Source organism: Lissotriton helveticus, chromosome 7 (genome assembly GCF_964261635.1).
Source record: "Lissotriton helveticus chromosome 7, aLisHel1.1, whole genome shotgun sequence".
Classification (NCBI taxonomy): domain Eukaryota; kingdom Metazoa; phylum Chordata; class Amphibia; order Caudata; family Salamandridae; genus Lissotriton; species Lissotriton helveticus.
In genome coordinates, this window is record NC_136068.1 from 122,689,414 (window position 1) to 122,761,502 (window position 72,089).

A 72,089-nucleotide genomic window follows, 5' to 3' on the forward strand; every position below is an offset into this window, starting at 1 on the left:
CCCCCCCCCACGCAAACACCTAAACTCCACTTGTTAAAGGCATCTTTAGCAGGGCATGCCCACCAGCATGTAAAGTCTAAGACAGCATCTGTCAGCCCCCTCTGCCTTTCCAGCGCGGTGTGTGTTTGTCCCTGCTTCATGGGAATTCGATTTTAAAGGAAGCCAGAACATCTAACTAGTTACAAAGACCAAACCCATCTAAGTGGTTAGAGAGCCAAGTGCCAAGGCGCACCCCCTCCCGTCCATCCATTACTCCGCGACTCTGATTGGTTCCCAGAGCACGTGATATCCTCCTTCTCCTGCATCCTCATCCCTGCTCTGCTCTGATTGGCCCCGCTCTCCCTATAATTTCCTCCTCCTTCTCAGCATCTTCTCAAACTTTGGAAAAGCCTTCTTTTCTCCGAACCCTCTGGAGCTCTCAGGAGGTCTCTCTTTGGGCTGTTATCCTGGTTTACAAATCTGCCCAGTTTTTGCCCCAAAGTGCTGCCCAGCTGGAATGAATAGACCTGCCCCTGACTACTGCAGAGAGGAGCTATCCCAGGGGACAGGGGGCGGTGGCCCATGGAGAGTGGGTGCTGAGCCCAGCCCAGGCTTCCCTAGCAGGACCCCAAGTCCTCAGAGGGGCCCCAGCCGCTCCCCCAGCCCGGAGCCCGGCTATGGCCCCGGAGGCCAGGGCTCACCCCCGGGTGACGCCCGCATTCGCCGCCCGATGAACGCCTTCATGGTCTGGGCCAAGGACGAGAGGAAGCGCCTGGCCCAGCAGAACCCGGACCTGCACAACGCCGTGCTCAGCAAGATGCTGGGTAAGGGGGCGCGAGGGGCGGGAGTCGGACCGCGGGGGTCGTAGACGTGCAAGCCACGAGCTGAGCAAGGTGGCATGTCAGGGAATGAATGAATTATGGATTGATACGGATGCGAGTGAATGAATGGACGAATGAAGATGGATAGATGGATGGATGGGTGGGTGGGTGGATGGATGGATGGATGGGTGGGTGGTTGGGTGGATGGATGGATGGATGGATGGATGGGTGGATGGATGGGTGGGTGGCTGGATGGATGGATGGATGGATGGGTGGGTGGGTGGGTGGATGGATGGATGGGTGGGTGGATGGATGGATTAATTAGCCGGTCTGGTAGGCGGATGGAAGAAGGATGGGTTGAATGAATGAATGGATGGATGGATGAGTGAGTCCCAAAGATGATGCGGTGAGAGGGTGGTGGGGTTCAAGAAGTGAAATGGTAGAAAGATGGGTGAACCTGTGAACATACTGATGCCTTTATATCTAAGATTGAGTAAATCACTTTCCCTAAATATGTTTGGAACAGTCCCAGCCCCACCGGCCTTTCAAGAAATCTCCCATTTCCAGATTTACCAGTTATTCACGGAATGAAAGCATTAAGACCCTTAGGGGCAGATTTACAAGAAAGGGACGCATCTATAGAGATGCATCACTTTCCTTGCGGCACCCTAAAAAATGCTTGCACCACCATGGATGCGTCGTATTTACAATGCGGCGCACCATGGCGGAAGGATGGACAGATGCCTCAGAAATTCTGACGCATCTGTTGGGGCAAAAGACACGCATTGATGGAGTTGTGTCGCAAGCACGACGCAACTCCAGCAATGCATTTTGTGGCCTATTCCCACTACACTGAGTCACTCCTTACGCCTACTTCAAGCAGGCGTAAGGTTTTGACGCAGTGGCGCCCTAAAAGTGACGCACTGAGATCTTGTAGATTTCACTGCATCACTTTTACAAGGCTTTCCTGCGTAGGAACGCCCCACCCCCTGCATACATTATACCTGACGCAGGTATAAATGTGACGCAGAGCATTACAATGTGACGCATCTCCCTAGATGCGCCACGTTGTAAATAGGACGCATTGTTTGCACCACCGTTGCGTCACAAAAAGTGATGCAATGGTGGTGCAAAAAGGCGCAAGGGGCTTGTAAATCTGCCCCTTATGTGGCATAGTATCGCAGCCAGAACCAAATCACTCATTCCCTGAGCGAGGAAGTGGTGGCGGGAGTATTATAAACATGAAATATGCAGTAGGGAAGGATCAAATTATGCAGCAGAGTTGATTATGTTATGTGTCAAGAAAAGGCAAAATATGCGGCATAATATGACACGTTTTGTAATAGTATTCTTTCATTTATTTTTGTTCATGTTAACATTGTATGGGCAAAGGTTTGACCTCATTACTACCCGTTTCACACCCAAATACACCAGTAAGCAACTGAAAGGTGACTTGTCAGCCACTGTGAAAGTCCTTCTACGGGCCAGCAACATGTGTTCCTGCGTTTTGAATAGCGTCTGATCATTTTGTACTTGAAACAAAAAATGTTTTGTTAAAATCTGCAGATTATGCAGCAGATAATTGAAATATGTGGCAAATGTGACATATCGATAATTATGCAGGGAACGCAGGTGCCGCATAATCGGGAAACATCCTTTACAACGCAACTTTTACCACGCAATGCTTTTACATCGCAACTTTTACAACGCAAACCATTACAACGCATTGCGTTAGGGGGGCGCTCTAGGATAGGGAATAGATTTAATTTACTATCCAACACCTTCCCTACTATCCACGGGGACTGGAGTTGGAATAGTAAATTAAACTATTCACTATCCAGCAACCCAAAGCGCTATGCGTTGTAAAGGCATGCGTTGTAAAATTTGCAATGTAAAAGCATGCGTGGTAAAAGCATGCGTTGTAATGTCATACATCCTGTATAATCACATAACTACAGTGGCTCTGTCCATGGCCCGTTTTCGGCTTCGAAGCGAACGCTGGGTGGTGTGGATGGTTTGTCACAGTACAGAGGCACCCAGGAAGGTTATCAGCATAGGTTCCACTTTTAGGTCTGACTTGAGAGCGCAGCTGTTTTACGCACCTGATGTTACCAATTCTTTAAAATATACATAGAGTGGGCTTTGGCTTCACCCGAGGAGTTTTTCTCTCACCTCACCTCACCACCCAAATGCTTTTCCTCATTGCTGCATTTATTAAAAATAAAAAAATAAAGAAATATTGTTTTTGCTTACCAGAATGTTTGTAAATGTTTTAGCAGGGACTGCAAATGTTCGCTGGGCATATTGGCTTTTGCCAGCGATTACTGAACTAATTGTGATTGTGGTCGTGTAGGTCATGAAGTGTGAGAGGAAAACAACAAGGGCATGGTTCAAAGGTGAAGTCACAGATCAAATGTGATGTGAGGGGTTGTGCTTAATTTGAGCCGGTGGTTCCAGTGCTCAGCACTGGCACTTAATCATCAACACCGGCACTTTTCATGAGCCCCAGTTAAGGACACATTCATTTATGGGAAGATTCAGTTATTTGCCTAGAGTCACTGGATGTTGAGCTGACCCTATGATTCGAACCTGGTTCCCTAGCTCGGAAGACCACCGTTCTGGCCATTACGCCACATCCTCTCCTCACTTTCATGTATAGTAGTTGGTTCTGATTTAGGCGGCGCTAACAGGAGAAATGGGCAGGTGCAAGCTGCCTACTGACGAGAGCCCCAGCACTTATTTTATTTTTACAAATGAACCACTGGAGAGGGGTATTAAATGTGAACCTGGATCCGTTTGATTCTAGTATCACATTGGAGCAGCAGTGAGATCCAATTGGCAAGAAGAGCAGTTCGACATTCGGTGTGCTTGCGAGTACTGGTGGGACGGCGTTCACCTTTCCCTGGTAGGGGACGCCATCAGCAAAGCCCACCCAAGCTAAGTGCCCGGGAAGATCTTTGAGCAGAGTAAGCAGGGGACCTCGAGTAGCCTAATGCATGGATAGCTGCAACAATTTTTCCAGGGTCACACTTTGGGTGCAATTGAGGAAGCCAGGACTAGTCCCCAGGTTTTCTGTTCCATAGTTTGTTTTTGCATTTTATTTAAAATACTTCCAGAGCACAGATGTGGCAGATAGCCTAGGCCACTGGAATATGCAATTCTGCGTCCACAGCATTTTGCACATAATTAAGGATGTGCCGCATTTGCCACATAGTCCTTATTAAACTGTAAAAATCTCCAGTTTTTAACAAAAAAAATGTCTCTAACTCAGATAGATCACAAGTTACTGAAAAGTGGCGATATGTTTTTGCTTGCGCTGAAAAACCCATTGCAAAGGGTAACTGGTCATCGTTCAGTTGCTTATTTATGTATTTGGTTGTGATACTTTATAAATAAATAAATGATGTGAAATCTTTGCCCAGACAATATTACCATTTGTAAACATTACACAATAATGAAGATATACTATAAAAAAGTGCCACTTTATTTGGCATAATTAGCATTTTGTTACCCCATAATTTGGTGCTCCCCAACTGCATAATTCCAGTTGTTTTGCATATAGGTAAAACCTCACGCTACAATTTTATGTAACCAAAATGCTTTGCAACATCGATTTAGACTTCTTAAAAGAATAGGGTGAACACAATATTTAACATGTTGAAGAATACAAATTCAATGTAAAACAAAAAAACAGGAAGAACACTAAAATGAAAACGGAAAAACAAATTAGCAATTCAAGTTCTATACCTAACAACTGAGCTCGAAAACTGCAACCATTTTTACTACAGCATAACATAATGTGCAATATTAGTTTCCTAAAAAGGTTTATAATTCACAACCAAATAAGGGATAAAGCAAAAACAAATGTTAGCTGTAGAAATACATTTCTGTGGCGAATAGATCCTTTGCTCAGATTTCAGAAGTCAATAATGCACCAACCCAAAACCCTCGTGGTGCCAATAAGCCCTAGGCCCCTTCCTGTTTATGGTTTCACCTTGAAAAGGTCATACAGGCGAACCTTTTGGGTGGTTGGTTTGTAGTCTGGTGATTTCTTTTCTCAAAATCAAATTAAATCTTGCTTAATTCTTGTTTGCTGGATTTTGCGTGTTTTGCACCATCTTTGTTTTCCTCCTATCTCACCGCCTAATTTTCGCCTGCGAAAGACTGGTTTGAGCACAAAATGCCTTGCTGGAATTGTGAAACTGAAGCATGTGATACTTTAAGACCATTCATTCTCCCATTCCAATCTTGTGTGATTTTTGTACTTCAACTATGTCATGACATACAATTTTCATGGAGATGTCAGGTGACGTGTATTTCATGTAATACAACCAAGTTGCGTACAAATTATGATAAAAAAATTGATTATTTTGCGTGCTCTTGTATGCTGAAATGTGTTAACTGCTGCCAACTTGTATCACAAGAGGAATACTTGTATCTGGAAACACAAAAGGGAATGTCATCCTTAATCGAATAATAATGGATTAAAGTCGCGTTAGCGCCATAGGCGGCACACTGCACATATGTGCGAACAAGGAGAGCAGCCACTGGGCCCATGTTGGGTTATGAACTTGACCAGCGGCACTAAAGGAATCTGGCATCTGGAGTGACCTGTACAATGTAAAGAGAACTGGTGTCTTGGGTTCAAATTTATGAGATCCAGAATTACATTCAGCAGCTTTGTGCAGAGTTGTGTTGAAAGGAGGCGTCTATTGAGTGATGTCACAATGGGTCTGAAATCCCAGTCAGATAACATGAGGCAGAGCCACGCTGCGGACCCCTTGTTGTTGGTCATTGTTGATGATGCAAGATTGGGTAAACGGACAAGCTCTTCGTGTTCCTCTACGTGGCCTCTTTTGAACCACTGATGTCATGGCAGGTAGGCCAACCTTCGGTGCTTGCCACACGCCATTCTTGATGGGATCAGAGATTGGAGAGCGGTTCGGGAATCCTAGGGTGGAACACTTTTTGTCCCTTCGAAGGTACAATAATCCGAACTGGATAAGAATTCCTCAATTTGTTTCTATGGACCTTGAAGTTGAGCAAGAAATCCAAAGCAAATCTGAAGGATTTGTTGACTCAGTCTGAGTAAAGAGGCATCTGTTGGTAGCAGAAACAGATTCATTTGGGAACAGGAGACAACTGGACCACATCGCCTCCCAGAGTTCCAGGATGCAGAGAGATGCCAGACGAACGCCAAGGATGGTTAAACATCTCATACCTGGCATGGCGGTCATGAGGACTAGGAGAAGGTGGATAGATCTAACTTGGAACCCTTCCGCTCTTTTCAGCTCAATCTATTTTGCAGACACTTGGCCTAGAATCCTGGCCTGGATGACTCACAACGCCTACAACCACATCAGGCTTTACGGATAATCACTGACCATATAAAGGTTTTGCATGAATGTTCATTGTATGTGACAGGATCTTGTAATATGCTGAAGGGCAGCAATGCACTCCGCTCTCGATGACTGGGCTTGGACGCCCTACTGTAGACCATGGACTAGACTGCACCATTTGCATTCTATTATGAATAGGGCATCATTTACCTTTTTTTAATAAGTGCTGTGGAACTTACACTTTTTGGAAAGTGCATCTCTTCAGCATAGCACGATTTTTTAGTGTGTAATTATTTAAAGGGTTATTTACATGAACGCAGTTCAATTGCGTTCAAAACTGATTATTTTACGAATTACACATTTAAAAATAATCATAGCACCTAACTGTGACTATTTTAATAATGCATGAAAAGAAGCGCAAGTCAGCATAAGGCACCAAACTATATCCAGAAGTATAGTTCCTTTGATGAAGTACAGATTAAAAAAATCAACCTTTGCCAAAAACATCTGCTTTTTTGTTGCCACAGCACTATTTAGTGAAGAAAAACGACATGCTATTCATAATGCAGCACAAACGGGGCAGAGCATCAACACTGTACCATGTGACACATGAAAGAATTAGAACCATCAAGAGCAATGTATGCTGTATTTGCTAACCGTGTGAGGACGTGTGGGGACTTGGAGGGTGCTGGGCCTTGTGCCGAGAAGTACCTAAGAGGCACTTTTGCCCCCTCCTCCAAAAACAAAAAAGCTTGTTTAGGCTGGTGCCGATGTCCTATTTTTTTCTGCACCCCCTAACCCCTTGGCCGCGGCGGTAATTCTGCCGTGGCGCTGGAGGGGGGGGGGGGTCGCGCGGTGCCGCCATGCTTGTGACGGAACCACTCCGTCACGAGCCACGGGCCCGCTGTGCTCATGATGGAGTGGTTCCGTCACAGCCCCGGAATTGATGCAGCGTGGGCGGAGCGGCCGCGGCGTGACGGAACCACTCCGTCATTAGCACAGCGCGCCCGTGGCTCGTGACGGAGTGGTTCCGTCACAAGCACGGAACGGGTTAATGGACGTTGGAAGTTCAAAGCCTCAGGAAAACAAGCTGGAAATCCACTATTTACCGTGTTTTTCAGCTTGTTTTCCCTGCCACCGTGTGATATCGGCTTCTTACTGGTCGTCTGTGTGATGGGAGCCGATATCGTGTGTCACACGGTGGCACCGTGTGAGTTGGCAGGTCTGGGATTGCCTCAGGATTTGGGCTGCCACATTCTGCACTATCTGAAGACTCTGAGCGGCTCACTTTAATTCACGCATTTTGCCCATCACTTTTTTGTTTTTCTCAGTATCTTTGAGTTAAACAAACAGAACACTGGGCATACTCCCTCTTCTAATCCATGGCTCTTTGGGTGCATGGAGAGTGGGTAGCAGCAGAAGAGATGCAAGAATGAGATATCAAGATGCTACTTTAGGGATGCGAGGCCGCAGCACACTGAAGCAGGGTGATGGAAGTGGGCACAGCCAGTGCCTGCCGTCGGGCTAGTGCCACAAGAGCAGAGGTAGAGGGCACAAATAGTATGTCCGGCTTAGGAGGGAGTTGAGGAAACTAATAATGACTATGGGAGCACGTGACATGCCAAGAAGAGGCCTTGATAGCACCATTAGAAGCAAAGCCTCCTGGAAATTGGCAAAGACATGAGAGGGGGGGGTCACTGACACACCAAGGCAGGACTTGAAACTTAACCAAACATGTGTTTTACAGCAGCCCCTGCTCTATAAAGAATCAATGCTGCTTTAAAAAAAAAAAAATCTAAATTGGAAAAATGTGGGGAGGGGTCAGGCAATATCGTCCGGTAGCGACAGATTCCCCTCTGTGAATGGGTTACCACCACCTTTGGCGAGTCAGTACGTTTTCAGTGGTTGCAACTGCAATTGTGGTCGCAAACCAATTATACATACCATTTTGAATCGCAATAAGGCAGGGACACACTTTTTACACTCCTTCCTAATAGTGACTCATAATGGGTAAGTAAAGCCATTTGGTGAGTCGGAAATTATTTAAGACTTGCAAAATGGTTAAGTACATAGCAAAAACCTATTTTGCGGTTGCTAATCCTACAATTTTATGAATTGCAGGGTTTGCTACTGCTAATTGGTTTTGTATATCTGACTCTAAGTTTCAAATAAGGTCTAGTTTCAATGAGTTGGTTTTCTATGTAAGATTAGATTTTTAAATATTTGTATAAAGTACTGTCTTATAAATGTATGTTATTGTCTTTTATGATTCAGATCTGAATCGAATAAAGCTATTATGCAGACTGACTCTAAATTCTCTTACATCAAACCTTGTTTTCTCATTTTAATCCCATTGATATGGAGTATTGCATGAGCAATTTGTCCTCTGTGTCCGGCCAAAGTGGACTTCCTTATTTTCTGCCATTATGTCTGGCTATTTGTGCCAGATTAAAGGCCCTCTAGAATGATGTGTTGTCCAGTATGGTGTGTTGTCCAGTATGGTGTGTTGTCCAGTATGGTGTGTTGTCAAGCATGAGCAGAACCCACCTCTCATGTACTGGTGCCTCAAAGCAAGTTGCGGTTTCTCACTTGCCTATTGGGAGAATTTATACAATTTCATCAACTCTGTGAAGTAACTATCAAAGAATTCTAAAAGTATCAAATAATATAAGTAGTCTGGTTGCACCTTGGTTACCATATTTAATAGCATCATCCTCTCCATCAGTGACTAATGCATCTTTGTCCACCTCATCCAGTCATTCTCTGGTCTCTGCTTATCTGGCTCCATTTTTAGGTCTGATTTAACAGCACAGCTGTCCGTATGACTTATTGTCACCAATTCTTTAATGTACATATATACTTGACTTTGGTGTGACCAAAGTGTTGGCTGCGTGCTGTATCGTACCGCCTTCATAGCGTGCATGCAATGCACAAGAGACTATGTTATACCTCAGAAGTATTCTGAATCATGACACATTCAATTCTTAATACCATACCTGCACGGAATGTAGAAAATAAACATGTTTTTTTTTTCTCACGGCAGTAGGCTTTTTTCTAAATCTTTTAGACCAAGCCCAAAAGGCTCGCCAGGCCTATTGACTTTGCTAGTACTTGTTCTCTCTAGCACTCTCCCGCTGTCCGTGTGCAATGCTGCCCAAGTATTTTATCTTCAAACTCATTTTCAGGTGCCTACTCTCATCTGGGTGCAGGGCCGGCTCTAGCGCGGTGTGACCAGTGCCACTGCACCGGGTGCTGACTTCGGGTGGGGGCGCCTGTTTGCAGGTATATTATTGTTTTTAAAGTACCTTCTGCGATGTCCCTTACCTCCTGCAATTTTTAGCCAATAATAAATATGTCAAGATAACTCTTAAAGTTTTCTCTAGTGGAAGTTTTAAGGTAGCGCAGAGGGTTAATATGCCTGCTGCAATTCACGTGTACCATGTAGATCACATAGTGCATAGAGTGAAAATAGGTTAATGGGTTCTACTTTTGTCAGAGAGGTCATTTTGTTACTTGTACTTTATAAGTTAAAATCCTAGTATAGAACAGTAAACTATTAACTGTCATCCAAGAACTTCATGCATGCTGCAAGGTATAGATTACAGCATTATGATTTTTTCCCCAGCCATTCATTATCCTAATGTTGCAAAAAGGGTTGATTTGGGTGCAAAGCAAATCTTATTAAAGAGAACCCCCAAACATGGTGTTACATTTTAAATTCCGAGTTTATGCTTCTCCAGACCAAGCACTCTTAAACTATAATGCCTACCAGCATAGATGATATGTCACTCCTACACCTTGCAGCCCACTGTTTTATGTAACATTTCTTATACACTGATTTACATACCCATGATTAAGTGTCTATGTTTAATGTGTGTGCAATATAAAGAGCTCTGACACCCTACACTGGTATGAGTGGTGCTATAAAACAAATTAAATGCATCTCAGAGAGAGTGGTTATACAGACTTGAGGGGCACTGTTCAAGGGTGGTAGTGAGGGAATCCGAGGTGGAGGCGGGCACCAACAAACATTGTCGCACAGGGCGCCACCAGCGCTAAGGCCAGCCTTGTCTGGGTGTTTCTAGCCGCTAAGTCGTTCAAGGGCAACTTGGACCTTATCTGCGTTACACCCTCTAAATGCATTAATGTGTGTAACTAGTTGTCACTTGTCAGCAACATTTCCTCTCTCGGCTGCGGGGATATGCCGTTTTATTTTTTACAAAACGACAGTCTGATGACCTTCCTTCCGGTCTTGTTTTCTGTGATTTAACCCTGTGTATGACCTCTGTATTGACTGGTCAAGAGCTGGATGGTGGCTTCTTGTAAAACACGAGGCGCATTTTAGTTGGTTTGAATTTGGAATTCCCCTGCTATTGAGTTGTTATTCACTTGCTCATTTGTATGGTTCATGAAAAGTACAGCCTTTCAAAGACAGACACTTGTCAGCAGAAGTGGCAGCTTTAAATTCATTCATATAATGGTAATCATTTTAGTGTTTGTATTACACTTTTTAAAATGGAGCAGCAACATTCTGTTGTCAGCTGCATTTTAATATAAAATGCTTATCAAAGGTTCCGGCCATCTTTCAGGTGCTAACTATTACCCAACTTACAGCCAATTATTGAATCGACCTCAGAACGATGAAAGGCTGAGAAGACCCACCAGGGTTCAACACCCAGATCTTTGGTTTACACAGCTGTTTCTACAAGAGCTGCATTAGCCCCCTCAGCTATCTCACCAGGCTTATCACTCCTTTGACGAGGGCAAGTAAGCGCTCAATCTACCATTGAAAAGATTTAGCAAGAGGTGCTTTTTGACCAAGAAAAAAATGTGATAAGGATTGCTGGCACTTAAAACTGTTATAATACGTTCAGAAAGCAAGCCATTCATATTGCTGTATGCACTTCAACAACCCTGAAACAACCGAGGGCCTGCATCCCTGCACTCAGCAGTCAGCCTGCTTCTGAGGGTGGCAGAATGCTATCTGCTGGGCATGATCAGTGGTACAAATCCATGAACAATAACTGTTTGATGTTGCCTGAGCGCTGGTGCAATAATTGCCCGATACGGCTGAGTTACTGACACGATAATGAGTGGTGAGTCATGAGATATGATGCAGTATCTGATTACTGGCAGTGTCTGTCTCATCTGGGCCTAGTTACTGGTACAAATCACTTTTAACCAGGGAATGATTGATTACTGGCAAAATATCTGTCTCATCTGGGCATAGTTATTGGTACAATACATTTGTAATAACCAGGGAATGATTGCTCACTGACCCAGAAGCTATCTTGCCTGGGTATGATTTCAGACTTGAAACCTGTTTGGGATTTGCAGGTTAATTGGCATACTTCATGTACAGTGGTGGCTCACTTACTGCTAAACTTACCATCTATTGTGCCCACAACGTGGTTATTGATGCAATGACTGTATGGTGTGGCATTTTTACTGTGGCAAGAATTGTCTGTTTGGTGAAACACTGCTGGCAGAATAACGTGATGGGACGTGATTATTGGCACATCAGCTGTGTATGATAAGTGATTACTAGCCCTATTAGCCACCCTGCACATCCGTAATGGCATGGATGAGGCTTGATTACTGGTACCTACATTGGCCAGCAGTGCGTGTATGTATGGAAGAAAGTGGCATTTGTATAGAATGAACCTAGCCAAAAGGCAGCTGAGCTTTGTACAGGGTCAAATGTAAGGATACAAAGAACAGGTGATTTAAGGGGTTCTGAGTCCCCGGAGTACTATTACTGCTATTGAATGGGGCTTGATTAAGGATTAAAAAGTTACCTTGTGAAAATTTAGGCCATGATTATGAGTTTGTAATTGCAAACACAACAGTGATGGACAGAATGTGGATCAATGTCACACATTCACCCCAGTCCAAAGATCTGGGCCCAAATCCATCGTTTTTCCACTCCACACCACCCTGGGTTAGACAATGGCGATATGCAAATCAGCGCTGACCCTGTGCCCCATGGGAACAGTCCAGTCCGAACTACAAAAGCCATGTCCTTCCCAGAACGGAAACAAGCATCCGAGGACCGGCCCGGTTTCGAGGTAACACCTCTCATCAGCCCGGCTAGCTTGATTCCAGTGGTGTGGAGTGCCTGGGACTCACGTCTGAGCATCCCCAGTACACTTAGAGCGGTAATTGCAAACACAACAGTGATGGACAGAATGTGGATCAATGTCACACATTCACTCCAGTCCAAAGATCTGGGCCCAAATCCATCGTTTTTCCACTCCACACCACCCTGGGTTAGACAATGGCGATATGCAAATCAGCGCTGACCCTGTGCCCCATGGGAACAGTCCAGTCCGAACTACAAAAGCCATGTTCTTCCCAGAACGGAAACAAGCATCCGAGGACCGTCCCGGTTTCGAGGTAACACCTCTCATCAGCCCGGCTAGCTTGATTCCAGTGGTGTGGAGTGCCTGGGACTCACGTCTGAGCATCCCCAGTACACTTAGAGCGGTAATTGCAAACACAACAGTGATGGACAGAATGTGGATCAATGTCACACATTCACCCCAGTCCAAAGATCTGGGCCCAAATCCATCGTTTTTCCACTCCACACCACCCTTGGTTAGACAATGGCGATATGCAAATCAGCGCTGACCCTGTGCCCCATGGGAACAGTCCAGTCCGAACTACAAAAGCCATGTCCTTCCCAGAACGGAAACAAGCATCCGAGGACCGGCCCGGTTTCGAGGTAACACCTCTCATCAGCCCAGCTAGCTTGATTCCAGTGGTGTGGAGTGCCTGGGACTCACGTCTGAGCATCCCCAGTACACTTAGAGCGGTAATTGCAAACACAACAGTGATGGACAGAATGTGGATCAATGTCACACATTCACCCCAGTCCAAAGATCTGGGCCCAAATCCATCGTTTTTCCACTCCACACCACCATGGGTTCGGACTGGACTGTTCCCATGGGGCACAGGGTCAGCGCTGATTTGCATATCGCCATTGTCTAACCCTACTTACTCCATTCCATGAGAAATCCACAGAAAAGTCACACGGATTTGTCAATACCCCGGCCTCATGTAGGGGCCCATTAGGATGGCGGGTGGACTTCAGACCCCCCGACATCCTCGCGGTGCTGGGACCGGCTGCCATACGTGCGGCGGTCCCGCACCGCTGATAAGGATGCGACCGCCACCCTGGCGGTCGCAGTCCGTATAATGCCAAATTGACATGTTGTGCATTCCCATGCACAACGTGGCAGGCACCAGGTGGTACCTGCCACCTTGTGCATGGGATTGCAGGGGGTACCATGGGTTCCCCCCAAGTGCACCCCTCACCCCCTACACCCTCTGGAGGCCCGCAACGGGCCCCCAAAGCACATCCCCACCAGCCTTTCCATGGCGGCATCGCCGCCATGGAAATGCCAGTTACCATACCGATCCCAATATGGATGGCGGTGCCTGGTAGGCAGCGCCACCATATTAGTGGCCAAGTCCGCCTGGCCGGCTATCGCAACGATTGCTGACCGGGGAAAAAAGCTGCAGACGATCTTTGCGTCCGCCGCGTTACCCCCGTCATAATATGGCCGGGGGCTAAATCAAGTTGGGATGGCGGATTTATCGCCATCGCGGAGCCGTCAGTGGCGGTCCACCCGCCATCCTTATGACCCCCGTAATGGCTTACGTAACATTGGCAAGGGACATTTTTTTTGTCAGAGTAAAAATAAAAGTTATACCAGCATTACATTTTCAATCACTGTGTTTTTTGTTCTCATGGAGTGAGAAAATAGCAACATCTTTGTGCCTCTACATGGGATAAAGCTGTCATTGAGTACATAAAATATATGTATTTTTCAAAAATCGTGTTTAAAGTTATTTGCTTTAAAGGCTCCTAGCATAAAATGTATCACTTCAGATGTTGTCTTATATTTTATGTTTGCAGGCTCATTCTACAGGCATGCACACTTTCTGCTCAAAAGATAGAGAGGACTTCCAACTATATCATTTAGCAACTTGAGAAAAGAATACTGCGCTTGAGGTAGCAGTTTACTAATTCAGAATGGGTTCAGCCTCCACAAATTGCTGAATTGCTCGAATATTCATTCAATACATGTTTATTTCAAATGGATAATTCACTAGAGTTACATAATTCCTAATAATTACAAATTGTAATTATCTGTAAGCCTAAATGTATGTACACATGTACATAAAACTGTGCATTGGTTGATATGTATCGTTGTTAGGGTGAGCAGATTTTAAAAAGGAAATACCGAGTCAAGCCTGACATAAAAGTAGGACTGAAGCCTTTAGTTTTACTTCTATATCTGGCTTGTCCTGTTTTTTGCTTACTTCAAAAAGGGAGGAGGTAGAGGAAAACGGAACAAGAGGGCTCGTCCTCCAAGTAAATACATTATAATCTCAGAGAGCCCTTCTGTTTTTTTTTTCTTCTTTCCACTCTGATGTTTGTTAGGAAAACTGTCGGTTTTCCTTTGATAACCCTCACTCACCAGGGTTTCCCCTTAGTGGCATGCTTCATCATCGGGGTCTTCCCGTTCCACTGTGGAACGGGGCGCGCTACGACCTACAAGCCACGTGGGAGCACTTATTGTTGGAAATAAGTATTTGGATGGAGTTTAAAGGTGTGAATGAGGGCGAAAAGAGAAAATTAAAAATACCTGGCTAGTAGGAAAGGATTCTTTACTTGTACCTCTATCCGGTATGATTAAAATGTGGGGGGAAATGCAGGAATTTAGAGGGGACAATGTGCCTCAGTTCCGCTGCTCAACATGTCTCTAGCCCTACACCAAGGCTATTCTTCAGGACCAAGACTGAATACTCCCTGTTACCACTCTCATATCTTCTCTTAGTCAGAGGAACAAATTTGTGAAAAAAGATAAATATGATAAATACATACAGCACCAAATGGTGTTTACGTCGAGATAAATCTGTAGAAAATATTAGTTGCCTCTGATTTGCAACATGAGACTGTACGGGGGGAAGGGATGCCTGCAGTCATACTTGCCAATAATAAAGGGGCCCCCTGCAACTAATAAGGGCAGACGTCAGGGGAAAATAACACTACTGTACAAGAAAAGGTCCACCCATGCGAATTAGACAATGGCTCATAAAGAGTCCACTCGTTTTACAATACAACATGGAACTCACCAAAGGGCGACATAAAGGTCACAAAGTAACATGGATTACCGATATCGATATAGAAAAAGGTCTTTATTTTTTTTTTAACATAATTTAGTTTGTATACTTTTTATTCAAAACATTAGATAACATAAAACATCAATAAATAATTACACAGACATTACATTCATAGATACACATCATAGAGATCCCCCACCTCAACCTCTCAACAACCACACACTCTTTCACACACAAACATCCACAGATATACCATACTCAATACACCTTCCTCAACGTAATCCCCAGAGTGACACAAGGAGAGGACCCTGCAGGACCTTCGTGGCACACCGCCAGGAGGCCCAGATCGATAAAGCAGGATCCTGAATTCAAATAACGCCAACGCGCGTTTCCGTGCGAGGCCCAGATCTACGGGCGCACCTTCGTCAGGGCTTTCACGCCGAGGCAGAGGGGAAGACACGACACATAAAAGATACACCAGTGACCAATCTATTATGGAAAAAAATATATATAATTTTTAGATTCAACAATCAGATATAGAGTTTACAGTTTTATGCTCAATGGGAACAATACACAGTGGAGCAAAAAGATTTTTAATAAGGTCCACAGTCTCAGATATAGTTAATGCACATTTCATTCGATTAAATTAGATAGTCATGTACAAATCAACCTGTATCATTTTGCTTCAAGAAATCTCCACCCATACCAGGTGAGCTCCAATGTTGAAGAATAGGATGGTGAATAAACAATAATTATAAATCAAAAACACCGGAATTAATATGCAGGAATCCCTAGTTGCAGGAAATATCAAACATCACATTTCATCACATAAATAAAAAGACAACAAACATTCATTATACATTCTCCCACGGTCATATGGCTACCCTCAAAGAGATGGTATCCTCCTTCACTGAAAAGGATAGCAATTCAAGTTTTCTTTTGAACATACACCCAATTTCTCTGGGGGCTCTACTATTTACATACTACTATAGCCACGATTTGTGGATCCCAAAGGTCGCAGTTTGGATAGTCACTGGTCCGACCTAGTAGGCAAAGATCCGCTCGAAATCTGAATACAATTAAACACGAAGGAAAGAAAAAATAGAAATGGAAAGGTTTCAGCAAAATGTCACAGCTTCAAGAGGGCTCGACTAAATCGCAAAGCCGCCCACACCCAGCATATCGTCGGCGGCTTACCCGCTAGTAGTATTAGTTCCTCTAACGATCTTGAATAATTCTCACATAGATAGTGGCTTCCTGCTTCAAACGGTCCTCAATACGTACATCTAAACAAAAGTGTACATCAATAAGTCGTGCATACCGATCAACAGGTACCCACAGACATTGAGACTGAATACGAGTTAGGTTTAATTATCGATGTTAGCTAGAAAGACAAAACATGGGATCACGAATTGAAGACTGACGGAGGCTAGATCGAATAGGTTGCAGACACAAAGTTCGATGGGATTCCTGATTAGTACATACCGTGAGATACATCGCGAAGGGGGTCATGAATCCCCGCCCACAGCCGAGAGGAAAGTCTTCTAGCGCTTCCGCCCACAAATAAAAAACGTTATATTCTGTAGGGAACAACAAAATGCGCGAGAGGTCTATAAGGGTACAGCCATAAGCCACACTTTCAGAAGGAGTGCTAAAGACACAAATATCTAAATTATTTAATCTCTGTGGCAGAATAGCTAATTCACGGCGAGTTAGGTCGAAATAAGGCCATACTCCTAAACAAACACTTCTCGGCCAAATAACAGATTTCCTAAAGTAACCCGATAACGTGCAGCGGTTAGACTAAAAAGCCAACCGAGAGATTAACCCGCTTATCTTGTGTGCGTCCTCCTCACCTCAGATAGAGAGCCGTACGCGTGACTCTCCTCTCGTCTAACGGTTCTTCCAGGCGATCAGCGGATACCAAGCGACCCCACCTAGTCTTCCGGCCATTAATAAAGGATAGAAGGCCCACCTCTAATTCCGAGGTGGGAACACCTGGCCTCCCACTCTGTGGCCCAGGTGGTACGAGGTAAAACCCGGCGCGGATCTCAACGCCGGTCACGTTACGAACCCGCACACTCCATCCATCCGAAAACGGAAAACAAATCGTATAGTGACCAGGAATAGGACTGCATATCCACCCCTCCATGGCAAAAAGAGCACGATGTCAAAATAACCCTCCCACAAAGAGGGGGACATCAGACAGTTGTGCAGCAAAACCACCATTAGGGGTCCACATAGATTTCATCGTTTACAAACCTCATGAAAGGCATCTCCAATATTGGGAAACAGGAGGATATTAGACAAGCCAGATTAACCAGATTTCTACGCGGAATCCAGGCGTAAGGTAGGCTAACAAATGCCTAGAGGCCATTTCAGTTTCAGCAAGAGAGGACATATGGGTAGGACCAAATAAACACACGGAATAGGTAAGAGCAGCTCCAGAAAACATGCAAAATAAAGACAGGGAAGAATTCACAGGATAGCATTTTCCCAGGGACAATAATCATTTAGGCCGGACTTAACTGCATCCAAAAGGAAGATCCAGAAAACCTCTCTTTTCTTCCTTATGGCTGTCACATCTTTTCCAGGAACGGCACAAATCTTTTCCAGAACAGACCATCTAAGATCCGAGTCGCAATGGTTGGCAGTGCTCCAGTGGGCTACGAGCGGGGCCCCGCTCTTCAGATTTCGGATGCTGGACTTGTGCTCACTCATCCTAAACCTACATTCACGTCCAGTTTCTCCCATGTAGGGGAGCCCACAGGGGCACACAATAATATAAATGATGTTACTAGTCCGGCAATTGCTCATGTCATTCAATTTAATAGTTAGATTACCGATCTGCAAAGTGCTGCCCGTCAGGGCTTGCGGGCAAGCATGACAATTCCCACAACGGTGGTTCCCAATCACCGGGGGAAGATCAAATACTCCGACTTGCTTGGGTGCAATCGTGTTCCCTACAGTTCCTCTAACCAAGTGGTTGTGCAGATTTTTATTGCACCGGAATGCAAAAATGGGTCTGAGTAGCTGTTCTTCCCGGTCATTGGCATTAAGAATATGCCACGATGAGTTGACAACTTGTCGGATTTTATTGTTCATCGCCGAGTGTTTAGTAATACATACAAGGCAGTCAGAGTTGGTACGGTCATGCTCAAGGAACATACTGTCCCTGTTGAAATACCTCGCTCTCTTGAACGAATCTCTAATCAGACGGCGAGGATATCCCCTGTGGGGCAGTTTCTCTTTCAAAATGTCAGACTGAGCGAGAAAATCACTCAGCAAGGAGCAATTTCTCCTCAGTCGGAGAAATTGACTGAAGGGGATAGAATCACATTGACTGCGAGGATGGAAGCTTCCATACTCCAGGAGCGTGTTCCTCGCCGTTGGTTTTGTGTAGAGGGAGACATAAAGAGAACCCTCTGCATGCCTTACCCACACGTCAAGAAACTCCACCTGTAGGCAGCTGACATTAGCCGTGAAGTGCAGATTAGGGTCGGCAGCATTGACCCAAGCCACGAATTCATCCAACGAAGCCTGGTTGCCACTCCAGATGAAGAAAATATCATCAGTGAAGCGCGACCAGGCTCGTATGTTCTCATAGAAGGGAGCCATAACATTGTGAATGTTGATTGCTTCAAAGTGGCCCATATACAGGCAAGCTACACTGGGGGCACAGGAGGCCCCCATGCTTACTCCCTTAACCTGGTGGAAGTATTGTCCGTTAAAACTCGAAATAATTCTCGCAGAGAACAATTTCTAGAAAGCTGATAATAGTATCTGCATTGGGGAGGTTTTCTTGTACAGTAGTGCAGTCACACTTGCATCAAGGCTACTCCCTTGCTTAAGGTTCAGTGCCCGCTCGTGACTACAGGCGTCCCTTCCTCCGTCCCTTCGTCCGTACAGTCTCACGTTGCAATATATATATATATATATATATATATATATATACAAACACACACACACACATGCAAGGCTTGTAACTGTGTGTATCTGTCTATCTGTCATCTATCTATATACATATATATATGTATATATGGCTGAGGACCTGTGGAGCTTCTTGGCAGCTAATGAGGAGATTGGCCCTGGTTTCCCCCTTGACCGTCACCTACCCAGCCGGTCATCGGGCATTGTTCCTCCTTGTCTCTCTGCTATTACTCCTTCCTCCCCTCCCTCCTACAAATTATTGAAACATTGTTAATGTGTACTGTACCTTACTATGCTCTTGTATCTGATGTAACTTGTAACGCAACAATCCTAAATATAAAGTGCTCTGATACCCTCTTGGGTCAAGTTTGCTCTATATAAAACTTTATAAATAAAATAAATAAATAAAATATAGATATATATATATCCCTCCAACCCACCGTGTCGCCCCTCTACTTAGAGTATACAGCCATCCCACTACTATTCTGCCTGACAGAAACAGATACATTACTTAAAACATTTCAGTCTTCAGAGGCGCCTGTGAAAGGAGGGTATAACTTTCAATTTTGCTTTGCAGAGTGACCTGACCCTTGTCCCAAAAACCAGGAAATTTACCTAAAATTAAGAAAAGTGTCGGGACACCAGGACCGTCCTCTGAAAACCGAGACAGTCTGGGGAGATTCAGGACGTCTGGTCACTCTAATACCTTTCCAATAATGCCATCTCAGAGTTTGGGTGAAATTTTTGAAAACCTTAGCCTTTGACCTTGCAGTTTTTAGGTCTGGATTTGGATTTTGACAGCACAGCTGTCAAACACACCTATTGTTTCTAATATGCTTACAGTTGGCTTTGGATCCACCTCCTTCAACCATTGCCTTTTCTCCCAACCACTTTCAGGCATTGGATTGAGACCTTGTGAATCCCATCTTGGCTCAGTGTTGGACCCGGCCTCATGGCGTGGTCCTACCCCTCCCGCATGGCGGGCCCAGGACAACATCTGCCCTCCACTGGACCTCGGGCGGCCCCTTCGGCCCGATCCTGCACGCCCCAACACCACCGGTCCGGCTACCATCCCGGTCCCCCACCACCGGCCTGACCCTAGCGTAGGCCCATCACGACCTAAGCACGAGGCCGTGCCCGACTCCATCTTGGGCCCACCACGTCACAACCACGTGGCCTCGGCCCCGGCCCAGGCCCCAGCGAAGCCCCGACATCGAGGCACCAAGATCCACCCAGGTGGTCGAGTGGCCACTCGACAGATCCCGGAGGAAGAGGAGTTTCGATGGGCCCCCAGCCGCCCCCGGACGCCTGGTATCGATCGCCCTCCGGCCTCCCTGGGTACTGGCTCCACCCCCCTGCTGGGTGTCTGGACACCATCAACCCGGCCCCTCCGGCCCCCAAGCGCGAGGGTCCGGACATCAAAGGACCTCCGTCCTATATCTGGGCCAGCCCCGGAGTAGGACGCTAGTTGTATCCTGGACTGGAAGCCCTGCTGACGCTGTCGCGGCCGACACCAGACGAACTCATCTCCCCCGTAACCCGACGTCCTTACGAGAGCCTGCTGGCGCTGCCGTGGCCTACCTTGCTGAACCATCTTGGGAGCCTGCTGGCGCTGCCGCGGCCCACCTTGCTGAACCATTCTAAGAGCCTGCTGGCGCTGCCGCGGCCTACCTTGCTGAACCATCTTGAGAGCCTGCTGGCGCTGCCGCGGCCTACCTTGTCGAACCATCTTGAAAGCCTGCTGGCGCTGCCGCGGCCTACCGTGCTGAACCTGCTGAGAGCCTGCTGGCGCTGCCGCGGCCTACCGTGCTGAACCATCTTGCAAGCCTGCTGGCGCTGCCGCGGCTCGAACATTTCGGGACCCCCCAGCTCGAGGATTGAGAGCTGTGCGCAGGGTACCCCTTCTGCTTCCCGGAAGCTAGACTGTCCCGCTACCTACCCCCCTTTTTCGAGACTTTACGGATCCCTCGATCCGCCTGTATATACGACCAAGAACCAGCAACCTTTCTTTCCTATAAAAGCTTGAGAACTTGATCTCCTGTGTGGTGTCCGTTTGTAGTGTTGTAATTACTCTGCTGTACGATCCTAGGAGAGGGCCCTCATTCAGGAGGCCTCTCGATAACGCTCGGCTACTTCTCGACGGAGAGGTGGACCTAGGGGTGGTCAGTCAGACATCTTCTGCCTCCCCCGGGGTCGCCTTTCTAACATTGGTGGCAGTGGTGGGATCCGAGCCCACGCAGATCGTACAGAGAGTAATTCACTCACTACCAAGAAAACCCACTGCGACCATAAGCACAGAATTCCAGAAGGAGAAAATGGAAGACTACAGTCACAAGGAGCTAAAGCAATTCTGCAAAGAACTAGGCATCGCTACCACGGGCTTAAGCACCAAAGAAGACTTTAAATCGGCCCTGCAGGCCTGGGTGGACGCCGGCGAGGCGCCACCTCCGAGTGAAGATAACCCGGGCCCGAACGGACGCCCGGAGGCCGAGACAAACCCAGCGGGAGGGAGACCCGCAAACCCAGACACGGGCCTTTCCCACGAAGACGCCCGAGAACGAGAGAGGAACCGGCTCCACGAGTTGGATCTGGCTCGACTCAGACAAGAAGGAGAAATCCAACTGGCAGAAAGGAAGTTAGCCCTCGAGGAGAAAAAACTCATGCTCGAGCACGAGCGCGTCCTCAAAGAAATGGAACTTAAAGCCAAAGCAAATGAGACGGGCCTCTCCGGGGGGAAGACCTCACCTCCCCCGGGGGACACGAAGGTGCACATACCCAAGGATGTCGTCAAGGAATACTATAAGAACGACGACATCCAATAGTGGTTCAAAGCCTACGAGGTCGCCATGACCGCACATCGAGTACCCCTCAGGGACTGGGGCGCCGGCCTATGGGGGAAGTTTATCAACGAAGGGAGAGACGCCCTGTTGGAGCTCCCTGATACCGAGATGACCTCGTACGAGCACATGAAGACCGCCCTCCTCACTCGCTACGGACTCACCCCCGAGATATACCGGCAGCGATTCCGAGACTGCAAAAAAATCCCCGGTACCACGTGGGTAGAGTACGTGAACTATTACAGCAGAGCCTTCGAGGGGTGGATTCGGGGATGCCAGGTCACCACCTACCAGCAGTTGGTCGACCTCATTCTATGGGAGCATCTTTCCAATAACTGCTTCATTGAACTCCGGCAACACCTCCTCGACAGCAAACTGACTGAGCCACGAAAACTCGCTGTCGAAGCGGATAGATGGGCGAGCACCCGAGTTCCCCGGAGTCTGATGGGAGACTACGGCCGGGGATCCCCGGGGAACAACCGACCCCGAGGCGGCGGAGCAGGCCAGAGCCGGGGACGGGACACCCCCCAGGGGTCCTCCCCTACCTCCACGTCGCCATCCCTGGGTCGAAGGGGGGTCCCCCCAGCCAGACCGGGACCCCGCCCGAATGTTACGTGCCACAGATGCCAGCGACAGGGGCATTATGCGAACGACCCCCTCTGCCCGATGAACCAGCGACCCGGCACCACCGGTCCCCCAGCCCGCCAGATCTTGGCCGCTGCCCTGGGTGAGGAAAGAAGTGAGGAGGAGGACGACAACCCCGAGCAGGCCGAGTGGGAGCCCGCCGCCATGACCTTAGCATGCCTGGGTACTCACGACCTGATCCCCCGAGGCCCGATCCCCGGCAACACCCAGAAATACCGCCAGTGGGTCACCATCAATGGTCGCCGGACCGAAGCCCTCCGTGACACTGGAGCCAGCGTGACCGCGGTCCGCTGCCATTTGGTGACCCCGGAACAGATCCTTCCTAACGTCCTGTGCCCAGTCCGGTCCGCAGATAACTCAGAGACTTTGTGCCAGATGGCCCGCATCCCCTTTGAGTGGGGGGGAGTGTCGGGCGTGCTAAAAGTGACTGTCCGCGACGATGCCCCCGTGGACTGCCTCCTTGGGAACGACCTGGAAAGTTCCCCCTGGGCCGGCGTCGAGCGGAGAGAGCATCTGGGGATGCTGGGCCTTCCCGAGTGGGTCTGTGCGACCACCCGCTCCATGTCCGCCCGAGCCTCCGCCCCAGCGGTAGAAGCACCGACCGAGGAACCAGAGTGGCCCGCACCTCCGCCGCCCGTTGTCCCCGAGGACGCCGACCCCGAACACGGCCCCCAAGGGCCCGACCAAGAAGCTCTCACCGAGCTCCACCGCCTCCCAGAACTCGCTCAATGGTGCCAAGAAGGTGGCCCCACCCGCGAACAGTTCCCGCAGGAACAGAAAACCTGCCCCTCCCTCGAGGGGATCCGACAGCAAGCCGCTACTCAAGCCGCTGGAGACCCCGTGGGGTCCCACTGGGTCTACTGGGACAACGACCTTCTCTACAGTGAGCAAAAGATTGCTGAACTAGGGGCCGGCCGGGTCCTGGTCGTGCCTCTCCGATTCAGAGACTTCCTCCTGAACTTAGCACATGATGTGCCCCTCGCCGGGCACCTGGGGCAGGACAAAACTTACAGCCGCCTGGTGACCCATTTCTACTGGCCAAAAATGCGCACCGATGTGCATAACCACTGCAGGACCTGCCCGACCTGTCAAGCCAGCGGGAAGAGCGGGGGGAAAGTCAAAGCCCCGCTCCAGCCGTTTCCCGTGGTGACCACCCCCTTCGAGCGAGTAGGAATAGACATTGAGGGGCCCCTGGACCCCCGCACCTCGCAGGGGCACCGCTTCATCCTCGTCCTGGTGGACCATGCTACCCGCTATCCCGAAGCCATCCCCCTCCGAACCATCACAGCCCCCGTGGTGGGCCGAGCCCTCAAGAGCATCTTCTCCCGAGTCGGCTTCCCCCGAGAAGTCGTGAGTGATCGGGGCTCCAACTTTATCTCGAAGCGTATGCGGTCCCTATGGCAACAGTGTGGGGTCGCCTACAAGTTCACCACCCCGTATCATCCCCAAGGGAATGGACTAGTGGAACGATTTAACAGAACACTGAAGGGGATGATCAAGGGCCTAGAAGAACCCCTCCGGCGCAAATGGGATGTCCTGCTGCCTTGCCTCCTGTTCGCCTACCGAGAGGTGCCCCAGAAGTCCCTGGGGTTCAGTCCTTTTGAACTCTTGTACGGACACCCGGTCCGAGGCCCCCTCAGCCTGGTCAAGGAAGGCTGGGAGACAGCAGTTCGAGATGCCCCACCAGATGTCTACCGGTACCTCCTGACACTCCGCAATCAGACTCGGAAGTTCCGGGAACTTGCCGAGGCCAACCTGGAGGCTAGTCAAGAGGAGATGAGGCGCTGGTATGACCAGAACGCCTCGTCCGTCGAATTCGAGCCGGGCCAGCAGGTCTGGGTCATGTCCCCGGTCGAACCTTGTGCCCTCCAGGACAAATGGACGGGGCCCTTCAAGGTGGTGGAGCGCAAGAGCCCCGTCACCTACTTAGTGGACATGGAGTCCCCCAGGAACCCCCTCCGGGTTCTACACGCTAACCGGCTCAAACCGCACTTTGCCCGCACCGAACTGAGCCTGCTGCTAGCGACCGATGACGGAGCTGAAGACGACTCCGAACCACTACCAGATCTCCTCAGCACCACCGCGAAAGACGGCTCCTTCGAAGGGGTCCAGCTCTCCTCTACCCTGACCCCAGAGCAGCAACAGGACTGCCGGATGCTGCTGGGGCAGTTTGCGGATCTGTTTTCCCTCACTCCGGGGGTCACCCGGTGGTGTGTCCACGACGTGGACACCGGAGACAGCCCGCCTGTAAAACACCGAGCTTTTCGAGTGCCCGACCGGGTTCGGGCCTGCATCCAATCAGAAGTGGCCAAGATGTTAGCTCTGGGGGTAGTCGAACCCTCCAACAGCCCCTGGGCCAGTCCCGTTGTCCTGGTCCCTAAAGCCGCCGCCCCTGGAACAGCTCCGGAGCTCCGGTTTTGTGTTGACTACAGGGGACTGAATGCAGTCACCAGGACCGACGCCCATCCTATCCCCAGGGCAGATGAACTGATCGATCGCTTAGGGGCCGCCAAATACCTCAGCACCTTCGATCTCACGGCGGGGTATTGGCAGATCGACCTTACCCCTGGTGCACAAGAGAGATCGGCCTTCTCGACCCCAGACGGCCACTATCACTTCAAAGTGATGCCCTTCGGCATGAAGAACGCCCCCGCAACCTTCCAGAGACTAGTGAACCAGGTGCTGGCCGGACTAGAGGAGTACAGTGCCGCCTATCTCGATGACATTGCTGTGTACAGCCTTCACTGGGGTGAGCACCTGACCCACCTCTGGACGGTCCTGACGGCCCTTCGGCGGGCCGGACTCACCATCAAAGCCAGTAAGTGCCAGATAGGCCAAGGGTCCGTGACCTATCTGGGACACCAAGTGGGGAGCGGCCAAGTGGCTCCCCTCCAACCAAAGATAGACGCCATCCGGGCCTGGGAGCCCCCGGTCACCCAGACCGCCGTCCGAGCCTTCCTGGGGCTCACTGGATATTATCGGCGGTTTATAAAGGACTACGGGAGCATTTTGTGGCCCCTCACCGAACTAACCTCCAAGAAACTACCACAGAAGGTGCACTGGACCCCTGCGTGCCAAACAGCCTTTGAGACTCTAAAGACTGCCATGTGCACCGCCCCTGTGCTCCAGGCCCCCGACTACAGCAGAGAGTTTGTGGTCCAAACCGACGCCTCGGAGCACGGCATCGGGGCGGTCCTGTCCCAAGTTAATCCCGAAGGAATCGACCGGCCTGTGGCCTTCATCAGCCGACGCCTGCTGGCGAGAGAGCAACGCTGGAGCACCATCGAGAGGGAAGCCTTCGCCGTGGTGTGAGCCCTCAAGAAGCTCCGGCCCTACCTCTTCGGCACCCACTTCCGAGTCCAGACCGACCACCGGCCTCTGCGGTGGGTGATGCAGATGCGGGGAGAAAACCCGAAACTACTGCGCTGGTCCATTTCCCTGCAGGGGATGGACTTCACTGTGGAGCATCGCCCCGGCAACGACCTCGCCAACGCTGACGGCCTGTCCAGATTCTTCCGCCTCGGCGAGGAGAACCCCCAAGAGGATGGGTGACTCTCCCCTGCCTTCAGCTGAGGGGGACGCGTGTTGGACCCGGCCTCATGGCGTGGTCCTACCCCTCCCGCATGGTGGGCCCAGGACAACATCTGCCCTCCACTGGACCTCGGGCGGCCCCTTCGGCCCGATCCTGCACGCCCCAACACCACCGGTCCGGCTACCATCCCGGTCCCCCACCACCGGCCTGACCCTAGCGTAGGCCCAACACGACCTAAGCACGAGGCCGTGCCCGACTCCATCTTAGGCCCACCACGTCACAACCACGTGGTCTCGGCCCCGGCCCAGGCCCTAGCGAAGCCCCGACATCGAGGCACCAAGATCCACCCAGGTGGTCGAGTGGCCACTCGACAGATCCCGGAGGAAGAGGAGTTTCGATGGGCCCCCAGCCGCCCCCGGACGCCTGGTATCGATCGCCCTCCGGCCTCCCTGGGTACTGGCTCCACCCCCCTGCTGGGTGTCTTGACACCATCAACCCGGCCCCTCCGGCCCCCAGGCGCGAGGGTCCGGACATCAACGGACCTCCGTCCTATATCTGGGCCAGCCCCGGAGTAGGACGCTAGTTGTATCCTGGACTGGAAGCCCTGCTGACGCTGTCGCGGCCGACACCAGACGAACTCATCTCCCCCGTAACCCGACGTCCTTACGAGAGCCTGCTGGCGCTGCCGCGGCCTACCTTGCTGAACCATCTTGGGAGCCTGCTGGCGCTGCCGCGGCCCACCTTGCTGAACCATTCTAAGAGCCTGCTGACGCTGCCGCGGCCTACCTTGCTGAACCATCTTGAGAGCCTGCTGGCGCTGCCGCGGCCTACCTTGTCGAACCATCTTGAAAGCCTGCTGGCGCTGCCGCGGCCTACCGTGCTGAACCTGCTGAGAGCCTGCTGGCGCTGCCGCGGCCTACCGTGCTGAACCATCTTGCAAGCCTGCTGGCGCTGCCGCGGCTCGAACATTTCGGGACCCCCCAGCTCGAGGATTGAGAGCTGTGCGCAGGGTACCCCTTCTGCTTCCCGGAAGCTAGACTGTCCCGCTACCTACCCCCCTTTTTCGAGACTTTACGGATCCCTCGATCCGCCTGTATATACGACCAAGAACCAGCAACCTTTCTTTCCTATAAAAGCTTGAGAACTTGATCTCCTGTGTGGTGTCCGTTTGTAGTGTTGTAATTACTCTGCTGTACGATCCTAGGAGAGGGCCCTCATTCAGGAGGCCTCTCGATAACGCTCGGCTACTTCTCGACGGAGAGGTGGACCTAGGGGTGGTCAGTCAGACATCTTCTGCCTCCCCCGGGGTCGCCTTTCTAACACTCAGTCCAATGGAGGGTTTTTCTCACCCAAATGCTATTGGCTGTTTGGTTGTATCCTTCGGCCTCCAAATGAGTGCTTACATTGTAAAGCATGAGGTACTATTTAACAATTCAGTACTCACTAATACAATTCAATTTTTAAATTATTTTTTAGTGCAGAAGGTTGTTCATTGCTTTTGGCTGGGCTCGACTTTGAGCCTGACTTTGTCATGGCTGCCCTATTGGCTTTTCATCTGACATATCGGGACTCCTGACCCAGTGGTGGCCACCCAATATCTCAAGACATTGGTTATCCTGGCGTCAGTTGTCCCAATATGACAAATATAAGCCACAGCCAAAGCTGCTGACTTTGGAACTGGGGAACTAGATTCAAGTCCCTGTTTCAGCTCAACATCCTGTGATCTTGGGCAAATGACCTAATCTCCCTGTGCTGAAAAAACCCCGAAGAAATTGTGTAATGGAATCTGGTGCTCATTTCATGTAAGCTGGTGCAGATAAAAAGCACTCTAATGTCCTTAGGCAAAGTTCCCGCTATATAAAACTGCAAATAGGTAATATCACCCCTATCTCTTTCCCCTTTGTGTCACACCTTCTGCTTCTATCTCACTCTCATTTCTTCATCCCTCTCACTCCCTTTTTCCCATTTGTGTCACTCTTTATTAGTTCAACTCCACCTTTCTCTCATTGCTACCCTTCCCTCCTCCCTCTGTGTCCTTTGTGATACTCCTCCTTTCTCCTGCACCTCCCCCTCGGTGTCATCAGATGCAGAAGGCCAATCTGTAATGCTGCTGCTTTTCCTTCATTATAGTACTTTTTTCTGTCTAAAGGAAAACAATTTCGCAGCACACTTATAGGAAAATTAGAGTTAATGCGATGTCTCAATGGACATAAAGTTCAAAATTCAAAAGCGAAGAAGTTGTCCACAAAAATAAAGATTCTTCTTTTATTGTTCATACATGGGCCAGCCGACACGTGTTTCGTCGCAAGAAACCACACTGTTTCCGCGACTCCTCAGGGCTATAGGAGTGAAGGTATAAGATCAGCAGGTCGCGGTGCCGGTGATAATTCCGACCCGGCTCCGCTCGAGACCGGGTATTGTTGAGATGGTACAAGGTTATCACAGGAATAGAGCGATGTTATCCAATTATAATATGAAGAATCTTAGTTGAAAACCTTAATGAGGACACGGTTATGCGTAGTAGGCGTGTTGGTGCTGGACTCAAACTTCCGTGTCTTCAGATTTGTAGGCAAATGGCCTTCGTAGTAGGTCCCCGAGGTGCGGGGATGATTAGGCTCTTTCGAGTCTTCGTTTCTGTTCCGGGTGCGGTCACCCGGAACAGCACCAGCACCAACACGCCTACTACGCATAACCGTGTCCTCATTAAGGTTTTCAACTAAGATTCTTCATATTATAATTGGATAACATCGCTCTATTCCTGTGATAACCTTGTACCATCTCAACAATACCCGGTCTCGAGCGGAGCCTGGTCGGAATTATCACCGGCACCGCGACCTGCTGATCTTATACCTTCACTCCTATAGCCCTGAGGAGTCGCGGAAACAGTGTGGTTTCTTGCGACGAAACACGTGTCGGCTGGCCCATGTATGAACAATAAAAGAAGAATCTTTATTTTTGTGGACAACTTCTTCGCTTTTGAATTTTGAACTTTATGTCCATTGAGACATCGCATTAACTCTAATTTTCCTATAAGTGTGCTGCGAAATTGTTTTCCTTTACTTGGTGTGTCTCCGAAGACACATCGCGAGGGGTAACAGGGCTTTCCTCTCTTCTGCATGCACCTTTCTGCCTTGAAGCGTCCAATAATGCGCCAACCGAGCAGTGCGCCCAGAACTTTGCCTCACACCTGAAACCCTGCTCTTTTCAATTACTTTTTTCTGTCTATTGGGAATAAAAGTTGGTTGACAAGGGAGCCTTCATTATAGGCCATCTTTTCTTTGATGTCATAGAAATGAAAGAATGACTCAAATCTAGGCCCCCTTGCCATCCAGCCTTCATTTCACATAAAAATGAAAATAGGACTTGGAGGCAAAGAACCTAATATGGTCCATTTTAATTTCATAGATCAATCTGGCTTTATCTGGCTTCTGCTGCTTCTCCATACATCGGGACATTAACGCAAACCAGCTGCCTGCGCCAATGCTTGTTTATCAAGTATTCAAACCCCATTGAGGGATTATTAGGCCATCCCACACAGATACACTTTGTGAAATCTTTACAGAGACCATGTTTAGAAATTGTTATTGTACACAAATTATAGGTTATGCTTTAATTCATGTTTTATCTGGCAATGTTCTTCATAATTTGTGGCAATTGCATCATTTCAGTGATTATGGATTTCAACAACTGTAAAACTAGGATTTTTGGGCTACTTCACTTTGCATGTAAGGTAAAAAAATACTTAACTGATAACATTTGTTTTGGGTCAGTAACACTTTCTTTGGGTTCTGTGGGTATTTACAAATACTCAGTCACAAGAACGACTAAGCTTCAACTAACCCGTTGGGTGCTGATGACGGAACCACTCCGTCCCCAGCCTCGGACGGGCTGTGCTAATGACGGAGTGGTTCCGTCACGGCCCAGCCGACACGCCTGCGCAGCAGCGATTTCGCGCCTGCGCTGAGCGTTCCATTGAGCTGGCGGGGCAGTGACAGAACCACTCGGTCACAAGCACAGCGCGCCCGAGGCTCGTGACGGAGTAGTTCCGTCACGAGCATGGCAGAGCCGCACGGCCCCCCCTTCCCCCTAGTGCTGCGGCGGAATTACTGCCGCAGCCAAGGGGTTAAGGACTAAAATGCATGGTTGCCCCCTATGTATTCCATATTTATCCTTATTAATACTCAGCATGGTGTGCTTTGCAAACGTGTTTCATTCCATATATCACTGTGTTTTGGCCACAGCTCCTTCAGTTAGCTTGGGATTCACTGGTGGAGTGATGTCAAGTCCATTGGGAAGAGATAAGTCCACTCAAGTGAGTGACCAGAAGGTTAGGGACTCTCAAATTCAGTGACCTCAGATGAAATACAATTGTGAGTAAAATCCGACGTCAATGTCAGAAAGATGCGAAAGCAAGTGGTTATTGGTTAAGCGCACTGGAAATAATAATACTTTTTTTGCAATTTATTTTCCAATAAAATAAAAATAAATGAATAAAAATCTCTTATTCATATTGAATCTTCTTATGTTGATTTATGATGCATATAGAGAATAAGCAATAAAACTCATAAAGTATCTTATAACACCAAACACGGTGCTAACATTTTTATTGCCAAATTATCAAAATTCCTACATTGCACGGTAGATGGTCTTGTTCCTCGTTAACATAGGAGACAAAGGCACTATTTCATAAAATAGTCAGATGTGTCCAACATATATAAAAAGGTTTGTGTTGTAGGCCATAAAACCTTGGGGCATATTATCAAGGGGGTTTATCTCCGCTTTTTTGGCTTTAAAAGCCAAGAAAGCGGAGATAAAATGATCTCCCTATTACCTAGCTGCTGCTAACACCAGTTAGCGACCGCTAGTAGGAGATAGCGACCATCTTGGGCCCCACTTTGCATGTCAGTGATATTTATCACTAATGACCTGCAAAGTGGGCGTGCCAAGATGTTAGCGACTGGAAACAGTCGCTAACATCGCTATCTCCTATTACCAACTTTTGGAGATATTCGCACTAAGCGCGAATATCTCCAAAAACTAACACCTGCCCTGAGCAGTTCTTAGCCATGTTATCCAATGGGAGGTGGATGACATGGCTAAGAGCATTAGCTCGGTAATGCATGAATATCGCTGACTTTTCAGCGATATTCATGCATTGCGGCCGTTTTTTATCGCATTTGCGATAAACCTTGATAATAGCAAGGTTTATCTGCGATAATTTCTGACGTTGCTTAGCGGTCAAAAATTCGTTGCTAAGCATCGTTAGCGATAAATATCGCTTAACGTTGGTAATATGCCCCCTTGTCATTAAAATGAAATACAAGGAAATAAGCCTGCATGCAGCAACCCACTCAATTTAATTCTTAATTCAACTTTTTTCCCTCTCGAAAACAGGTTGAGGTAGAAAGCTAGTAGAGCTTAATACTTAAGGGCGTATTCACCGAGCTTTTTTGTGTTGTGTCTTACTTTCAATTTAGATGTGATTTAGTGTCGAATTTCAGAATAAAGGTGCGTGCGTTCACTGAAAAGGCTTTGTGAATTTAGCCTTGTGTTAACCGACTTGTCTACGTGGCCACTAAATGTGGTCCTGTCTGTCTTTCCCACAAGTTATTAAGTGGGCTGTTTGCCTCAAAGAGGCTTGAGAGCAGAATTGCCTGTGAATGTGACTTTGTTGTGAGCTGTCCGAAAAACAGCACGTTCCTTGCTAGACTAGTTTCCATGCTGCATCACTTGCACCCCATTTATAGGTACCAGTCACTGAGCCCAATGCCGAGGGCCCAATTACCCATTTGAGTCAGTGATGCACAAAAAGGGATGCATTGCTGATGACTAGAGAGAGAACTTTTCAGGAAGGTTACGTTTTGAAACCCAAAACTTAAATGCCCCATCATGAAGCATACTGTCTTTCAAATTTGGGGGTGAGCCTGTTCAGGAAATAGGGGGCGGGATCAATCAACTAATCACACAACAATAACACCTCCTGTACCATAGATGTATATAATTTTTGTATGGACCATATAACATATATATGTTCAGACATACAATTTCTGTCTTTATTTATTTTCTATATGTGTACCCTCCCGATCCCGTCGGCCCCTCTTCTTTAGCTTTATGTATGACTGTGTATCACTCATCTCAGTCCAGTTAAACATAAACCTAGATAAAACACATATTCATTATATTTTTTTATTGCAAATAAGCTTTCAAAGTGTATAGACATATATTATGTATACATTTAACACATAATACAATTAAAACATCCAATTTGTGACTTTTCAATTACATAGACCTTAGTCACATCCAGACATGGTTCAAGTGTAGATTTTACAACAACTCATTTTACAATAGGAAAAACATATAAAGATATGGCATTCAATTGTACGTGTCCAATAAATGATTTCAAATAGAGAGTTTAATAGGGATTAGACTTGTTGTGTATCCCTCCATAATTGAATCCTCTATGGGTCATAGGCCCTATGTGGTCGGGGGGGAAAAAGAAGGAAATTATCTATGCGCAACAATCATAGAGAGTAAAAATGTTCGCTCTCAGTTTCTTCTATACAACTTTATTCGTAAAGGAGATGGCCACAATCACAATCCGCCGATGCGTTTCGACCTTTGCGGTGGTCCTGCTCCTAATCTTGAAGGTCTACCTCAGGGCTGAAGATGTGTTTTAAATAGACACAATTTGGAGTAATCTTCAAACAGTAATGGAATCCCAAGATGCTTCTTCAAGATGCTCCAATTGCCTCTTTCCTTTTGAGGTTCAAACGATACCTCTGTGGGCTTGATGTCCACCACTAATTTTTCATGTTCTGCTTTTGGAGTGTTGCCATCTATAATGGTGATTGACTATTCTATCTACTACTTTGGCTTCTCAATCTAATGACTCGAAACGGGGAGGGGACCCCATCAGCAGCGCGCGTCCCACTTCCTGGTTTGGAACGAACTATCATGAAGCATAACTTTTGGTAACTCAGAGGCCCTGATAAGCTGTGGACTTTTAAAAATGCGGGTACAAATAATGCACCAATTAAACTGGATCAGCATGTTGTGCGCTAAATTAGCTGTTGTGGAGTTGCACTCATTTCTGATTTTGACAGCTCGAAATAGCGAAAAATATGCCAATTTCAGCAATTATTCCCAATTCCGATGTAAGCAACTAATATATATGTGATGTTTTCTCCCACAATTTGCGGCAAATATATTTGTTCTCTTGATTTATGCGAAGAGCAGACACCTATGTTGAGTAACATTTTCACTCAGCTTATCCACTTTTGGGCGTAAACAGGAGTTTGCCCCCAGAACGAGATTTATAGCCCCAATTTAATCGAGCCCAAAAAATGTGAAATAAAATCTAAAGAGAGTGGAATTTTATTAATAATCTATAGGAGTCATCTACAAAGTACAATCTTGTGGGGACTTTTAGTTGACCCATAAGTGACTTCGGGCATTGCAAGAGCGAGAGAAGGATGCCTCACTTTTCAAAGAAATCGTTTCCTACATGACCTAAAAGATCGTTTTTTCAATTTGTAGTAATGAAACAATGTTGCTTTAAGGACACACTATACCATCACAATTTCGTAGATATCACAGCAACATTAGTTTGGAGGCATTACATGGCTAGGAAGCTGTCACCACGTTTCCAGCCCAAAGTTTTTAACATGAAAACTACTGAATTCTGCGCGCTATAGTCTTGGTTGACCCTGACCGGAACCAATGCTTAGTACATCTGGGGCCAGATGTACTAAGCATTTTAATGGTCATAAACACTCCAATTCGGCATCTATGACCATTAAAATACTTTTTCTCATGCAAAAATCCCTCTTCAGGAGTCAGAAAAGTTTTCTCAACTCCTGAAATGGGACAGTAAATGCATATAGAATTGATATGTGGAAGGGGCGAATTGCAAGCGTCTCTTTCAAATACTGATTCGGTATAAACTCCTCAAAGGAGGTGGTAATGCATCCCCTTTGTGGATGTAAAAAACAATTGTTGAAGTATCTACAGTGGTCCATGGGACCACTGCCAACTCTAAAACAAACACAAGAAAGTAGACTCTCACAGTCCTGGTTTTCTGTAGGAAAATAAGCCACGTTAAAAAAAAAGTTTACTTTATTGAAAGACAATCACAGATATGGTGACCGGTTGTCCCCAGCAGGTCACATTCCTGTGATGGCCACCAATCGCAGTGCAATATACCTCATTAAAGCCATGAGATAGGCCAGATTGTGATCCACTATGATTCGGATTTTTAAGAACCAACAATTAGTACATAGGCCGGTTCTCAAAAATCTTTACTGGTCGAAAAACTACTGGTCACAATTTGCAACCAGTGTTTTGCGACTAGAGATTCGTACATCTGACCCCTGATTACAAAGATTTGTAAAAGGAAAGTCCTGGGCTGTTTTCATGGTGATTTACCGACAAATGACTGAGCTTGCACCCCTTAACCTCTTGCGTGCTCGTGACGGAACCACTCCGTCACGAGCCACGGACGCGCTGTGCTGGTGACGGAGTGGTTCCGTTACGGCGCGGCAGCCCCGCCCACGCTGCAGGAATTCCACGCCTGACGGGCGTTCTATTGAGCGGGCGGGGCCATGTCGGAACCCCTCCGTCACAAGCACAGCGCGCCTGTGGCTCGTGACGGAGTGGTTCCGTCACGAGCATGGCGGCGCCGCCCGGAATCCCCTCACCCCCAGCGCGGTGGTTCTTGTAAAAACATTATGAACTGTACTGTACATTGTATGACTAGGGGCAATGAGTAATATTTTTTTACTTTCTTCCTTCACATAGGTCAGTCGTGGAAAGCACTGAGCACCATTGACAAGCGCCCATTCGTGGAGGAGGCAGAGCGACTGAGAGTACAGCATCTTCAAGACCACCCTAACTACAAATACCGACCCCGGAGGAAGAAGCAAGCCAAGAAGATGAAGCGTATTGAGCCAAACATCCTTCTGCACAACTTGTCGCAATCGTGTAGTGACGCCTTCAGCTTGGGCCACCACCTCCGGGGTGGTCCGTCTGGGCACCACCAACCTCCAGCACTCGCCCAGTTCCGGGAGCTGCACTCTATGGGCTCGGAGATGGAGAGCTATGGCTTGCCAACCCCTGAGATGTCCCCACTGGATGTCCTGGAGCAGGGCGAGCCAGCCTTCTTTCCTCCGCATATGCAGGATGATTGCCACATGCGGCCCTTCAGGAGCTACCACCACCAGGCCTCTCTTCCGCCACTGGAGTATGGTCCAGAGAAGAGCCTGCTGAGAGACCTGGCTCTGACCTACACACAGCCTTCATCCAATATGGCAGACAGCATGAGGACTTCCCACTCCTCCAATATCTACTACAACCAGGTCTGCCATGGACAACCAAGTGGCCCGTCTGTGGCCCTTGGTCAGCTGTCTCCTCCTCCCGAGACCCAACCGATGGAACACACTGAGCACTTAAATCAAGCCGAGTTTTGGACCGATGTGGATCTCAACGAGTTTGATCAGTATTTGAATATGAGCAGAACTCGTGCCGAGGCACCAGGACAAGCTTACCACGTCCCTCTGTCCAAGCTGGCCCAGAGAACTCTGTCTTGCGAGGACAACAGTCTGATATCGGCCTTGTCCGACGCCAGTAGCGCCGTCTACTATAGCACATGCATCACTGGCTAGGACCATTCCCCCGGAGAGGAGTGTGACCTTCCTGTGGCCGCCTTCAGAACATCATATTCATGTTAGAGTCAGCACCATCCTATATACACCCAGCCATCCCATGCCTAGCTTGAGAAAATGCTAAACTCACTAGCCACAGTATACTCTATGTTTATGTACGTTTCCAAAGCAATACGTTAATATATACATTTTTTAAAGTCATCACATATCAAAGTATGGCAGACTTCCAAGTCTTCTCAAACCTGTGTAGCTTTTAAACTTGACATCCTAAATTGAATAACCCAACGTCCTCTCGCACTTACCACCTTATATATTCACGAGCCTACAGTTTTAAGTACTGTTGTGCTTTCTTCCATAAATCAAAATAAATTAAAAACCTGCAGGACCTAAAACTTCTAGCCTTAGATCCTCACAAGTTCAGCAGAGTAAATTCCTTTCAAACATACATCTTTGAGTCATCCACACAAACTTACAGCCTCATGCTCTTCGTTGGTTTTTTGTTCCAAAATCCTCACACATTTACAAACTTACATCCTCTTAAACAAACTAAACAGTCTTAAGTCGTGACAAACTTTGACCCTTAAGTAAAAGTATGTTTACTGCTTACATGCTCAAAAATATAGAGCCTTAAGTTCTCTCAAACTTACATTCCTAAGACCTCTCAAACTCATCAGCCTTAATCCTCCTCAAAGTTAGGAACTTAAGTCATCTTGAATTCAACAACCAATAGAATCTTAAACTCCACTCTGTAAAGTCCTCAAAAACAGATGTATGATGAGTTAGTTAAAACAACATTTTTGATAGGTTTACCTTATTTGGAATTTGCTCTTCAAATTTGGATTTTAATCTAAACATACAGGTCAGAATGCTAGCTACTTACTAGACTACCACAACATGTGTATATATTGAACTTATTGCGCTGAAGGACCCCAGGCCGATCACACGACCTCACTGGGGGAGTTGCCCTGCCATATATTTTTAGGGTCCAATATTTCTTTTCTATGCATTTTATTTTTATTATATATAATATTCTCACATAAGTGGGATTATATTTTTACATAATGGAGATTTTTGTGATATTGTGACATTTGTGTATGTTGCTGGACCACAATTTCTAAAAGGAGGGATGGACAGCATATGAGATGTAGCTCCTCGTATTCCTTGGCACTGATGTAGCATTCATTCATTCTTGTTGGACAATTCCTTAGAGGAAAAGCGAAGAGTTGTGTAGAATCTTTAAAAATTGCGGTGCACCGTTCCGACCACACGTTTAGAGTAATCTTGAAAAGGGTAAAAACATATATTATGCTCAATGATATTGAGATAAAACTCCTGAAGAACACATCCTATTTATAGTAAATTTCCCCCATTTTTGTGCATTCCTGACATTGAAATTGTTTGATAGTGACACTTGACGTGGTGTGAAAATTGGAATGGAAGATTTGTTTGTGCAGTTTCTTGTTTAATTTTTCTTTTCCAACATGGATGTTAAGATTTTGTTTGAATCAAAAATTTGTAAAACCAAAAATAAAAATAAATGTTTAACACACTGAGCGCTCCCTTTGAGGAACACGAGATAACTTTGGTATTCCATGTTTAAGGAATACAAAAACATTTCTACTGGTGGAGCTGACTTCAGTATTGCCTTTGGCCGGCTCATAGTCGCACGATGAAAAACCTTCCATTTTGTAAATCATTAAGGAAAATGGTGTGGTTGCGGTTCTTGTGATTGGTTGGGAGGAAGTGTACATTGGGTATCTACTTAAATGCTAATGATAGGCTTGTATCCAATAAATTTTAAAAAAAGATAAGTAAAACAAGTGTGGTCTGGGCCAGGGCAGCGCACCTGCCCAGCATTATATTGATTGCATTAAGGAAATTTCTGCAGTAGTGGCAGACATAGAAAAATACCAGTGGGGCAGGTGTGGGGCCAACGGGAAGCACACGGGAAGCATGCAGCGGGGAGAGGTTGATGATTTAAAAAAACACTTACCTGGTGCTGCTGACTGCCTTGTGTTCCTCTGCTGTAGTCCCTGTCACTGGGACGACATCACAACTCCCATCCAATCCCTGCGCTGCTCTCAAGCATTAGAGCAGCGCAGGGATTGGCCTTATTGTGCTGGTTTGACGCTCCGCTCAGGACAGGAAGTTTGTGCTGTTTCTCCAGCCCGGCTGTTTAATGCAGCTGGGTTGGAGAAGCCGAAGTGTGCATGGCCAAACACACATGCGCACTTAGAAATGCACAAACCAGGCCTCCTCCCCTCCAATGCTCCGGCCCCGCCTCTCCCTGCACACGCAGGCTCAGAGACAGCAGCTAAAAAATAAAACCATAGAAGGATATTGTTTTATTTTTCAGCTGCTGGCTCGGAGACAGTGGGGCGACTCTCCTTTGCCATTGCGGATATCTGCATCCCAACCAATCAGCACTCAGTTACCCTGATGATTTCAACAACATGGTACCCTGTGGTCAAGTGCTTGACCTCAAATGAACAGACATCCTACAGGAAATAAAATTAGCCCTTGTTACAGTCTTCTTGTTTACACTAAGTCAATGGTGAGGGGCAGCTCTCTCACATGCCTGTGCCTTTGAAAGACAGGGAGAGGCAGGGCACAGCCAAAACAGCACATGAAGCATCGCCCTGATATGCAGTTCCCTACTCTTGGCCTAAAATGCACATAAGTCTGTATCCCCCTTATGTGGTATTGACTGGCTATAACATCACAGATCTTTCTCAGACACCCTCCAGTTGGGAAAACTCACCATTTTGCCTTTGCCCTCGTCTTTACAGTACCATGTTGTTAGTCCCTTGTCTTCCTTATAACAAAGCAGTGCATTCTGGGAGTTTGAAGTTTGGCTTGCAAGACATTAACTGGACTATAAGTACCAGAATATAATGCCCATGACTTAAAATAGAGTGATTGTTGACATGGAGCACATAGGGGTATATTATCAAGGGGGTTTATCTCCGCTTTTTTGGCTTTAAAAGCCAAGAAAACGGAGATAAAATAATCTCCCTATTACCAAGCTGTCGCTAACACCAGTTAGTGACAGCTAATAGGAGATAGCGACCATCTTGGGCCCCGCTTTGCATGTCAGTGATATTTATCACTAATGACATGCAAAGTGGGCGTGCCAAGATGTTAGCGACTGGAAACAGTCGCTAACATCGCTATCTCCTATTACCAACTTTTGGAGATATTCGCGCTAAGCGCGAATATCTCCAAAAGCTAACACCTGCCCTGAGCAGTTCTTCACCATGTTATCCAATGGGAGGTGGATAACATGGCTAAGAGCATTTGCTTGATAATGCATGAATATCGCTGACTTTTCAGCGATATTCATGCATTGCGGCCGTTTTTTATCGCATTTGCGATAAACCTTGCTAATAGCAAGGTTTATCTGCAATAAAAATCGCCGATGTGCGGCGATAATTTTTGTCTCTAAACAAGTTAGAGACAAAAATTATCGCTAGTTGTTGGTAATATGCCCCATAGTCTTCTAACTTTGGCGAAAGCTCAGCTCTCCGGCTGGGGAGGGGAGGGTCTGCAACACTTCCTACCTCCACTAAAATACCCTCTGTGCAGAAGCAACATATCCTTTCTTTCTATGAAACATAACATAAAAGAGGAGGAACAAACTACATTAGACTCCGGGTTTCTGTTTAGCTTTGTCTTGTTTTTGAGGCCTATATCGAGTTGCCCTGGATTGCTCGGTTGCTTAGGGAGGAATTTATTGCCAGCCTCACCCCTGCCACCAGCAAAACCAAGGCAAATCACTTGAACAAGAAATGTATGCCACTGCGTTGCGTCAAAGGGAGAGAGGAGAACAGTGCCATATATACTAAGATATGATATGGTTTTCCTCTCCCCCTGCACTGCCTCACTTCAGCTGCCATGCGCCAACACACACACCCTTGCACCACAGAAGGGGACCTTTTCAGTACAAAAACTCTGCTTTACTGCTTTTCTTACTTTGAATGTGTGATTTATAGTGCAATGCAAATGCAAAGTTGGAAAACTGTGGAGAGTTTAAAAACTTGTGCCACTGTTGTGCCTTTAACACAAACCCAGTACAAATGTCTGTATACCTGGGGCCTCATTTATGGGAAATGACGCATCGCTGCGTGAAAGCAGCGATGCGTCACTTCTCAGTGCGCACTCCTTGCGACATACCTGATGCGTCATATTTACTGTATGACGCATCATGTCGCAAGGAGTTACAGATACGTCAGTATTTCTAACGTATCTGTAACCGCAAAAGTGACGCATTGCTGCAGTGTGTCACAATAGTGACGCAACTCCAGCAATGCGTCCTTTCACATGGGGCAAGCCCCATGTGAAAGGGCCTGCGTCAGTCTTACGCCTGCAGTGAGGCAGGCGCAAGATTTAGACGCAACGGCGTCCTAGAAGTGACGCTGTGAAATCTCATAGATTTCACTACGTCACTTCTACGAGGCTTTTTGCGGGGGAACGCCCCCCTGCATACATTATACCTGACGCAGGTATAATGTAGCGCAGGGGTTTACAAAGTGACGCATCTGCTTAGATGCGTCACTTTGTAAATAGTGCGCAACAGGAAGCATGTTTTACGCCGCCGATGCGTCACAAAAAGTGACGCATCGGAAGCGCAAAACTGACGCAAGGCCTGATAAATGAGGCCCCTGGACCTTAGTGTTGAAGCCACACTATGCAATCCCTCCTTCACTTATTTAGTGACTGGCGCTGACTGGGAAGAGGTGGTTACGCCAAAAACGTCTAGAAGGAGAGCAGAGTTAAAGAGGAATGAATTGGGGTTTGGAGATGGCAGGTCGAGATACAGAGGAGGTGAAGGTTTGAGGAGGAAAGGCACATGGCTATAGAAGATAAGAAGAATTGTATGAAAGAGAAAAATTACTGGTGCAGAGAAACTTTTGGGAGTTTTTTGAAAAGTAGAAGAAATGAACTAGGGAGGAAGGAAGGAGACCTGAGCGAGAAGATTTCTCCCAGATAGAGCAATGTAAGATGCAAACTTACAGATCCTCCAACTCTCCATGATTCAAATGAATCATCTGAATGTAATCTTGCTAATATGTGCCACACATTTCCTTCTATAGTCTGTTGAAGGATCACAGCTACTCCTTAATTTGTGCCACTGGTGACAATTGGTGGGCACCGTTACTCATTTTAGGGACCAGGCTTACTTTTCATCAACAGAGAGAAAGAGAGAATGACAGAAAAGAGAAAATGGAGGAAAAGAAGGATGGGTAGGATGGAAAACAGTGATAAAGAGAGAAAGCAGGAATGAAAAGAGACAGTAAGAATAGGGCGGTGGAAGAAAGGCATGTAGATAAAGCAAGATTATGCATGCTTGAGGTTTGGCAAACCCTACATTTTGCACTACAGCATACGTGCCGGGCACCTACAAAAAAAACTTTAGGCCTGCTCACTTTACTTATTTTGAAAAATAAACAATTGATCAGGGTCCATATCAGTAATATTACTTGGCGATAGATGCCAAATCCCAAGATAGTGACAGCATTCGCAGAACTGTGACAACACAATACAAAGGAAAAAAATTCAAGGGAATTAATATTTTTTTACAAAATGCCATCTTTCTATTAAAAAAAATCTTTATATTGAACTTCAAGCAAAGAAATGCATATAGGTATGCATAACAAGAAGCAACATACAGAGATCTCAAGGCAGTGACACGTCTCAGCATGTGAATGGAAAGACTTTTAAGAAATCACATATGGGGGAAATAAAACTAGGTGAAAGCAGCTGGTACATTTTGCTGCCTCCTGTGTCTAGGTATGGAGTGCATCATGTTCTCGATCTTCTCGACCTGGTGTGTGTCCCATATCTAGGCAAAGTGCCTTCTTTTTTAGGTTGGCAGTATAAAGCTTCTTCTATTCTTTCATCAGTGAAAATCATACATGACATTTAGATCCAAGCCATTATCTTCCAATTATTTTATTTTCTCAGTAAGTAATCGTATCAAGTACCAGTGAAAGCCTCTGCCACGGATTCCACATAACGTTTTGGGATACACCTTTCATCAGGTACGGCTTCAGCACATTTATGCTTTTTTGCACATATAGACTTACTTGTTGTTTCCAAGATAACGTTTCCCATGCTCTTTTGATTCTTTCTGGATCCTGCAAATATGGATATTGGATGAAACGTTGACTTGCAATATGATCACAAAAGGTATATCTGAAAGAGACTATTAGTTATAGATTCCTTACCTTAGAATTACCCCCAGGTGTCAGACTGGATCCAGAGAAATATTTTCTTAGCAGTACCCCTGCTCGTCAGTAGGTGGCATCAGTCGACTCCGCGTCTGTCGTTGGCGTCGTGGTCACCGGAATGACGTTGCGGTTTCTACTTAGATGCCGTCCCTGCATGCTGATGTCAGTTCTTTCTTTTTCTGCGCCAGCCAGTGCAAATTCGGAGAGAGCATGCCCCTTAGTCACTTTTTAACTAAACCTTTTTTCGACTTTTGTCAACCTCTTTTTTGAGTAATAGACTCCTGGTAGCACGAGGAATATCTCATCATCGGAAGAGCTTCAAGCCCTGTGTCTCCTGTCACAAGTTGATGTTTGTTACTGATCTGCACCTCGTGTGCCTTTGTGCCTGGAGCGCAGCCATGATCCGAAGTCGTGCTCCGACTACCGGGCCGAAGTCTTTGCGGGAGTGGTCCCGAAAGCTTTTGGAGGCCCGGCAGTCTGCTCCGCACCGCTCGAGGTCCCCGCCTAGAGGAAGGTTGCAGGACCCATCTCAGAGTCATCACTATTCCTCTTCGAAGTCTTTGCACTCCTCCGGTAAGCCGAATCACAAAATGAAAGTGAAGAAGCATCATCGCTCTTCGTCTTCTCCCCATCCATCGGCCGACACGACGCTGGACTTGGAGCGTCGCCGCTCTTCGGCTTCTTCCTCGGAGCCCCCCGGGGACTGCTCCGCGATTCCCTCCCTTTCCTGGAGCCAGAACATCCCCTGCCCAGCTTTGTCAATTTTACGAAGTGCTGAGCAGCATTTTTGGACAGCCTGACTCTGCAGGCGTGTCTTTGGGCCCAACGGACCCAGGCCTGGATCCGGATCGGTGCTGGTCGACCTCATGGTACATTCCCCTGCGCCAATTTCAGTGGTGACGTCCTCGACGCTGGTTGTGCCCCCAACCAGCATCGACCCCAGCCTCACCCCCGACGTGGACACGGTGCCGGACCGACGTCGACCGAAGTTGGTACCAGCGCCGGAGGGTACTTTTATACTGCTGTTCATCCCTGGCGTTCCCTTCCGCCCTGAGTGGCAGCCAGAGGAGGGTGAGGAGTTACCCTGGGCGGTGAACTCCGCTCTGCTTGCAGAGTTTGCAGTTTTCCACACTCCGTCTTACACGGAGCTCGCGGAGTTCTAAAAAACTCCGGTCCGTGGAGCAGAGTTTTTTTTTCCTCGCTTGCATTCATCAATGTCAAGTTGGCGACCGTGAGTTGGCGATCGTCAACAGCAAGTTGGCGAGCATGGAAAATGAACATCCCGGCAAGATTTCTCAACGCAGGGGTGTCAGGTTTCTCATTGCGAGTGGTCGCGTATGCTCACGACCGCCCGCGTTGAGAAACTGCCCGTTTGCGTTGAGAAAGCTCCCGCTTGAGTAAAAATATACTCGGAAGAAAAGGAAAGAAGGGACTGCTTGTGCTGTGCAAGCGACCGTTTGCAATGATTGCACAGTACGGACAAGCATCCGGCACTGTGCAGTCAGCGCAAACTGCATTTTTCTATGGAACTCTGCCGCTTGCGGAGCTCCGCATAGTGAGACTGAGTTTTTTTGCCACTTCGCGGAGTTCCACGTAGTGCAACTCTGCGAACTTCGCCCAGGGTTAGTGAGGAGGACTGGGAGGGGTCTATTGACCCTTTAGCAGACCAACTTGAGGAGCCAGACTAGCGAGAGGAGTTGGGTGATGTTAGTGGTCTGGATACCTCCCCAGACCTTGGTATACTTTCTCCCCCTACCATGGCTATGGATGAGGGAACCTCCTACGCTGTGGTGTTGCGCAGGGGGGCTGAGGCCTTGGGCCTCAAGCTTCCTGCGGTGGCTGTCAGTACTAACCTCCTGACTGAGGTGCTTCAGCCTGCAGCAGCCCCTTCGGAGCCCCGGCTGCCTTTTAATGAGGCCCTCACTGACATTCTTCTGGGCTCTTGGTCCAAGCCCAGCATAGGGGCTCCTGTGGACAAAATTGCCCGACGCCACCGCCTGGCCCCGGCCGGCCCACTTTTCCTCTCCCAACACCCTACCCCTGAGAGCTTGGTGGTCCAACCTCATCCTCAAAGGGCGCATTCTCTACTGCTCCCCAAGATAGGGAATCCAAGAAGCTGGACCATCTTGCGAAGAAGATGTTTTCTTCCGCCAGCTTAGGACTGCGGTCGGTGAACACTACATGTCTCTTGGGCCATTACACACACACGGTGTGGGATACGGTTGCGCAAGTGCTACTGTAGTGCCCGGAGTAGATGCGGGCCGCGCTCACCCGCGCTGTTGCTGAGCGTCGAGACACAGCAAAGTTCACTTTCCGGTGTGGGCTGGATACCGCCAAATCGCTGGGCAGAACGGTTCCCACGTCGATAGTCCTGAGGCGCTTCACCTGGCTGAGAATGTCTGGCTTCTCTGGGGATGTCAATCTTCCCTTTTGGACATGCCCTTTGCTGGGCGTCGCCTGTTTGGTGACAAGGCGGACAACGCGCTTGAGCGTTTCAAGGACTCTAGGGCTACTGCCAGATCCTTGGGTTTCACGACATGCAGACTGCCTTTCGCCCCTTTCATGGCTACGGAAGGGGTGCCCCACCACGTTCCACCCAGAGCCACGGGGCTGCGCAAGCTACCCAACCTATGCGTCGTCGGGGATGTGGAACCCAGCGTCGTGGGTCTGGGGGCCAGCGGGCGGGCCAGTCCACCAAAGACCCCCTTGCAGCTGCCTCCAAACCTTCCTCATCCGACCTTCAAGGGCCACCAGTTGGCAGTGGGCGGCAGGATCCACCATCACCTCCCCCACTGGCCCCAACATCACGTCGGACAGGTGGGTTCAGCATATAGTCTGAAAGGGCTACTCCCTCCCCTTTGAGACTACCCCTCCCTCCATGCCACCAACACTACATCGCATGTTGGAGGATTATTTGGCCCTTCTCCTCCAGGAGGTTACGGCTCTCCTGGCAAAGGGATCTATCAAATGCGTCCCTGTGCCAGAAGTAGGTCGTGGTTGCTATTCCAACTACTTCTTAGTACCCAAGATAGACAAAGGCCTGCATCCTATCTTGGACCTCAGGGACGTTAACCGCTTCCTCCAGAAGGAGAAGTACAAGATGTTAACCTTGGCTCAGGTCTTGTCTGCCCTCAACCCTGGAGACTGGATGGTAGCGATCGACTTGCTTACTTTCACATCCCCGTCTTGTGGCTCCGGACCGGGCATGAAGAGTCTGGTACCCCGAGCTCTTGAGCATGGCCATCGATCCTCTGATCAGACTGCCTCTTCAGGAGGATCTTCTGTTGCAGCAGCAGGGAATGGTCCTCCACCCCAACCTGTCCAGTCTCCACCTCCTTGCATGGAGCTTGAGCGGCGACAGTTGACAGATTTCAACCTTTCTCCCGAAGACTGTAATGTCATCTTGGCAGCCAGGCGTCCCTCCACTAAAATGGTACACGCCTGTAAATGGAACACATTTGTGGCATGGTGCACAGCAAAGGCTGTGGGTCCCCTTTCTGCATTCATTCTTTCTTTGGCCCAGCAGGACTCTGCTCTGGGCACTCTTAAAAGCTATCTTTCTGCCATATTGGTCTTTCTTCGCCTTGCTGATCAGCCTTCTCTTTTCAAGTGATTTCTGAAGGGCATTGCTCATCCCTTTCCTCCTTCTCCTTTCACAATGCCCCAGTGGGACTTAAATCTTGTCATCACTTATCTTATGTGTGCTCCCTTTGAGCCCCTACATAATTGTCCTCTTCGCCTCCTTACTTTGAAGACTGCTTTCTTGCTTGCCATCACCTCTGCTCGCAGGGTGAGTGAGCTTCAGGCCTTATCTTCCGGGCCTACCTTTCTTGCTGTCTATCTGGAAAAAGTAGTCCTCCGTACTAGGCCCTCTTTCCTGCCCTAAGTGGTTACTTCTTTCCACATAGGCCAGACCATCATATTGCCCACCTTCTTCCCGCCTACGCACCCTTATAAAGAGGAGGATAGACTCCACCGTCTGGACCCAAAACGAGCGCTGTCTTTCTACCTTGACCACACTAAAGACTTCCGGGTGGACAATCAACTCTGTGTTAGTTATGTGGGCGCCAAGAAAGGTTGGACAGTGCATAAACATACTATCTCTCAATGGGTCGTCCTATGCATTAGGATCTGTTATTCTTTGGCTAAAAAGGAACCTCCAGTAGGACTGCGCGCCCACTATAGCAGGACGACGGCAGCCACTACTGCTTTGGTACTTGAAGTTCTGCTGGTTGACATTTGCCAGGCAGCCACATGGGGATCCCTGCACACGTTTACTAAGCATTACTGCCTGGACAGCCAAGTACAGAGAGAAAGCTTTTCGGACGTTCTGTTCTCCAGGACTTGATGGTGTGAACTTAGTTTGCAGACCCACCTCCGGGGTTGATTTTGCTGGGGAACCTATTCTAAGGTAAGGCATCTATAACTAATAGTCTCTTTCAGATGAACAAGTTACTGACCTTCGGTAACAATGTATCTGTAAGAGACACATATTAGTTATAGATTCCTTACTGCCCCACCCATCCTCCTCGTTCTGCGAACTGACTTCTAGAGATAGGGACTCTCTTTCAGGGCCCTAGTTTTGTGCAACAGTGGTCAGTGTCTTGCATGGCTCTGCGCTTCTGGCATGGAAAGTCATGTCAGAACTGATGCCAGCGCGCAGGGGTGGCATCTAAATATGCACCGCAACGTCATTCCAGCGACCACGACGCCAACAACGGACGCGGAGTCGACCGACGCCACCTACCGAAGCGCAGGGGTACTGCTAAGAAATAATTTCCCTGGATCCAGTTTGACACATGGGGGTAATTCTAAGGTAAAGAATCTATAACTAATATATGTCTCTTATAGATACATCGTTACCAAAGGTAAGTAACTTGTTCAACACTTCACTAAAGTAAATTACACTAAAAATGCTCACAAATAATTCAACTTTGAATAATACAACAATTACATAAGTAAACCATATATTAAAGATTGCTTGAAAAGATGCCATCATAGCCAATATGATGTTTCATTTTACAAAGATCCAAAGCATGCCTAAATATTCCATCAGAACTTAATTAACATCAAACGGGAAAAAAAATCTGCATGTGTGATAAGTGTGACTGTTTGATCTGCACATAGCATGTTAGAAGTGTGCAACAAATAATTAAGTCAGACACCCTGCCAATTGAATGAAAATGCCTGTCCAAAGTTTCTATATGATCATTCAAAGTTTCTAAATGACCATTTACATCAAATCGTCATAGGTCAGTAGAAGATCTGCCATTGGTAGCACTTACAAACAATTAGGAACATTTCCCAGACACATCAAGCACCACTTGACATTACAAAGGTAAGACTGTAGGCCTGATTACGATTTTTAGTGGTGCATGGCGGGCAGCACCCCACCGCCAAGTGTCACTGCCACCTACCCGCCTGATTACAACTTAAAAGTGGTCTGGCGGGCGGCGTGGTGATCAAGTTCAAGTTCAAGTTCAGGAATTTGTATAGCGCACTACTCACCCAGAGGGTCTCAAGGCGCTTGGGGACGGGTTCATTATTTATCAAAAAGCCAGGTTTTAAGTTCTTTTCTGAATGAGATGTGATTCTGTGTAAGGCGGAGGTGAGTGGGTAGTGAGTTCCAGGTCTTGGCCGCTAAGTAGGAGAAGGATCTACCTCCCATGGTGGTTCTTTGGATACGCGGAACTGCGGCGAGGCCTTGATTGGAGGATCTTAGTTGACGGGTGGGTGTGTAGAAGGAAAGTCGAGTGTTGAGGCATTCGGGCCCTAGTTTGTAGAGGGTCTTGTGAGCATGGGTGAGGAGACAGAAAGTTATTCTCGTGTTGACGGGAAGCCAGTGGAGGTCTTTTAGGTGGCCGGTGATGTGGTCTTGGCGAGGGATGTCCAGAATGAGTCGCGCAGATGCGTTTTGGATGCGTTGGAGTTTTTTCAGTAATTTGGCTGTAATTCCGGCGTAGAGGGTGTTTCCGTAGTCTAGTCGGCTCGTAACCAGTGCGTGGGTGACAGTCTTTCTTGTTTCGGTGGGGATCCAATAGAAAATCTTTTTGAGCATACGAAGTACGTTGAAGCAGGAGGATGAGACGGCGTTGACTTGTTTGGACATCGAGAGTGAGGAGTCAAGGATGAAGCCAAGGTTGCGTGCATGTTCTGTGGGAGTGGGTGCTGAGCCCAGGTCCGCAGGCCACCAAGAGTCGTCCCAGGCAGAGGGGATGATCCCAGGATGAGCACTTCCGTTTTGTCTGAGTTAAGTTTAAGGCGGCTGTTTTTCATCCATACGGCTACTTCTTTCATTCCTTCATGAAGATTGGTGTTGGCGGTGTTGGGGTCTTTAGTGAGGGAAAGGATCAGCTGGGTGTCGTCAGCGTAGGAGATGATGTTAAGGTTGTGTTGACGCGCGATGGAAGCGAGTGGGCTCATGTAAACGTTGAAGAGGGTGGGACTGAATGATGATCCTTGTGGTACACCGCAGATGACTTCAGTATCCTCAGATTTGAATGGGGGAAGACGGACTCTCTGAGTTCTTCCAGCTAGGAATGAGATGATCCAGTCCAAGGCTTTTCCTTTAATGCCGATGTTGCTGAGGCGTTGTATGAGGGTGTTGGGACAGACAGTGTCGAAGGCGGCGGAGAGGTCGAGTAGAATGAGGGCCACTGTTTCTCCGTTGTCCAGTAGTGTACGGATGTTGTCTGTTGCTGCGATGAGGGCTGTTTCGGTGCTGTGTTTGGCTCGGAAGCCGGACTGAGAGGGATCGAGGGAGTTGTTGGATTCTAGGAAGGTGGCGAGTTGGTTATTGACGGCTTTCTCAATGACTTTGGCCGGGAATGGGAGGAGGGATATGGGGCGGTAGTTTTTAAGTTCAGAGGGGTCTGCTGTGGGTTTCTTCAGGAGGGCGCTGACTTCGGCATGTTTCCAATTTTCTGGGAAGGTAGCAGAGATGAAGGAGCAGTTGATGACATCACGGAGAAGGGGTGCGATGATGGAGTCTGCTTTGTTGAAGATGTGGTGGGGGCACGGGTCGGTTGGTGAGCCAGAGTGGATGGAGTTCATAAGGCGGGTGGTGTCTTCAGTGGTGATTGGGTTCCAGGCGCTGAGGTTGGTAGAGGGCCGTTTAGGTTCTGAGGGGGGTGGAGAGGATTGTTTGTTGGAGCTGTTTTCGAAGCTGCTATGTATGTCGGCAATTTTGTTGTAGAAGAAGGAGGATAACGAGTCGCAAAGGTCTTGGGATGGAGTGATGTCGTTTGAGGCTGCGGTGGGGTTGGTGAATTCTTTGACGATGTTGAAAAGTTCCTTGCTGTTGTGGGCGTTGTTGTCGAGTCGAGTCTTGAATGCTGATTTCTTGGTGGATCGGATCAGCTGGTGGTGTTTGCGGGTGGCTGTCTTGAGAGTGGTCATGTTGTCGGTGGTTGGGTTTTTTCTCCATGATTTCTCGAGAGTGCGGCATAACTTCTTGGATTTCTTAAGGTCATCGTTGAACCAGGGGGCCTTTTTGCTGCCTTGTTTGGTGTGATGGTTTTTCAATGGTGCTAATTCGTTGGCGCTGTGTGTGATCCATTGTTTGAATTCGATGGCGGCTTGGTTTGGGTCCGATGAGAGGGCGGGTGGGTTTCGGTTGAGCGATGTGAGGAGTTGATCGGTGGTGACATTGTTCCATTTTCTTCGGGGAATAGGTTGTGGGGGGTTGTGGTTCGAGGTGGTTTTGTAGCTGAAGTGAACACAACTGTGGTCCGTCCAATGGAGAGCTGTGGTGCGGTCGAAGGAGATGTGTTTGCTGGAGGTGAAGATTGGGTCGAGCGTGTGTCCGGCAATATGAGTGGGGGTGTCAACAAGTTGTTTAAGACCGAGATTGGCCAGGTTGTCCAGAAGGGTGGTGGTGTTGCAGTCGTTTTTCTTTTCCAGGTGGAAGTTGAGGTCTCCTAGTAGGATGTAGTTTTCGGAGGCGAGGGCCTGTGGGTTGATGAAGTCAGAGATGTCTTCACTGAATTGTTTACGGGTTCCTGGGGGCCTGTAGATGAGGGTGCCTCTGAGTGTGGTCCTGGGGTCGGTGTGGATCTGGAAGTGTAGGTTTTCGGCGGTTGGAAGGATATCGTCGGAGCTGGTCGTGATTTTGATGGTGTTATTATGGACGATGGCGATGCCTCCACCTGTTTGGATGGTGCGATCTTTTCGGATGATCTTCAAATTGTCCGGGATGGCTATGGCGATGTCGGGTGATGATGAGGCATTCATCCATGTTTCAGTAAGGAAGGCGACGTCCGGTGATGTGGTATAGAGTAGATCCCAGAGTTCGGTGGCGTGTCTGTGGACCGAGCGGGTGTTCAGCAGGATGCACTTCAGGTGGTTAGAGTCGGAGCAGTGTTTGGGGTTAGTGGATGTGGTATGGGTCTTGATGCTGGTAAATTTGCAGGAGTGGCAAGCGAAGGGACCGTGGGTACTTCCCGGGGCAGCCTCGTAGCAAAGAGGTGTGCGTCCTGGGTTGAGGGCTAGGAGGGTGGCGGCGTCATACGTGATGAAGGAGGAGAGGATTTTGTGGGGACCAGGGGGTCTGGCACTGGGCGCGGTCGAGGCGCGGACGGGCGTAGACAGGCTTACCTTTGGCGCACCTTCGGCGCGCAAGGGGCGCGACCGCTGCGCGTGGACGCTGCGCGTAAATGCATCGGTCATATGGGGATTGTGGAGGGGGAGGGGCGAGGGGGGATCAGCTGGGAGGCGGGATCGTGGTGGAGGGGCCGGGATCCTAATCACAACAACAACAAAGATGGCTGGCGATTCCAAACCGGGACAGGCTGTGCACGATAGTAATTAATGCGGAGGCAATGCGAGTCAATGAGGGCACACAAAGCGAGCACCACAGTAGCTGAGAGTTAATTAAATTATGGCGGATGCAGCTGAGGAGGGAATGCGGGCAGCGCAGGCTCCAGGAGAAATTAAATTAGGTTACAGCAATAAATCGGTCCCAGAGTGCAGCGTGCAGCGCAGGCACCAGCGCAAATCGTAATAATCAGGGTAAAAACGGCAGCAGAGTGCAGTGAGATACGATACCCAGGTGGGACCAGGGGAGCGTAGGGGAGCGTCCGCTTCCGAGGTTATCAGGGCGGACACTGCAGTGCTCTTTTAAAGGCGGCAGTGCCTTTGAAAAAGGCACTGCAATGGGAGCGTCACACAAGGTTCCTGCACTGCATGGACTTTACCTGTGCAGGTGTGCATCAATATGGCATGAGGCACCCGGGGGCCCTGTAGGACCCACTTTGTTTCCTCTCCAACACTGTTTTCATGGCGGTGAAACAGCCATGAAAACCATGGTGTAGCGGAAAATCGTAATATGCTTGGCGGGACCACGGCTGTCCTGCCAGGCATATTGCAGCCTCAGGATCGCTGCACCACCTCCAGGGAAAACGGTTCTCTGACAGTGTCGGAAGTCTCATGGTGGTATAACCGCCCAAGTGGTAATGGACCACCACCGCTGCGCCACCACGTATCAGCCAGTCCTTGGACCGCCAAACTCGTAATCAGGCCTTGAGTGTGCACATATATGCAAAGGCATTTATTTTTTAATTTTAAAAACTTTATCTATTGTACTGAAAAGACTGAAACCGAAAAACAGCCTTTCCGTGATCCACCTTTAAGGTTGATAGGACACCAAGGGCATTCCAAAAGTTAGAGTTTGTGAAAGAGCTGGATTACTGTCAGCAGAGCCTCTACTGGTTCCACCGGTGGTAACCATTGACCCTGAGGTTCCTCTGACACAGGGCCACTGTGTAACAGTGATGGCTGGACCGCTCTATTTAGGGTGGGACAACCGCCACTCATTTTCCCTGCCTATGATGGCCATACGAAGCATGCTGGAAATGGTCTGTGAACATTTTTCAAGTTCCCCCTACGACCAGGAAAAAAGCTCCCTGTTGGTCCAGATAAAAAAAACTCCATTTTTGGAGTTTATTTTCTGTGAACAAAAAAAGTTTGGTGAGCAGGGGGCATATTAACAAGGGGCAGCGGTAATATTATCGCCGCTTTAGAGCCCATTATCGCGCAAAAAGCGGCAATAATATTATCGCATAATCAACAAGGACACGCTAGGTCGTGTATCCTTGCATTAGCGCCCCTTGTCAGCACGCCTCCCATCGCATCGCTAATGAGATGCAAAGGAGACGTGCCTGACAAGACTCCCTTGGGTAAATATCGCTAACCCAGCTTCGTCATATTAACAAGGAAGGTTAGCGATATTTTGAAGCACGTTAAGTATCCCTTAACGCAGGAATTTAATGTCTGTTAAATTCCTGACTAAGGCATACCTAACATGGGGGGTGGATTGTGTGGCTAAGACCACAGGCCCTATCACCAAGGATATCGCCGTTTTCCATGGAACATCGCTGAAAAAACCAGCGATATTCCATGGAAAACATCGATATCACTGGGATAATTATCGCCATTGAGCTATGCGGTGTCAATACAGCGCTAGCATGGCGATAATTATCTGCGATAGCCGGCTTTAAAAAAGCCTCACGCTCAGAGCGGCCATCGAAGACTATCGCTGCCGCTTGTTGATATGCCCCCAAGTACTTTAACCCCTTCCATGCTGATGACGGCCCCCGGCTGTCATGCATCACGGTGGGCGTGTGCTGATGACGGCTGTGGGCCGTCACGAACCCGCCCACTGTTTAAAAGTGCCGCACAGGCGCAGAATCGCGGTTGCGCCCAAGGGGTTAAACATGGCGCATGCAAGATCAACTTCACTGCTGTGAAGTGAGCTGCTATGGCAGGGTGTCCTTTCATAGCAAAGACAGGAAGAGTTCTCTAAATACAGTGGCTGGCCCTCCGACTCCCGAACAGGACGATGGGTCGCCCACCAAGGCCCAAACAAATCCACAAGTCTCCACAGCATATCAGAAAACGCCAACATCTGCCTCCTTTGTTGTGCGATGATTTGGGGTAAAATGCACTGTTACAAAAAAAATATGTAATCTATAACATAATTCAGGTCATTCGGAATAACATAGTCTTAACACTTCATCGTGCAGTTAACTCACGCATTTATCTACAATCCGGTTGGATGTCAGTGGAAAAAGGAACCTATTTAAATTTTTGAAGTCTCAACTGCGGTGAGTTGTGATTAAAAAAAATATATATATTGCTTCTTATTAGTTGTGGCTATTTATTCTAATTACACATTTATGTTGTCCCTTTCCTATATATAGAGGGTATGCCTTTCCCAATATTGATTCAATCTTAGAGAATTATTTAAAGGAATTAAGCAACAAATGTAAAATCACATGCAAAAGTCATGAAGATGTATTTTCTTGTCAGAGTGAGTGTTATGGACAATATCGCCTCTAATAAGCTAAGTGGTGAAATGCTTGACAAGGAAGGAAATGTATCTTTCTGTTGTGTTTTTGTATGGGTTTATGGGCATCTCTCCTTTAATTAAGCATCCACCATGAAATCCCCGAAGTACTGTTCTCTTGCATACGTAAATAATAGAATCCCTTGAAAAATACATTTGAGTAACTGTTTTGCTTGCAATAATGGACATTTTTGTCATTTATTTGACCAGAGTTTGGTCTCTAGACAGAAATAGTTTTATGAATATTAATGATTCTTTTCTGGGCTTCTCTTTCCCCTCAAAATATTTTAAATTGGTTCAATGTGCGTGTAATTCATCCTCATCGTGCTTAATGCTAAAACATAGCCACATGTATTCCTATCTATTGAGGTAAATGTATAGATCTTTTAAATCTGAATTGTTGAACAAGCAAACATACTTGCTGTGTACACTTATTCCCTATCAAACTGAAAAAGGCTATCATAAAATGTAACTATAGTATTAAGAAAATTAATTCATAGCTTTCCTTTATTCAATGAAAACTTAAAATTGCAAAATATTCAATTGTAGCACTTTTCTATCTTTTTTCATGGTACATTCCGTAGAACAGATACATGATTGATGAATCAATAGGATTTTATAATGGTTATGTTCATTATAGGGAGGAATACAATTTGGTCAGCTTTAAATAACCCTGGCAAATATTTACACACTATTGGCAGCTATTGCTATACCTTCAGTATGTGAATGAAAATTATTCATACAAATTAAATACTTCTTCAAATCATGCCCAATAGTAAAATGAAAGACTTTTGATTACCTACACTTGTTAAGCTCTTGCTACACTTATACCACAAAATATGCTTATCTTACACACATTGTGTTTCACAAATTCCCTCTGCAGTGTCCCTTCTTTCAGCATGTCCTCCATTTACTATTGGTTCTAAGGAATATTCTACATGTAGAGAAATGCTGTTATGCAACATATGAGTAGCTATCGACATATTTAACTAGTAGATTTGCAGAATTTTTTAACTCCATGGAAATGCATAATATGACAGTAAAATTGGGGTATTTGAACAAAATATCGAGTCATAAATATCGAGTGACACTAATATCGAGTTTTTGATATCGTGCACAGAAATATTGTGTTTCAGGAATGTTGTTGACAAAAATATAGATTTTTTAAGGTAAGTAATATAGTTTTCAAGAATATTGTCGTTGTTAATATCATTTACAATAATATAATTCTAATATATACTGGAACTTAAAATGGACACAGTAGTGGCAGACATGGGGATACTGGGAGCCAACAAGAACAATTTGGCTCAGGTCATAACTACTGAGAGTAATCTAGGAGACTTGTGCCCTGAAGTCAAGTGCTTATAGGGTCAAATGTTGGGCCTTGGAGGGAAGGGTCAAGAACTTGGAATATTGCACGGAAGATGCAGAAAACAGCCAGGGGAAACAATATCCAGGCAATAGGCCTACCCGGGCATGGTGAGGGAACTGATATGATATGTTTCCTGGAGAGATGGATTAAAACTGAGCTTGCACCTGAAGGCCTTACCCCTTTCTTTGCACTGGAGCAGGCCCACAGGGTTCCGGGGAGGTCACAGCCGCCGGGAGTGCCCCCTGACCTGTGGTGGCGAAACGGTTATATTATAGGGATGGAGACCATATTCTGAGTCAGGCAAAGTAAAAAGGAGGACTTGCTGCTAGACAATAACTGAGTAATGTTATTCCCAGACTTTTTCAGGGAAGTACAAAAACAACGTGCATCATTCATCAAGACTTAAAAACAAATCCGCTTTATTGGAATCCAATATGCGATTATGTTTGCTGCGAGGCTCCTGCTCTACACAGAAAATGGGGGGGGTACAAAATGAGGTGGTGATGGACGGAGCATCAGAACCAATCAAACACTCACACCCCAGTCAAAAGAGCTGGGTTTGATCCATCGCCGTTCTTTAGCCCACTCTGCCACCCCAGTTCAGACATGGCTATATGCAAATCAGTCTGACCCTCTGCCCCATGGGAACAGTCCAGCCCGAACTGCCAAGCCATGCCTTCCCTGGACCGGAAACAAGCTTCCGAGGACCGGTTTCTGGCATTCCAGCCGTCTTCAGCCCGGGTTGCTTGAATCCAGTGGCAAAGTGAGCAAGGGACTCACGTCTGAGCATACCCTGCCACACTCATGGTGGCCAAAAGCGGTACAAAAGGGGGTGGTGATGGACGGAGCATCAGAACCAATCAAACACTCACACCCAGTCAAAAGATCTGGGTTTGATCCATCACCGTTCTTTAGCCCACTCTGCCACCCCAGTTCAGACATGGCTATATGCAAATCAGTTTGACCCTGTGCCCCATGGGAACAGTCCAGCCCGAACTGCCAAGCCATGCCTTCCCTGGACCGGAAACAAGCTTCAGAGGACCGGTTTCTGGCATTCCAGCCGTCTTCAGCCCGGCTTTCTTGAATCCAGTGGCAAAGTGAGCAAGGGACTCACGTCTGAGCATACCCTGCCACACTCATGGTGGCCAAAAGCGGTACAAAAGGGGGTGGTGATGGACGGAGCATCTGAACCAATCAAACACTCACACCCAGTCAAAAGATCTGGGTTTGATCCATCACCGTTCTTTAGCCCACTCTGCCACCCCAGTTCAGACATGGCTATATGCAAATCAGTCTGACCCAGTCCCCCTTTTGTACCGCTTTTGGCATATTATAATGTCAGGTCGACACTGTATCGGAATGGCAACTGCCCGACCATTGGTCGGTGGTTCCGCATACCTAATTACAATGCGACCCCTCATGGTGCAGTCGCAAACTCCTATTTCCCTTTGGGAGCTTGTGCTGTGGCCGTAAACTGACTGTAGCACAAGCTCCCATAGAGAAATGTGAGTTTCTGTAAATCCCTGCACCATGTGGCAGGCACCTCAGGGTGCCTGCCACGCGATTCAGGGATTTACAGGGGGACACCATAGGTGCCCCTCGACCCCCAACCGGAGGCCGCCGGGTGAAGGGGGCCCTGCTAGGGGTCGTCAATGTCACTCTCAGACAGGCTTTCCGTATTGGAAAGCCCAACATGGAAAGCCTTTCGGAAACCAACATCGTAATCCCAACCACGGAAATGCCGTCCATTACGTGCCGGTTTCCAACTGGCCAGGAGCCCATCGGAAACCAGCTGGAATGACCGGCTGTTTTCAGTTTCCACCACCTGCATTGTAATGTAGCGGTCAAAACTGAAACCACTATGAGGCTCGGAAAGCTTCCGAGCCTCATCATAAGCGGACCCTCTATTGGAAGGCCACCAGAGAACTCAGTATAGAGAAATTGTAAAAGGAGCTTATCAGAAGGGAGGAATATGATAGTGGTGTGCTGTTGAATGAGACAGAACGAAGGAGAGAATCCATACACATAGCATAAGCATGAGATAACCTGTGGTACAGTATGAAAGGGTGTAGAAAACCCAATAAAAGAAAATACATTTTGTGCTAAGAAATAGCCCTAAATGCACAAGAACACGAACAGGGAGCAAAAGCAGCCAATTGTGCTTGCTAAATGTGCTTTTTGTGTAGGATTTTCCTCCCAACTTTCTCCTGGCATTTAGTGCTTAACTTCTTACTGCAAAATGCACCCTTGCGTCCAAAATGTACATGAGGTTGCATTTTGCGCCAAGAAATCACCTTAAATGCAGCACAACATAAACAGCGAGCATTGGCTAGCGGTCGTTAAATGTGCTCTCCAGGTAGGATGTTACCCAAATGTACTCCCGGCATTTAGCTAAATTTTCTTAGCGTAAAATGCACCCTTGCGACTAGAATGAATGCTACAATGCATTTTGCGCTAAGAAATAACACTAAATGCAGCAGAACACAAATAGCAAGGAGCAGCACATGCTTGTTAAATGTGCTCTCCCTGTAGGAATGTTTCCCCCTAAATTACTCTTAATTACACAAGCAGGAGTAACTGCGTTATTATCGGTAATTCCGTGTCAAAAAGTAACATGGAATTCCCTAAATTACTTAGATTATTCCGGCTTAATTTAATTTCCTCCGGGATTAGTCCTTATCTGTCAGCTTTGTATATGCGGAAGAGATAGAAACACAAGCATCCCCTGTAGAAATTATGCACATGGGCTACAGCAAATACATTAATTTTGTGTTTATTCTTGTGAGAATCAAATTAAGCAATTGCAAAGGAGAGTGAATTTGCAATTATTCTATTGTCAGTCCATTCTTACACTGCCCTTCTCCTGAGGAGTTGGGCTCTCTCCCTCCTTCTCTCTTCACTGTCACACCCATCTATACTGCAGTACTGCATTATGTTGTACAATGGCCAATGTAGTATTGTTAACTGTGAACCACTGGGTGCATGGTACTGTCCTTCTAAAGGAGGTGTACCTCCTTTTTGCAATGAAAGGAAAGGGCCTTTACTAGAAATAGAGCTAGTGGCTTTTTTTAATGCATCACAGGCAGGGCAGGAGAATAACTTTATTGAAAAACAGCAGTTGCATTCCTTTAAATCTGATATAAAATATCATTACCTGCCAACTAAGGGCCCGATTTGATGTCAGACGGACCTGAGTCTGTCTGAAATCGATTCTGTACTGTGACTGACCGACCTCCTGTCAGGGGTCCCAACCCAGCAATTAGGATGCGACCGAATACGGTTTGGTCGCACTCCTATTCTATACAATGGGAGCATGCATTCCAACCGCCATTCCAACCAGAATGCATGCTCTCATTGTAAAGAGGAGAAGTGCAGTTCATCCCTTTACCCCTCGTGGCAGGCACCTCAAGGGGCAGGGATCAACAGGGGGGCACCATAGGTGCACCCTGGTCCTCCAACTGGAGGCCGTGCACCTATGGGGGGCCCTGCTGCCGGCCCCCAAAGTTGACTTCGATAGCCTTCCTGTGTTGGAAAGGCTGGCACCGAAAGGCTGTCGGAATCTGACATTGTAATCCCCCGAGCGGAAAGAGTCGCCTTGGGATTAATGGAGGTTTTCCGGATGGCAGACTGGCTCTCTGAGCCCGTCGGAAGCCATTCGGAAATCCAGCTCAGATTCCTTTCTGACCGACTCCATCCAAATAGGTGGGTCGGAAATGAATCCGTACAGCTGATTACGATGCCGTAGGAACGGCTCCAACCGAAGGTCGGAGCCGTTTACTACAGCATCGTAATCAGCCCCTAAATGTCAACAGACCCAAGAATGTCTATTGTGCATTCTTCTGTACTTCTATTGAAATCACCATTACATTTGCACAGACGTACAGTTTTACTGATAAAAATAGCCAGCGTGCAAACGATAATGTGTGGAATGTCATCACCTAATGTATTGATGTGTTTTGATCATATATTTGATTTCCCCACACCTCAAAATTACCTAAAATGTGTTTCATGTGTGCTTTTCTTATTCTGATATATTCTGAAATAGCTGCACAGTTCATTTACCAACATTTAAATGTTGTTGAGTGCTAGCTAAAAATATCATTATACAGTCTTCTTCAAGCACATCCCCAGTAGCATGATTGTCACATACATCCTCTCACTTTGAAGTCAGAGAAAGAAAAGTAACCATCAAGTTCCCTGGAAGACAGAGCCTGACATTTGACCTCTGTCTTTGAATGCACAACAAATGTGACAAGATAAGAACGAGGGGCATATTACCAAGGGTGGCAATAGGCAATTATCGCCGGTTTAGCGGCCGTTTTCAGCCGCTAAGCTGCGATAATTCTATCGCTCTATTACCATGCTGTCGCTAACTGATGTTAGCGACAGCTTTTAGGCGATAGCGATCGGTTTGGGGCCCGCTTTGCATGTCAGCGATATTTATCGCTAAGGACATGCAAAGTGGGCGTACCCAACCTGTTAGCGACCGCAAGCAGTCCCTAACGTCGCTAACGCCTATTAGCAAGGCAGGCGTAGCGATGGAAATATTCCCGCTATCGCCAAAAACTAACGCCTGCTCTGACCAGTTCTTAGCCATGTTATGCAATGGGAGGTGGATAACATGGCTAAGAGCATTTTGTCGCTAATGCGTGAATATCGCTGTATTCTCAGCGATATTCACGTATTTCGCCTGGTTTTTATCGCTTTTGAGATAAACCTTGCTAATAGCAAGTTATCTCAGCGATAAAAACCGGTGATGCGCGGCGATAAAAATATTGCCACTAACCCTACTTAACGATAAATATCGCTATTTGTTGGTAATATGCCCCAAGATTTGAAGGCCTGTTTAAAGAAACTGAGCTCTGGTGAAAGAATACAATTAATAAGGTTTGGGCAACAGAAGGGACGAACTCAAGCTGGACAGCCTAAAACAAATAACAAGCACATGTGAGTTATAAACCACAAAGACAATGGAAAGTAATGGGCATAATGCATTCCCAGTGGAGCTTTCCAGATGTCCCCAAGATGCTGTTAGCATTTTAGGTTCGTCCTAAATATAAAGGAACAAATGTGATTTGACTCATCTAGCAGTTTGTAAATGCCTTTTATATATAATTCAAACTGACATCACAGGAAAATAATCTATTCCATCTTTGATTGGGAACCTCAGTTAGAATTCCCTGGATAGACCACCAACTTGAAAAGGGAAGTTTATAAGACTTTTCCACTCACCTTTTCTGAAATTTCTGGTGTTTATTTGGTACATGAAGACATCCTTTCTTGAGCACTGAACTCCACAGTCTTGCTGCCCTCCTCACCCCACTCTCCACATAGCTCACAGATTAACCTTCCATGTTTGGAAACATCAGTAGAATCTATGCAGCATGGACTTAACCATGCATAAGCTCTCAACACAGATGTAACATTACACCTAACCCAGAAGCATCTCTGAGTTGTCAATGATTCTCTGGCTTTCATTCATGGGTTATTGGCATCTTCTCCAGGAAAGGTGTTGTGATTTGTAGAATTTAGTGTACACACTTCTCATTTACTCCATCTTCTCCCCAGATGAATGCCATATTAAACTTCTTTGTGCCTTACAAAACTCTTCCCCTTACAGCAGTCAGAGATGTCCTGTTTTGTAAACTTCGTGCATTACATTTTCTTGACCAGGTAAGAAATGAGTGCAAAATAAGGTGTCACCATCAAAGATCACAGTGCAAGAGAGAGGGTGCACTGTCTACTTCTTTTTCATGGAAAGACCACTGAGGATGAACAAAGGGACATTTAACAAGAATTTACAAATTTAATAGGGTGTCTCCTTCTTTAGGGCCTGCTGCACAGGGTCCCCTAACAACCGCGGCTCTGCTTCTAGCTGACACCCGACACTGGATGAGTTCACCAGTTTAGATTTTTTGCACAACTTCTTCGTGCCCTTTACTTGCAAATGCCTTGGTTACTTACTAATAGTCTTCATTACTCTGAGTCCAGTTATTCCTTGCTACAGTATTTACACCATGAGCATTAGTCTCCAGTGAGAGAACTCCAAAGTCAAAAGTTAACCTACTAGTTTCCCATCCCTCCAAGATGGTCGACTTCCTCTTGTTTACAGTTGTTTACTTACATCTGACCACCATCCTATCAGAGGTGGGGCCGCCCGACAGGATGTTGGCGGTCTTGTCATAGGCATTAGGATGCTCCCGCCACCATGGCGATCGCAATGCCTATTTTTTGTATTGCGGCATGTGCTGCTGGCTGCAGCACATGCCGCAAAGCAAAAAGAAACCACAAAGGGTTTTGGCCCTTAATCAGTAAGGCCGGACCAATATATCAATACCTAACAAACAGCTGCCAATCCTGATGCTCTTTCATTCACCCCAATTATACCAACAACCAAACGACCTAAACACTTTGGTTGGAAAAAATGTGAATTTTATTTTTCTTTCTCAGATATTTTTTTGCTTCATATTTGTTAATTTTTTGGGGGGGGAACAATACTGTTTTTGCACAAAGTTTTTTTGACAACACAATTTAGATACGTTTATGCACATACACTGAAGACACACCAACACTTACCAAAACAAAACACATAGATGTGATCAAATTACATTACAAATCTCAATATAATTTATGAATGATATACAGCTCATGTTCTATACAAGTTGTGACATTCAAAATCAAGATAAACAATGCCTCTGATTCTTTTTAATTACTCATTTTGTATTTTTGTTCTGTAATTCAGAGGCTGAATCCAAAAGGTAAACCAACATAGCTCACTTAATTTTCTAATCAAAGTACACCTAGTCAAGAGTGAGCATTACGTGGTATGCCCATTTAAAGGGCACCTATTTGGTTAGAAAAAACGAAACTGTCGACACGTTTCGAACCCTTTAAGGACATGAATGTCGGGTTCTCCTCAGGGCGTAGAACTTCAAGCTCAGTTTTCTCTTAAACGGACGTAAATCTCATAAATCACCAGCCGGTGATCTGTGTTTGTCAAAGCAACCTTCAAAGAAAAGATACATGACGGAAGTTGTCAGACCAGAAGAAAATGCGCCTTCCTGCGTTCAGTCGTATGTCTTTTGTATTCCGTATTCAGGAAGTTTATTTCGAGTCTTCTTGTTATCTCCGGCGGACCGAGTGATTCAGCGCCTTGACCCGCACCATTACTTCCGGGTTGTTCAACGACCTGAGGAGAACCCGACATTTATGCTCACTCTTGACTAGGTGTGCTTTCATTAGAAAATTAAGTGAGCTAGGTTGGTTTACCTTTTGGATTCAGCCTCTGAATTACAGAACAAAAATGCTAAATGTGTAATAAAAAAGAATCAGAAGCATTGGTTATCTTGATTTTGAATGTCACAACTTGTATAGAACATGAGCTGTATATATCATTTATAAATTATATTGAGATTTGTAATGTCATTTGATCACAACTATGTTTTGTTGTGTTAAGTGTTGTTGTGTCTTCAGTATATGTGCGTAAACGTATCTCAATTGTATTGGCAAAAAACCTTTGTGCAAAAAAAGTATCGTTTTCCAAAAAAAGATAACAAATATGAAGCGAAAAATTATCTGAGAAAGAAATATAAAATTCTAATTTTTTCCATCCAAAGTGTTTAGGTCGTTTGGTTGTTGGTGTAATTGCGAAGAATGAAAGAGCATCAGGATTGGCAGTTGTTTGTTAGGTATTGCAAGGCAAAAAGGGGTCAACAAATATATCTCTGTAATACGTGGCAGGCACCATGCCGTGCCTGCCACATGGTGCAGGGACATGTAGGGGAGCACCATAGGTGCCCCCAGTGCCCACAGCCTAGGTCCAGGGGGAAGATGGCCAGATACAGGCCCCCAAAGTCCCTTTCCGCCTGCTTGTTCAGGGCGGGTGAACTGCCATGAACAGGCATGTGGAAAGGGACATTGAAATCTCTGCGGCGGTGCCTGGCAGGCACCACCACCACTGTAGGGACTACTAGTCCCTCCGCCGCACCGACAGGCTCAAGGAGCACACTGGATGTGTGTCGGTCAGTGTTTCCAACTGGCAGCACACCGCCCGCCATCCTAATGTAGCGGGCAGAGAAGGTGGTTCAGATGGCGGTGAGACCGCCAACGACAGCCTGTCGGTGGCTGTCTCGCCGCCATTTTAATGACCCCCCTAGTTATCTGGAGTATGAAGATTCCTCTTTCTATAACACTTGATTACATTTAAAATAAATGCTCTTTTCGTATAGTTTTAAAAAGAATGCGTCTTTTGTTGAATGTTTTCAAAAACAACAATCAACATATGCTTTCACCTACTTCCACGAAATATTTTTGATTGTTTGAATTACAAACAGTTAACAATACAAAACATTTTTGACTGTCTGAATTACATATATAAACATTTGCTGAGCTATCAAATGGTACTAAAATAAACATTAAACAACATATGCATGCTAACAGTACTAAATGTAATATGCCTTTATAATTTGAAAATGTTCACTCAAACAAATGAATATATGAAATGCAACAGGGGAAAAGCAAGTAGGAAAATTGCAAAGGTTACATCAGTATGTACATGTCATCTGCATAAAATGACGCTGTCCATGATCCCGATGGTCCACACAAGCGGTCATCTATCCTAATCCACTCATCCACTAAGCTAGTGTTCAATGGAAGAGTGAATCAGAGAGGGGATAGTGGACACCCCTGACAGTTCGCTGCTTGTCTGGACTAGCAGATTTGTGTAAGAGGGCATGTATTGAAGGAACTTGGGGGCATATTATCAAGGGGGTTTATCTCCGCTTTTGTGGCTTTAAAAGCCAAGAAAGCGGAGATAAAAATTATCTCCCTATTACCTAGCTGTCGCTAACACCAGTTAGCGACAGCTAGTAGGAGATAGCGACCATCTTGGGCCCCACTTTGCATGTCAGTGATATTTATCACTAATGACATGCAAAGTGGGCGTGCCAAGATGTTAGCGACTGTAAAACAGTCGCTAACATCGCTATCTCCTATTACCAACTTTTGGAGATATTCGCGCTAAGCGCGAATATCTCCAAAAGCTAACACCTGCCCTGAGCAGTTCTTAGCCATGTTATCCAATGGGAGGTGGATAACATGGCTAAGAGCATTAGCTCGGTAATGCATGAATATCGCTGACTTTTCAGCGATATTCATGCATTGCGGCCGTTTTTTATCGCATTTGCGATAAACCTTGGTAATACCAAGGTTTATCTGCGATAAAAATCGCCGCAGCGCAGCGGTAAATGTTTGTCTCTAACCAAGCAATAGCGATAATTATCGCTATTGCTTGGTAATATGCCCTTGGTGTCAATATTCATATTCTCTAAAAATGCAAATAGGTTTTTCAATGTCGTCAGGACTGCCAGTGGACTGTGTAGTTGACTTTTGGGGAAAGGGACTTCTGAAGATGCCTGATATTGTGTCTAGTTGAGTGAGGGGATATGAATCCAAACAAGTCAAGATGCACCAGTGAGCCTGCTATAGAGATTTCCAGAACTTTGCTTTAACCTAAGCTTTAATATTATTGAGGAATATTGGGAAATACGAAGAACACAGCTCCAGTGGTGTGCCAGGTTTGTGTATGAAAGTCATTTCTGATCCTAGTATTAGAAGCAATAATTGTACGATGGTTAGTAATTGTTATAGCTTAGCTTAAATTAGGGTTGAATTGTTTATGAGATATGTTTAAAGAACTCTGCCGTGAATCCATTTGAACCCGGCATCTCCCCGGATGGAGGAGTTGGCTCAGTGCTGCAGAGAGCTCTTTATCTGTGATCGCTGCCAGGGCCGGACTGGCCATGCCGGGCATCGGGCATTTCCCCGGGAGGCTGGAATGGTGGGAGCCGATTTTGTTACTGGGAGGCAGTTTTGCAGGTGTGCCACAGTATCAGCCCCGAGTAGCAAAAGCAGCAAGCAAGCGTTTCCAGCCCCCCAGGGTGAAGTGGTGCTTCCCCTGGGGCTGGTCTGAGAAAATTGCCAGGGCTGCTTTGGGTTCCCAGTCCGGCCCTGATCGCTGCCTCCAGTGATTCTTGTTCTTCCCTCGAGAGGCATCCCCTCAGTATGTCCCATATGGAGCCAAACAACCCCTCAGGCCCAGGAGGATCCCCGCCACATACAGCGCCTGGTAGTCGCTTGCAAAAATCATGGTTAATGGCTCGGCTACCATGCACCGCCCATCTGTTGGAGTCCAGTATAAGACCGGGTATACTTATTTGTCTCATCCATCTGCACACGCAATGTTTACCCACTTTATTTCCCCAATGAGCTCAGGTATGCGAGTTGAGCTAGGTTGTCTTGGCCTCCAGAAATAAGGCTTGCTTCAGCACTGTTTATTTGTGTTTAATGTTTCAGAGTATTTTTGAGTTGCAGAGGAGGAGAGATACTGGGACTCCAACTCCGGAAGAAGAGTCTCCAGTCGTGACACCTCTTCGTGATGGTGCCTGGTGTGTCCTCCTATGGAACTCATAACTCAACCTCGATGAAGGCCTTCAAGAAGTAATCGAGTTTTTAGAATGACCAGTGCGCGCCTGAATAGTAGGTGAAACCTTGTTTTCCGGGGTGGAAGTTGCACCAAACACCCCTGAGGCCCATGGATTCTGGCAAATCAGTCATAGAAGGGTGGACTCCCTGCACATACATGGTGGTACCTGTTCTGCCACAAGTCCAGTCCTTCAGGTCATTAAGGCCTCTCCCTAGAACCAGAGTTCCCATCAGGAGTTGCACCAGGAGTGCAGCAACACATTTCAAGAAGGTGGAGTTTAGTGGGAGAGCTTGTCATATACACCAGCCTGTGACAGTGATTTCCTGTTTAGAGATCCTGCTGTTGTAGTGTAGGTTCCTTTTGAATTCCTTCAGGTGTGCAGTATGTACCATGCATACACTAAAAGTCTGGTGAATGTTCTCTGGAGGTATGTTTTTAATATAGCTGTATAAACTCATGATTGTAAATTAAAAGAAGTCTAGGGGGATGTTAAGGTGCTAAGGCCCACATGCATCAAGCATTTTTGTAGTCGCAAACGGTGCGATTCCTTAAAATCGGCCGTTTGCGAATGCAAAAGTGCTTTTTGGGATGCATGAAGCAATTTTAGAATTCGTAACATTGTTGCGAGTTCTAAAATTGCGGGTGCTTTTAAGAAGTCGCATATGTGCGATTTCTTAAAAGCAATGCATCATTACTTTTAGAAGTGGAAATTCGCAATTAGGGTGCCAAATTTACCGAGTGGTTGAACCACTCGGTAAATTTGGAAAAAGTATTTAAAATGGTGAAAATTTTTTTTTTCAACATTCATGTTTCACACACACATGTCCTTAGGACATGTGTGTGTGAAACATGATGCGAAAAATAAATTTCAGGGGTGCAGGGGGGGGTCCTTTGGACCCCCCCCTGCACCCATGAAATTTTCAAAGTGCCACTCGCAATTTGGTGATGCCTTCCCATTAACTCCTATGGGCCTTTTGGCCCATAGGAATCAATGGGAATTGCGAAAATGTACTTAAGAATTCGGTATTCATTTGGGATTCGGTAAAAATTGCGATTTTTACCGAATCCTAAATGAATACCGAAAATAATGATGCATAGCATTTTGCACTTCTTAATTTGCGATTCCTTATTTTTCGCAAATTAGGAAGTGCAAAATGTAACAATGATGCATGTGGGCCATGGTGTAGCAACACGGCAGTACCATGTTAGTGGAAACTCTTAGCAATTCCATACCAAAGCTTCAGTTGGTGGGATGTCAAGGTTTGGACACAAAACTGAAAATGTTCTTAAATCTGCACTTAGACTATGCAAACTTAATCCAACATCCCCAACACTGCCCTATTGCACTGTTCATGATCCCGCACAAAATCAAAGATGACAATAGGAAAAAAATGATAGATAACAAAAATGTTGACATCACACACAAGGGAAATTGTTTTGAGGCAGAGCAACTCCCAAGAGAACATATCTTGTAGCCAAGTGCTCTCCACATATACTGTATACTGTATATACTTATATACAGATGAGCCAGATGATCTCCTAAATCTGGATATAGCTGCTAAGTGCACTTTAATTGCCAAGCCTGCTTTAGCTGGATGTGACTATTACAGCAGAATATGTTCTGGTGGAGCTGAAAGAGGATGATACTGTGATTTGTGGCACCACAAACAAAAGTGTTTCCACTTGAGCTTATAAGTCTTGTTAGTAGAGTCAGCTCTAGCAAGAATTTCTTTATCATCTTGCGGGATATTTAGGCTCACAAATTGATTGTGTTCAGGAGCCATGCTGACAAGTGCAAGGGCGCTGGATCTACATGAAGTATCTGGTTGTGATTCATTGACAATAAAGTTAGCATTGGCTTAAGTTGAATATGGTGTTTCTCAAAGAGCAGGATCTGTTTGGTGAACCAATACTGCCTGGGCCATGTCAGGACCAGAATTATCCTGCATAGTTCGTGCTTCATTTTGTTGAGAATTCTTGGGATTAAGGCATGGGGGAAAAGCATAAGCAAAGATCCTGACCATCATATCGAAAATACATTCCCCCACTATTCCGGTTGTGAAACTCACCTTGCGTAAAAATTGCATTTTCGATTCTAATGAGTTGCAAGTAGATCTATAGTTGGTTTGTTCCAAAGCGGGAAGGCATTGTCCAGAGCAAACTTGGTTGAACTACCAGTCTACTCTCTCTTTCACTCACTTACTGATATACTCGCTTATCTTATCACCTTTCAGTTCACCATTTACCTAGTCATACATTCATTCATCCATCCATGCCTTCATCATTCCATTCATTCATACATTAAGACCATTTTGGCAAGTATTCAATCACATGCTCACTCATTCATTGTGTACAAGTTTCCCTACTCACTGAGACTCACACCCACCATTCAACTATTGTCCACTGATTTACTCATACATTCATTCATTTGCACACCAGTCTGCAGACTAACTGAACTGAACACAGGATCAATTTTAGAACTTTGCTTGACCTTAAGATGACAGACATCAGCTAAGACCCTGATGATGGAGTTTTGGAGGAATTTTACCAGAAGAGGCTAATTGATACTCGAGGGGCAATTGTGGTCATACAGGAGACCAGAGCCCGGTGACTATCCCAGAGGTTGGTGTAATTGGCCGGTTGGGGAGAGGGGCTATAGGCGGACACTGGAGGCACCCCGAGGCAAACATGTGTGGTTGGTCGCTGCAGATATGAAAGAAGGGGGTGGCTTCTAAATGGCGTCCAGGGGGTCAGAGCTGGCTGCTGCCTCCCACGAACTGGGCTTCATCATGGCTGAGCCCACCTACCGCCTCAACAGCTACCTACAGAGGCCTGGACTTGACGTGCCTGACCTTAAAATGACGTCCGTCTCAGCTTTCTTTTCCTCTGCAGCCTAAATGGCAGCCTCCTGCACCTTCTCTAGATTGTTTATATCCCCCCCCTTCTTTTACCTCTGTCCTCTAGTGGGGACAAGTTCTTCCGCTTCTTCACCATGCAACTGTAGCCTATGTATCTATTCAAAACTGTTTTTCCTGAACTCTGAGACCCGAGCAACATGGCTGATACCCGGTGGAGCTGCTAGACAGCTATAGATGAGATTGGCCTTGGTTTCCCCTGACCATCACCTACCCAGCCGGACATTGGGCACAGTTCTTCCTTGTCTCCCTGCTATGCCTCCTGCCTCCCCTCCCTCCAACGAATTCTCGCAACATTGTTGCTGGGATCTTTGCTTTCTGGACCTTGGACGCAGTTTTTACCCGTTTACTGGCTTGTGCCCCCTTCACCCCCCCCCCTCTTTTATGCTCTCTATCACCATCCCTTTCCGCTTTCCATCTTTCATTCTTTGTCTACTTCCTCTGCTCCTATCCCCTCTCCCCTTGCCTGCTACGCCGCCTAACCCCTGTCCCTTGTGCCCTTTAACTAAGCACTCCTCCCATTGTTAGGGAAAGATCCAATTACTTATACTCTGGAGTCTCAGTTATTCCTCTGAGAGAGTCCACAGCGTCAAGAGAGCCACTCACAGTTGAGATATGGTATGGCACCCCTTGCCAAAGCACTCCCTCTCCCCTTTTTGGGGAAGGATCCAGTAGGTAGGCCTTGGAGTCTCAGAGACCCCTCTGAGAGAGTCCACTGCGTTAAGGGAGCCTCTCACAATGGAGTTGGGGGAATGATACCACTTCCTCTGGGATCACAGCTTACTGGACTTTGGACGTAACTATTATTCGTCTACCGGTTTGTGCCCCCATCACCCTTCCCCTCTACTTTCATGCTGTGTCTCTTGCCCTCCAACTCCTCTTTCCCTCCTTACTTTGCGGTCTACTTTCCTGCTCCTACCCCCTCTTCCCTGAATCTCTACCCTTGCCTGCTTTTCCCTTACGCGTATTTCCTTATTGTTTGTCTCGATCTAACATGCAACTATTTAGCTATGCTCTAACCTTTGTAACAATGTAACCTGCAACTATGCTCTGATACTCATGTAAAGCGCTCTGATATCTCCGGGTCTAGCCAGCGCTATATAAAACCTTTCAAATAAAATAAAAAAATAAAATACAACTATTAGTATTGGTGTGTGCCACAGGCAGGGTTCACACTGATGTTGCGTTCCTACTACTTGATTTTCATACAACCTCTAAGGGGTTGGTCGTGTGGTCATTACACGCAATTTTGGGAAATATATACACGTCACACACCCCATAACAGGGATGTTTTTTCAGGATGCTTTATTGATACTTGTACACTCTGTCGATTTTTTTTCATTATATTTACATTTCTGCACCCACACTGATGCATACATGGTCATGCATAGCTTGCTTTAATTTCTTCAGCATTTTAGTACAGATTGCCATTGGCATGTGATAATTTCTGAATGTCATATGATAACTTCTTCATGGCATTTGGTAATTTCCTCATACTCTGGGATAGCGATTGTTGTAGGCAAAACTTAGAAAAGTTAGAGACACAGTGAGCTGTTAATACAATAGTATTAAAGGTATTTGGGACGTGATGTCATCTGTGGTTCTATTAATGCCATGGGTGATACCATCTGCAGTGATGCAATATGTAGTGTCAACAATGATCCAAAAATGTGATGTCATCAATTATTGAATTTGTGGCAGCATATGCAATGTCATCAGTGGTCGCACATGGTGTCTTTGGTGATGCCATCCATGACTTAATGTGAGGTCACAAACATTCTATGTGGGGGTTTAAACTGAATATACCGCTCTGCTCCCCACCCTATATATCAGGCTAGTTTTCAGTTATCTGTCTCCATGGCTATAACCCCTACTTTACTTTCTTCCTTTAGAATGATGGTCTTTTTTTAAAATTTCTACAATTGAGCTCTGATCCTCTCTCGGCTGCCTTCTTTGAATATTTCTATGTTGTACAGTTTGCAGCTTTACAGGTGCTTAACGTGCTATATTGTTCTTGATTGCCTTCTTCTTGCTTATTCTAAAGCCCTTCTTTATCAGAAAATTGGCATTAGCTGTAGTGTCTCTTGTTGTTACACTAACATTCACCTGTTTTCACTTCTATTGCTCTTTTTTTAGCTGCAAATTTTTTAAGAGGTGTTGTAGTCTTGTTCACAGTTTCTAAAGATATTTTGGCCATGTACCATAATCTTCTTCTGAACAAGGGATATGACTTGGAAATGTATCTGTGATTGAAATAGTAATCTGCACAGAGCTGGAGAAATGTGAGTTCCCTTATGGATTTCAGTGACAGTCTCTTGTTGTTGACTCTGAGGAATTTTTAGGCAAGGAATCAGTTCTAAATTCCTGCCAATCGTGAACTGTACTTGACTGTCTTGGGTCCAGTAATAACCCGAACTATGGTTCCTCTCCTTTTGTAGGGAAGACATCAGTCCTTTAGACATGAATGATAAAGGGGAAATGTCTGATAAACTCATTAATACACATTTTACCCGCTTCCATAGATTTGGGGTGCTGTGGAATCACTTCATCGGTGATGAGGTATTTCCGAATACCGCTTATGGCTCGTGGAAAATAAATGGAAATAAATGTGGGAAACCTACTGTAACACGGTTACCACAAGTTACTATGGGGCATTTTTACAACGAAGTGGTGGAGCGCGGCATTAGCCTGCTTGGCTTAACGCCGTGATCTGCCACTTCAGAAACGCAGGGCTAAGCCATATTTACAACAATATGGTGCAGCCCTGCGCTTCCCCCTGTGCGGGCACTAAATTTAGCAGCCTAGCGCCTACGCAGGTACCCTTGCACCATAGTGCAAGGGTGTCTGCGTTGAGGGGAAGATTGTTTATGTGCAGGAAGGTGTCCCTTCCAGCACATAAACAATCTTTAAATGGCGTTTTGTAACTTTTATGTGTGTTGCTTGATGCAGCACACATAGAAACATTAAAAATGAGGAGAAATAAAGCATGTTTCCTTGTTTTGCCTGTTTAAGACCAGATTTTCCCTGGGCTTAATTTTGGTGTTGCCTCCTATTTATGCCTCCCTTGTAAATAGGCTCATTGAGGGTGTAAATGCAGGGTATGTTTATAATCGTCTTCTCCATTTCCCATATTATAATTGGATTCATGTTAGCTGTGTTACACTCACTGAGATAGGTTTTTTTACTGGTTGCTGCCATTTCCCCCACATTACAAAGGGTTTTTCCTTTCCTTTTCATTCATGTCTAGTTTATTTTCATTTATATCTGTACATTGCATGACGCTTCACCTTGTTATGACATGGTTGTCATTGTATTATGTACAATGCTGTGGATTGTTTAATAAAATCAATAAATACAAACAAATAGGTGGCAGCATCAAAATTAATGGGTGTTATGGTGGAAGTTGCTTAACGCTGTAGTGTAAATAAGGCAAAGCCCCTATCGCCACCATAAAGTCACTAAAAGTGATGTTGTGGTGGTGAAAGGTGCTTGTAACTATACCCCTATGTGTCTCCTCCACAAACTCTGATGCCCTTCCATAAGCCTGAACCCTTCAAGAAGTAACTTGCCTTGCAGCTCTCCCTTATAATGCTGCCTGTGTCTGTGTACCATGATGCCTTCGGGATGCTGGTGTCCATGTGGAGTGATGTGGCTCACTGGTTAGAGGCGGCAGACCCGTAAGCAGAGAACGGCCCGGGACCAGGGTTCAATTCCCGACGCGGCAGGGTCGTGGACCAGGGTCAAAACGGACTCGATAATTCTCGCCTCGGTGCCTACTCTAACCAGGGAACACACTCAGCAACTCTGGGCATTAAGCTTGCCTCATCTCTACAACAGCCCCCCACAGATGCCGGGGATGCCTGGTTTCACC

General features: G+C 46.7%; 1 protein-coding gene across 1 annotated transcript; it reads left to right on the top strand.

Moving 5' to 3' along the window:
• The first annotated feature begins 379 nt into the window (after positions 1–379).
• Positions 380–37,427, top strand: SOX18 (SRY-box transcription factor 18). The gene is made up of 2 exons (XM_078651659.1): positions 380–803; positions 35,012–37,427. Exons 1-2 carry the CDS (start codon positions 497–499, stop codon positions 35,872–35,874), a joined length of 1,170 nt encoding a protein of 389 aa, XP_078507785.1. The 5' UTR covers positions 380–496; the 3' UTR covers positions 35,875–37,427.
• The last annotated feature ends 34,662 nt before the right edge of the window (positions 37,428–72,089 follow it).

Coding starts and splice junctions, on each gene's coding strand:
- SOX18 (XM_078651659.1), top strand. CDS start 497: ATGAATAGACCTGCCCCTGACTACTGCAGAGAGGAGCTATCCCAGGGG. Junction 804..35,011: donor CGTGCTCAGCAAGATGCTGG/GTAAGGGGGCGC, acceptor TCCTTCACATAG/GTCAGTCGTGGAAAGCACTG.